Source organism: Nicotiana tomentosiformis, chromosome 7, assembly GCF_000390325.3.
Source record: "Nicotiana tomentosiformis chromosome 7, ASM39032v3, whole genome shotgun sequence".
Classification (NCBI taxonomy): domain Eukaryota; kingdom Viridiplantae; phylum Streptophyta; class Magnoliopsida; order Solanales; family Solanaceae; genus Nicotiana; species Nicotiana tomentosiformis.
Genome location: NC_090818.1, coordinates 86,923,362 through 86,995,450, shown reverse-complemented (window position 1 = coordinate 86,995,450; position 72,089 = coordinate 86,923,362). Strand labels below are relative to the sequence as shown.

General features: G+C 40.2%; 1 pseudogene; it reads left to right on the top strand.

Moving 5' to 3' along the window:
• The first annotated feature begins 12,266 nt into the window (after nucleotides 1-12,266).
• On the top strand, nucleotides 12,267-27,357 carry LOC104106020 (expansin-A4-like; annotated as a pseudogene).
• The last annotated feature ends 44,732 nt before the right edge of the window (nucleotides 27,358-72,089 follow it).

Here is a 72,089-nt window from a genome sequence, read left to right as displayed (position 1 = left end):
TGATTCTAACTTGTTCGTCGAAGATTGGAAGTTTGAAAGTTGAAAGAAAGATTTTGATCGTTGATTCATGATTTAAATGTTATTTGTGGCGTTTCGAGCCTTTGGTAAATGTGTATAAGGTATTAGGATTTGTTGGTATGATTGGACGGGGTCCCGGGGGCCTCGAGTGTGATTCAGGGTGGTTTCACACCAAGTTTGGATGTTTTGATGCTACTTGTGTGCTTGTGTGTTTCGGGATCGCGAAGGAGGCTGATGAAGGGCCCTTGTTTATCTCTTTGCGAACGCGAGGAGGTTCACGCGATCACGGAGAAGGACTTGGTCCTACTTCGCAAATGCAAAGACTTAATCGCGAACGCGAAGAAGGCTGGGAGGAGGAATGGTTGTGAGGTAGAAGGCCTTCGCGAACGCGAGGGGTGGAGCGCGAACGCAAAGGGCAGGGTTAGCTGGGCTTTGCGAATGCGATCAGGTGGTCAGAAATGCGTAGAGTAGTTGGGCAGCTGGGAGGAGTTGGCCTTCACGATTGCGATGCATTTTTCGCAATTGTGAAGAAGAGCGGGCCTGGGCTGATTTGATTTAATACGAGATTTGACCCATTTTCTCTCATTTTTCACTTGGTTGGGCGCTTTTTGGAGCTTTTGAAGTGGAAATTTCATCATCTATTATGAGGTAAGTTATTCCACTTATTGTAAGATAAATACATGAGTTACATATGGATTTAAACATGAAATTTTGTAGAAATTGTGGGATTTGGAAGAAAACCGAGAATTTGGTATTTTTTTTATTTTGACCACGAAATTGGACAAGGGATTGGGAATAAGTTATATATTTGAATTTGTGATGTTATGGGTAATGTTTATCTTTGAAAAGTTTTGAAATTCGGGCACGTGGACCTGAGGGTTGACTTTGTTGATTTTTCGAGTGAAGTTGGGAATTGTTATAAATTGATTAATTATGAGTATTAGAGTATATTTTTATTGGGTTGCATATTGTTTGACAATTTTCGGATCGATGGGCATCGTTTTGAGGTGTTAGAGTAGCGTTGGAGCCGGTTATGGAACTTCGGAGCGAGGTAAGTCTCCAGTCTAACCTTGTGAAAGGAAAATTACCCCGTAGGTGTTATTCTTGTTATATGCTACATGTTGTGGAAGCTATGCATGTATGAGGTGATGAGTATCCATGCGTATGTTAGAATTCCTTATTATGTTCGGGTAGACTTAGATTCATGCCATCCTCTAATTGTAGAGTTATTCTTGCCTGTTTAATTACTTTATTTCGCTTTACGACCTGAGACTAGACTTGCGTAGAGTAATGGACTCGCTATTTTAGATATTTGAGGAGCTACTTGATTAGCCGCGAAAAATTGTGCTTCCCTTATGAATCTCTTCCGCGTTGTGCGTGTTCATCGAAAAGTTTCCTTAATTTCATAACTCACACGTACGTATATTCGTGAGTGGGGTCAAGGACCCGTTAAAGCTTCTTATTCTAATGGGATCGGGCCATTCGCCTCGGCAGAATATCATATTCTTATGGGATCGGGCCGTGCGCCTCAGCATGATTATGTATCACACTTTTATGGGATCTGGTTGTTCACCTCGGCAGGATATTGTAACACACTCTTATCGGATCGGGCCGTTCGTCTCGGCAGTATCATGTATCATATTCTTATGGGATCAGGCCGTTTGCCTCGGCAGTTCTATGAACACTATTATGGGATTGGGCCGCTCGCCTCAGCAGAATCGTGCGAAATACTTGATAAGGAGTCCGCGTACTCATGAGCTTCCCTGACTTGAGATATGACTGTTGATTTAGTATTGACCATTACATATTCCATTTGAGGAGGTATTCGATAATTGTGGACTTCGTGTTCATTGTTCAGCTGTAGACCATATTATTTGCTTATATATGTACTCCTTGTTTACTTACCATGTTTCATACTTGTCTGCTTTATTATATTTGATTTACTGGACCACTAGTAAGTGTCAATGTCGACCCCTCGTCACAACCTCTTCGGGGTTAGGCTAGATACTTATCACGACCCAAACTGATGGGTCACGATGGGCACCCGGTACCTTACTCAACCGAGTACCAACATAACATATCTTTTCGTATCATACTATCATAGATAACTGAACCGTAGAGGCTGTCGTGAGATAGGTAGAATACAACATGCAATACCAACTTATACATAAGACATATGAGCCTATAAGACCAAAATAATCACTCATACACTGAACATAGGCCGACAAGGCCATACAATCTTTTACGTACATGACATCTGTCTACAAGCCTCTAAGAATACATAATTGTCATAAAGGTAGGGACATATACCCGCCATACCAAACAATACACATCTAAATCATACTGACCAAACAAGAAACTCCGGAGCAAATGGAGTGCACCAACATCTTTCGCTGAGCTGATCGCCTACTTAGAGGACTATTGACCTGTCTATCGAGACATGCGGGCATGAAATGCAGCGTCCCCAAGCAAAAGGGACGTCAGTACAAATAATGTACCGAGTATGTAAGGTAATCTACTGGAAGCTGAAATTGAGATCATGCCAAAATGAAGGAAGGGCTTAGCCTTAACATACCTGGAGTAGGGAAAATTCGTATGATATTCTTAAGAAAGATTGCACCCTACTCCCTTAGAATCGCAAAATCTCACATTGCTAAGGTGCTAAGAAATCTCGTTGGATTGAGGTTGCTAACGTTGGAATCCTTGTAGGAATTGGTTGAAGGTGTTATGAATTCTTCTTTATATAAATTCTTAACGTCTGTTTTGTAGTGTTTTGTATTTAACATTTTAGAAATGAAGTGTTTTGCAGTGTTTTGTATTTAACACATCCAAATGAAGTCAAAATGCTAATCTTCTATGTCTTTACACGTAGAAACATGTAGTGTTTTGTATCTAATACATTAGTTTACCACATAACCCATAATGACTAAGAGTCATATGTTTAGGTTGTGGCTTGCTGCCATGTGGGGGTGGTTTTTTTTAAAATATTTATCCCATAATTCATTAGTTAATTTAGGTAATATCCCGTTACCCAATAATTAACCAATTACCCACATAATTAAGAATTATCTCAAATTACTTAATATACTACTTACTTTTAACACATTTTACGTATCCTACTATCGTGGTCATGGGGTACCTTATATGGCACTAGTCCATAAATATGGGGTATTATAGCTCAGTCCATATTTTATCCCAAATTGCCAAACTTTGACGAAACTTATTTTCTTCGATTCGCTTACCCTCTCACCTTCACGAATTTACTTATCCCTTGTTTGAAATAGCATAATACTTATAATCCTAAAATAATCTCATTCCCGAGCGTTCATCAATTTATTTATGGCGTACTTTCACGTACGAAAATATGGGGTGTAACATCATTCCCCCCTTTGGAACATTTGTCCTTGAATGTTGACTGATGCACTTATCATTCTCATAACCCATAGCTCTTGCTAATACTTTAGTACTCCTCTTGCCATCTAGGCAACTGTTCTGTGAATGAATCCCAAAGGCCACGGCATTCCCCCCTTTAGGCCTCTTTCTCACACCACGACTCGTGGTCGGAATCCTTCCAATTTCGTAACTGTTGCTACCTTTTTTTCATGCAGCTTGTACGACTTTTTCCTTGTATGTGTGCTTATGCGACTCTTCTCTCCTTTTTCCTCCGTCTTTTATCCAATCTCTAGGCTTCACTTTGTAAACATATATAGAGTTATGACAAGCTGTCCCTCTGGGTATCTATAGGTATACTTTAAGTTCTTCGCTTGGTACTTTGTTAAACTTACGAATATTGCTATATCTTGTTTCATAGCTTTGGTTATCTCTCCTTATGACTTTACTACATCTAGGTAGGTTAGTATACCATCACTCTTACTTCGATTATCGTTACAGAGGTTTGCTACCAAACTCCAGGTTTCTCTCGTTGCTTATCCTATATGTCTATATCTAAGTCCTTTTAATGCTTCTTCATTACTGTTCATCTTAAGGCTGATGGCCTAATCTCATCTCGTACTTTGTGACTTTTGTCCATCCATTATTGATTCACCTCAATATTAATCTACAATCCATAATCGTATTTCATAGCATCCCAACATGATTTACCTTATGTGGGTATTTTAGTCCTGTACAATTCATGAAATCATTACTCAGTCGAAGGTCCAAACGACATCCTTCATCTATGACAATTATACCTTCATTCTACTACCAGGGCAACATTCCATCTCTTTTAAATGCTACTAGTCTTAAACTCCTTTGAGTTCATTCAGGCTATACAAAATTTTCTATAACTTAGACAAACCATCAGCTCTCTTGTTTTCATGGGCGTAACCCTGAGGACTTATCCATTTTCGTCACCTTTTTACTTGCCTTTTCTTATCCTTACTCCTGTCTTTCTAAAACCATACTTTAGCTTGCGACCTACATATATCTATTTATATTATTCGCAACCTTCCTTCAACATGCTTGCACTATAGATTTTCGTGTGTTATTCTGGAACATCAAGCGAGACATCACATCGTCTCTAACTCTTCTTTTACTCTCTTAACTAGACCTCTCGTTACCTAGAAACCATAGGCTGCAAGATATGCCACTGACGATGCCGCTATCATTCCTGGATATTGAATCCTCGCGCTTCTAACCTTCTATCTGAAGTATGAACTATTCACAACCTTCTGCATTTGAGTATCTCGTTCGTTGTTCACCTTTACCTTACTTACCTTAAAGTCTCGCATCACATCTTCTATCTCCTTCATGACCTCCCTTTCACACGGGTATAATTCATATCCCCAACTTGAAGCTCTCTTATAATACATGCACCTCTGGTGCATACACAATCTGGTGGTAGATCCATGCTGACTTTTTATGAGGCTGGTACTCTATCGTAGGGCCTTTATAGAATATGGTGGTTTTGTTGTACTATCTCTCTTATGCCTATGATATTAAGGATTATCCTACAAGGTTCTCCATCACGATTTCTATAATTGTCTGGGCCAATAATTAGATTCCTGATTTACTTGGTTGATGTAATTCTTTAGTTTTCTCTTCCTTCTGATCAACCTTTATGTAGGCTTAAGCTGTCTTCCGATCTGTCGCTCATGGTATTAGTTATTACTTTAGCCTTTCATGGATGCTATGGAATATCCAAGATATAATCTTGTAACAATTTAATCTTTTGTTTATGCCTTGGGCTCAATTCTCTCTTTTAACTTATACCGAGATCTTCTACGGCTGTATAATTGTCAACATATATGCTGCATAGATAATACTCCGAACTCTTAAGTGGAGCTAACTTTGGATCGTTGATCGAATAATTCCTTTTGTTCCTTCTCAGCTTTCTTTTAATGTAAGCTATTACTTCTTCTGGTCGTTCTGCCGCTTGTTGCGTGCCTACTTAGCTTATCTTAGTTCCCACGCATGTCGGAATTTTTGTGCAACTCATACGATCTCAAGTATTACTTTTGGTTTCATTTCCCGCTCATTAGTTCTGATAGGTGCCACTTTCTTATGGAGTGCATACAATGTTGTGGTGAGATTGCTATTACAAGACCATTTCTTCTTCAAGTTACTATGCTTAGGTTGAAGCCTTCTTCCTTATTTCCTCAGCTAGTCTTTCATTGTCGTACTTAGGGAGGACCCTCTGACTCTTGTAAAGCTGCGAGCTTATTACATCGTATACTTGACAGAATTTTTGATGTTCTTTCTCGCCTATAATTATCCGTAATTACTTATTTCCATGCACTTGTGCTTGTAGGGTTGCTCCTGAACTGAAGTTTTGACTGTCTTCCCAGTGAGACTACTTTTTATTTCCATAACATTCATACGGCACCTTTAACTACCCCAACTCTTGTCTGAATATTTCCCAAGGGTCACATGTCGTATCTGCGAGACTGAATTCCCCATGTTGGGGTTCACTATGTTCGTCTTGCACAATCTGTTGATTTGTCTATGTCCTCTTGTTTAGCCATAACTAGGCTCTTCCTGAATCAACTACTAACTACTCGTTGGCCCATTCTCATATCAATATTCCACGTAATCTTTCTTGAGTTATTTCCTTTGTCTTAACTTACGTCTCGCACTGGTTCCTTATCTATCAATAACATCTTGGGTAGGAACCCTTACTTCCTCTCCTTGACGTCGTGCTTGCATAATGTTCTAGAATCATAGCATATCTGTAGGATTTGAATGAGTGCAATCTCATCCCTTTCTCATTTTTTGTCGCATTCTTCTTTTACCATTCCATAGTTACTAGAACTACTTAATTCTGACTTAATACCACATCACACCGTATTCCCCCCTTTAGGGGAGCACTAAGATTTAGTGCTACGATGATCTACGTATAGATGTTTTATCTTTTCATCTTTGGCATCTTTTCACATCATCGATGATCGTTACTCGCCTCGGAGTAATCCTTCTGTACCAAGGATAACAAAATTCCTTATTCGTGAGGGTGACACTTAGTATAACTGGCACATACAATCCCTTAAGCTTAACTTTGCTCACATTGCTTGCTTTAGGGAAGCGTCTTCCTGAAAGCACAAATTTATTTCTCGAAATGAGGATAAGACTTTATGGCCTATACTCTTTTATTGTCTCAAGGCCTGTCACCTCTCGTCTTTTACTTCACTTGACTATAGACTCTGTAATACTGTCATTCATTTCATTTTTTTAATCTTCCGTTGTCATCCATGTATCACATCTTACTCATAATGCTTCATTAACTCTTTTTTTTTTCCTGCTAACATTTCTTTCTATCACTTTATTCTGAAAACTTCAACAAGACATTCTTTTGCTTTTAGCTCCCCTTGCTCCATCCACTAGTTCTTCAAGTTGCCTAACATTCTCTCCCTACTAGGGATGGGAGCCATACTAAGGTAATATTTATCCCTTCAAGGCTTCCAGTGCCTATCTTTGTAGTACTCATATCTAGTTGTACTATTTTAGAATGCACCATCTGGGTGTCTCACAAGGAGATCTATTAGCACCTTTGTAATATCCTTCGAAAATGTCAACTAACACAAACAATCCATTCACAATTTTGGATTATTCTAACCCCAGCCGGATCCTGATATCCCGTCCTTTTCTTAAACTACACCTATTAGCCTCCAATAGGGTATAACCGAGATGGGTGTGACCAATTATACATACCTCTGTTATTGTTGCAGGTAACTCAAAAGACACATATTCCTCTGCCTGAATTGTAAATACTAATAATCTTCATTAGCTGGGCGCCTCGTACCCTTCTTCATCTTGCTTCTTTTACTTGCTGAAACTTGTATCTATCTTCTGAATCTCTCATTGCCTTTCACCATAGGGGTGGATAGATATTCCTGCCTTAAGGCTCCTTATCAAAAGGCTTACCCGTCTTAGTACACACATGATCTGCTGAAGACCTTACATTTATCCATTATAAGCATCATGCAAAATCGAGTTCCTCTGACTCAACTCTTCCATAGCCACATTCAATCTCTTACCAACTGCCTTTCAGGATGTAGGCGTCGTCGTATTATGAAAAGGATAGAGTTTAGGAAATTGAGTTCTAACAACTCAGCTCTACCACACGATCTAGAGTAAGAAGAAAGAGTGACAATCCTAAATTCCTGTAGCCTCCTGCTTATAAGTGTGGTGCACGACACACCCATAAACAAGACTCTACTAGACACGACTTGTAGACTCCCTAGGACAGAACTGCTCTGATATCACTTTTGTCACTACCCAAACAGATGGGCTGCGATGGGCACCCGGTACCTTACTCAACCGAGTACCAACATAACATATCTTTTCGTATCATACTATCTTAGATAACTGAACCATAGAGTCTGCCGTGAGATAGGTAGAATACAACATGTAATACCAACTTATACATAAGACATATGGGCCTATAAGACCAAAATAACCACTAGTACACTGAACATAGGCCGACAAGGCCATACAATCTTTTACGTACATGACATCTATCTACAAGCCTCTAAGACTACATAATTGTCATAAAGGTAGGGACATAGCCCCGCCATACCAAACAATATATATCTAAATTATACTGACCAAACAAGCAACTCCGGAGCAAATGGAGTGCACCAACATCTTCCACTGAGCTAATCGCCTACTTGGAGGACTCTCAACCTGTTTATTGAGACCTGCGGGCATGAAACGCAGCGTCCCTAGGCAAAAGGGACGTCAGTAAAAATAATGTACCGAGTATGTAAGGCAATATACTGGAAGCTGAAACTGAACTGATAATATAATAACTGAAAGTAGCTGGGAGTCAAAGAGAGTCTGAAGTGAACTTAGGACAATTTAGCAATACATGCATTGTAGCTGACTTGTACTCTATATCACTCAAACTTCTCTTTCTAACATCCTTAGAACATTGGCCTCGTTGATTGAAGATGAACATTGGTGGATATAATGGATCATTCAAACATATTCGACAGTGTGCCTATTGGGCCTATTCCTAGAACATGGCACATTATTCTCGAAATAGTAAGAACAAAAATGTGCAGTTTCCTTTGCAAGATAGGCTTCGCATATAGATCCTTCAATCATATTCCTCTGCTTAACAAATTATTTTCATTTGCCAATTGTCCTGCATAATGTCATGTTAGACAAGAACATTCTAATAAAATAGAATAATACATCAAACTTATAATATTACCCCTCAAAGGAATACATCCATCTGCATTGAATAAGCCCTCCAAGTTGTGCCTCGTGTACAAGTTGGATTGGAAGGTGTTCCATCACATCAAAGAAGCCACATGGATATATTTTTTCCATCTTACTAGAAATTACATGAATGTTCTGATCCATCCGAAGTAGATTTTCTTCCCTCAAAGTGGTAGAACACAAGTCTTTGAAGAACAAAATAATCTCTGTGATGAGTTTCCAGATTCTTTCAAGCAAACCACAAAATGCGATAGGCACTAAGGTCTCAATGAAAACATGATAGTCATGACTTTTCAAATGGCTCAACTTTCCTAACTCCATATCTACACATTTTCCCACATTTGACGCATAACCCTCAGGCATCTTCAAGTTCGTAAGACAATCACAAATCTGTCGTCTCTCCTCCAAAGAGAATGTGTAACTTTCTTTGGGATTGAATTCCTTACCATTGTTCGTTGTTTGCAAATACAATTCAGGTTGCCTGCAATATTCTTGTTAGTCCATTCTAGCCTTCGAGCTATCTTTTGTCTTACCTTTAAAATCCATGACTGTAATGAACAAATTATAAAAATAATTCTTCTCAATATGTATGACATCAAGATTGTGTCGGAGTAGATTATCCTTCCAATAGGGAAACTCCCAAAATATACTTTGTTTCGTCCAATTATGAGTAACACCATATCCAGAGAATCTAAAAGGTGGAGCCTCATGAACTTTAGTGAAGTTCTGCACCCTATCCCAAATTTCCTCACCCGAAAGTATCGGAGGTGGCGAATCATGTTCAACTATATTATTTTTTGAAAGCATTTTTTATTCTTCTAAACTCATGATCAGCAGTCAAGAACTAACGGTGACAATCAAACCATGATTGCTTTCGACCATGTTTTAAGATGAACGCTTTACCATTTTCCATGCAGTAAGGACAAGCTAACTTCCCAGCAGTCATCCACCCATACAACATTCCATACTTAGAAAAATCATTAATAGTCCACATTAAATTAGCACACAAGTTGAAATTCTGCTTGGTTGTTATGTCATATGTTTCAACACCATCATACCACAACTGTTTTAGTTCATCAATCAAAGGTTGTAAATATAAATCAATCAAACATTATGGATTACGTGGACCGGGGATAATACAATTTAAAAATATATATGAACTAGTCATACACAACTCAGGCGGTAGATTATAAGGTGTAAGAAATACATGCCAACATGAATATGGTGTCACAGATATAGAAAATGGTGTGAATCCATCCGCACACAAACCTAACTGAATGTTTCTTGGTTCACTAGCATAATCTGGATATGTCCTATCAAACTGCTTCCAAGCTTCTCCATCTGAAGGATGACACATAACACTAGGTGGTCTTCTATTTTTAAAGTGTCATCTCATATGAGGAACAAAAATCATCGATGTGTATAACCTCTTTAATCTAGGTATAGGAGGTAAATAATGCATTTCCTTCACAGCAACCATATTCCAGCTGGAAAGTCTCTTGAAACGAGGCTTTTCACAGAATTTACAACTTTCTAATATAATATAACATGCAACCATCTTCACAACAATCAATTCTCATCGACGAAAGTCCTAACCTAGAAACCAATCTCTTTGCCTTATAGAAATCACCAGGAAAGTTGATATCTGGGTCAACTAGTTCACTAATAAGGTCAATGAAAGAGTCCATGGACACTTGAGAAATATTCCAATCAGATTTGATACTTAGAAATCTAGCTGTAACAGATAACTCAGAGTGCGGACTTCCTTTACGTAGTGGACGACTAGCTTCCTCTAACTGTTCATAAAAATGTTTTGCATCATCGTTAGTAGTCTGTTCAACATTTTCATCGGGCTCAACACCGAAGTGCATCCCAAAAGCATCCGTAACCATATCATTAATTCTAGAATCTTGATTCATATTCTCCACCAACCTACTACTTTCACCAGCAACCATGTTATGAAATATTCCATAGCTACTATCGATCTCTCCTTGATTAGTCTACACAAAGTAATTCTCTATAAACCCCTACTATAAAGATACATCTTAACTTTCTCCAGTTTCTTAAAATTCACACCATCGAACTTGACACAAGGACACCTCATTACTCCTTCAATTTGGTATGATGAAAGTGACATTGTATGTCTAATAAAGATATCAACCCCTTCTATAAAATCCTCCCTCAATTTCCACCGATTATGATAATTCCTATTGTACATCCAAGTACGATGTTCCATCTATACAAAGAAAACAAAAATAAATTGAGATATTTCCATAAGTATTAGCACTGCTTAATTTATTCTACAATTATAAATTAATTAATTAATTTTTAGTTAATTAGATAATTAATTTTTTCTAATTAAATTATAATAAATATAATTAATTATGATTAATACAATTTAAACATAAACTATAAGTTCAATTCATATCCTAAAAGTTTAATCCATACCCTAAAAGTTCAATTCATATCCTAAAAGTTCAATGCATACCCTAAATACTTCAATTCATACCCTAAACAATTCAATTAACCTCACAAAACATAAGCCCTTAGCAATTCAATTCATACCCTTAAATTCAATTCATATCCTAAAAGTTCAATGCATACCCTAAATAATTCAATTCATATCCTAAACAATTCAATTAACCTCATAAAACATAAGCCCTTAAAATTTCAATTCATGCCCTAAAAGTTCAATTCATATCCTAAATGTTCAATGCATACCCTAACCAATTCAATTCATACCCTAAAAAAATCAATTAACCTCACAAAACATAAGCCCTTAACAATTCAATTCATACCCTAAAAGTTCAATTCATACCCTAAATATTAAACGCATACCTTAATTAATTCAATTCATACCCTAAATAATTCAATTAACCTCACAAAACATAAACTCTTAACAATTCAATTCATACCCTAAACGTTTAATTCATACCCTAAATATTTAATGCATACCCTAAACAATTCAATTAATCTCATAAAACATAAACTCTTAACAATTCAATTCATACCCTAAAATTTCAATTGACAAGAACTAAACCCTAAAAACTCAATTCAATTCAAAGTTAAACATTCAATTCCTAACTAAACTATTCAATTCAATACAAACTTAAACATTCAATTTACACTCTAAGTAATTCAATTCAATTCAAAGTTAACAAGACCTAAACCCTAAAATTTTAATTCAATTCAAAGATAAACAATCAATTTAAACACTAATTAACTAATTCATATATTTTTCCCTACTCACAAAATTGCAATATTTTTTCAAGTGAAATGCATATCCAAAAAAAAATTTAAATTCCAAAATATCATTATTCAATTCAACTCTAACTACTATTTTTTTTAAAATAAATTATAATTTTAATGTCCAAACGCCTACTTAATTTTGATTACGTGATTCTTGTAGTGTCCTTTTGGACGACAATGGTCTCTAACTATCTTGTGTGTCTTCCTTTTACTTTTTGCACGATACTCTCTTTCTCTTTCCTTTGGTTATAAATAGAGTAGCCATATGCAATTATTTCTCACCAAATTCACTTCTCCATAAACCAAAACAATATTAATCCTTCAATTTGAAACTACAAATTATGGCACTCCTTTGTGCAAAACTTGCTTTCTGCTTTCTTGTCTTATCACTAAGATTGCAGAGTAGTAAAGGTGATTATGGAAGATGGGAAACTGCTCATGCTATATTCTAATTCTATGGTGGTGGTGATGCCACTGGTACAATGGGTAAGTTTAAATATATCTTTATAGGGGGAAGGGAATGAGAATTTGAGCTAATTAAGGGTTAATAATTAAATTGCAGGTGTTTACCCAAAAAACGGATAGAGTTGAATTTGTACGTAGTTCTAAGGGTATGTGGTATAATTTGACACAAATCGTAAGAGTAAAATGGAAATATCGAATATATACTGTGAAGAGTAAAAAAATAAGCAAAGGTGAAAGGAGGATGATTTATGGATTGAGCAAGATGAGCCAATCTATGAAGCTAAAAGAGGATAATTCTTCAGTATGAGAGTATATGATATTTGAGTTATAGTGTATGCAAAACTTGATGCTTTACAGAAATAATAACCAACCCCTTTATAGTGGAGGGGTCCTACTTTAGATACAATTAAAAATACATAGTGGGAGACCTATGATAAATCAGCTTTTCCATAATTCCTGCCAAGATTCTCTCTCCTAGTGCGGTTGCAACGGCTCTTGTCTATGTGCTCGATATTATCTCAAGCTCGATATCGACTCGAGCTCTCGATCTTGACTCGAGTTCGATTCTGATTCTGAGCCTTGTATTGATTCGGGGACAATATTGATCAGTCTCTGCCTCATAAGCTCAGTAACTTCATCATAATTCGATTTGGATTCGAGATCGATAATGATATCGAGCTCGACATTGATCGGTTCCTAGGGCTCAACACTTGATTACCTAATTTCAGACCTCAACCTGATCTTCGATCCAATGCATTACTATTTTGACCAGTTCGTACGAAGGACTAATCGATTTTTATCGTATACAGATAGTCCCCTCGTTTCTTGGGAAGGATGTAGCGAGAAACGACATGATTTTTCAACGGTACGATTAGATATATACTGACATTTGCATCGAATCCGATCATGACGTGCTTGTCCCGTCGGTTCAGTTTACCTAGGCATTTAATGCGTGTCAGACGATGGTCGGCCATTATCAAAATTGAACAGCCATTGCTCTACCTATAAATAACCCTTTTTCACTTTTAATCACTTTTACATCTCCAAACTCTAAATTTTCTTATTTCTTTCTCACACCTTCTGAATTCATTCGTAAATCTGTGATTCTTCTCTGCAAAATCCTTCTTCAAAACACCATATCTTTGTTATCTCCTTCTTTAAATACAAAAATGGTGAAAACATCAAAAATCGTCTCCTAAAAAGAAAAAGTTTCTTCTTCCCAATCTACCGCCGATAAAACACCAGTGGATCCACAGCCTGAGGAGGGCGTTTTCGTGGCGTGTGTTCTTACCTCCGATTTTAAGGTTGACAAAGGCTCTTCGATTTCGGGCCAATGTGAGCCGGTATTGAGATATATGTGTTTGATAACCTGGGTATATCTCGAACAGATAAGAAAAGATTGTAACTGGGGGAACAAAGTAGTGGTAGTCCCGTCTCCCGAAGAGGATATTACTACTCATTTGGAAGGGTTTTTGAGTGTGTACACTTACCCTTTCACGTTAGGTTCTGTTATCAAGCATAGATGAGGACAAGGATCAAGGCTGGATGGGAAGATTCGTTCGAGTGAAGACGTCGGACCTAATACCGGCCGAGAAGATGCCATTTCCTGAAGAATGGAACGTGAAGCGTAAGTGTAACTCGGCTGTTATCTCCCATTGTTTTGTCCCTTCGTTTCCTTTCTTACTGATATCCCCTTTTGTGGTGCAGTGGTTACTTGGATGCCTGGTACGGTTCCCGACCTCAAGGACTGGGCAATGGCTTCGACTTCTACGTACGCCGAGCACTCATGGCGCGATTTGTCAAAGGGCCGATGGGAGGCCAAAAATTACGGCAATCTCCTTTCTCGCATCATTGATAGTTCGAACTGTTTTTCGTACACTCAAATCAATTTTCTTGTGTGTAGGTTTGGGCAAGGATGCGGTTTTGAGACCCCTGTCCGGCCAGGAGGAAACTTCGGCCCCGGTTTCTAAATCGGTGAAGGATAATAAGAGAAAAAGGGCCTCTACTTCTGAAAACCCAAAATCAAAGGCTCGTAAGTCAAGGAAGAATACCATCCCTTTAACTTTAGAATAAGTTCGACATCTTAGGGATGAAGATGAGGAAGAAGAAAAGACGACGGGTCCGTACTGGTGGCCCGAGTGAAGAAAACCATCGATGCCCCACAGGCAGCTGGATCGATGGTGGTTTACCAGGCTCTGCCTCGAACTGAGGGTATATCAAAGAAAGATTTGGGCAAAGTCCCTGAGCCGTTGGGGATCGAGGATATCTCCCATCGAAGTCAACGGATGGTGGATATGTCTGAAGGGGCCGTCCCTGACTCTCTTCAAACCGAAGAGAATGCCCCATGTGACTCACTTGGGGCAGTAGTAATCGAAGACTCGCCCACTTTCCCTGCTTTTTCCGAAGGGGCGATTCGGGAAGCCCAAGATTTGGGGGCCCTCGATATGAACCGATCTCATGAAGGGGAGGATCCCTTCTGCGATTTGTTTACTGGGGTCGAGGAAGCTGCTGGCCCTAGTGATGTGTCGGGCCTTTTCTGCGAAGTGTAGCAAGCTCTGAATCGGGTAAGCTTTAACTCTGTTTGTTGATATTACTTTTATGTTTGTTTTTCTTTTCTAACTTCGTTTCTTCTTTCTTTGTAGGCCGCAACAGTTCATCGAGAAGCATGTTCTCAGTCTTGAACTGAGCTGCGTCGATACGAGGCCGACCTTCAATGGGTCACGGAGGAGAAGAACGCCCTTAAACTCCTCTTAGGGAAAAGGGGAGAGGAAATCAAAAACCTCCGAGCTGAGTTGACCAAGGCTCACCAAGATCAGACCGATCTGTCCGAGCAAGTAATGATACTATTAAAAGCATATGGACTCGATACCGGAACGATTGCTAATTTTTCAGTCTCACAGCTATAATAGAAACTTGAGATGATAGGGAAACTCCGTGAGGAGGTCGATGTGATAAAAGCGGATTCCTTGAAGTGGAAAGAAGGTATGGACCGCTTTGCTGCAGAGAAAGAGGCTGCTCGAGCCCAACTATTATCGGCCGAAAACCAACTTCAAAGTATGAAGGAGAAAAGCTTGGTTCAAGCAAGAAGAATAGAGGAGCTCGAGGCTCGGTTGGCCTCTGAACTTTCCAAGGAAGAATCTGACGTCAAAAAGGCAAAGGCCGATGCGGATGCATTCGTGGCCATCTATCAGGCCGATACTGAAGCTGCTCAGATACAAGCAAGAGAGGTAGTTAAGACTGCCAACACTCGAGCACATTGGGTTGCCGAACTTGCTAAGTGCCGATCTCGGAGGGAGACCCTCGAGGAGATCCATGCTCGAGGTTTCGATCTCACTGAAGAGATAAAAAGGGCTATAGAGCTCGAAGTCGATGCTGAAGCCTTGGCTTCCGATGATGATGATGATGATGATGATGGGAGCAAGAGCGGGTACGAGAGCGGAGAGGATCCCGATGGAGAAGAGACCGCCCTCGGAGATAACCAAGAAAATTAGCCCTTATGTTTTCATTTCGGACGTTACAAACAATATTATATATATATATATATATATAAATATCTTTTCTTTTCCCGACTTGCCTCTATTTTATTTTTTGCCTTGTGAAGATTTTGTTTCATTCATGCCTTATGAATGTTTTCATAAGGCTTTAGGCAATTGGATCGAATTTGGACCTTGTAGACTTTATAACCGAGTGAGTGCTTGCTCAAAATTGAAATGAGGTAGCATGTAGGCATAGTAGTTGGGTGGGTGATTGCTCGAACTCGAAGTAATATAGCTCGTAGGCTTAATGGTCAAGTGAGTGCTTGCCCGAACTTGAAATAAGAGTAGCCCGTAGGCTTAGTAGTCGAGTGAGTGATTCGAACTTGAAGTAATGTAGCCCGTAGGCTTAAAAGTCGAGTGAGTGCTTGCTCGAACTCAAAATAAGAGTAGCCCATTGGCTTAGTAGTCGAGTGAGGGCTTGCTCGAACTCGGAATAAAAATAGCCCGTAGGCTTAGTCGAGTGAGTGATTCGAACTCATCGTAATATAGCCCATAGGCTTTATGGTTGAGTGAGTACTTGCTCGAACTCGAAATAGGGTAGCCCTTGGGCTTCGTAGTTGAGTGAGTGTTGCTCGAACTCGTTGATTTACCTTAAGCCTGTTTGCATAATAAATCTCGAAATAGAGGAATATTTCTTGGATATAAGATATCGGTAAAGAAGAAATTTTTCTTTGTAAGTCATTATACATGTGTTCATATTTTGCGTCAGGGCTCGTGCCAACTACATGAGCATGGTTCGTTTTGACAATTTGGCTCTTACAATTTTTCCTATTGGAACCATGTTGTTATGAGGTAACGTTGTTGCATCGAACTTGATATATTTGAGGGGTAATGCCCCCCAGTATTCGAGGTCGATTGTAAAGAGGCCTCAGATACTGTCAAATTGCTTCTAAGTTATCATGATCAATGGTTGCCTCATTAAAAACCTTGCCGAAAAACTCATTTGGGATAAAACCGGTCTAAGGGAAAAAGAGTGCAACGCGTGCTTTCAAACCTAGGGCTTCGTATTGAAGGATCCATCCTTGTTCCTGATTGAACTTCTGCAAGGGTTAGCTGGGATATAAAAACGAATATGGGAGGGTCGTACCTTAGCAGTAGTATCGTTTTAGGTGCGACACATTCCAATTGCTTGATAGTTTTTTGCCATTTATAATACCGAGCTTGTAGAATCCTTTACCGACGTTTTCGAGAACCTGATACAGTCCTTCCTAGTTTGGACCCAGTTTTCCTTCATTTGGATTTCGGGTACTGAGGGTGATTTTCCTTAGCACTAAGTCCCCGATTTTAAAATGGCAAAGCTTGGATCTTCGATTATAGTATCTTTTGATTCGCTGTTTTTGGACGGCCAATTGGACGAGAGAAGCTTCTCGTTTTTCATCCGATAATTCGAGGCTAGTATTCATAGCCTCGTGATTTGACTCTTTTGTTGTATATCAAAACCTGGCACTGGGTTCCCCGACTTCGACTGGAATCAAGGCTTCGGAGCCATATACAAAGGAGAACGGGGTTGCCCCCGTACTAGATTTTCATGTTGATCGATATGCCCAAAGAACTTCAAGTAGAATTTCTCTCCATTTTCTCTTAGCATCGTTCAACCTTTCTTTAGGTTTTGAATGATAGTCTTGTTTGTCGATTTGGCTTGTATGTTCCCACTAGGGTGATATGGTGTTGATAATATCCTTTTTATTTTGTGGTCTTCGAGGAATTTCGTCACTTTGCCGCCGATAAATTGTTTACCATTGTCACACACTATTTCGGCGGCTATCCCAAATCGACATACGATATGATCCCAGATGAAGTCTATAACCTCTTTCTCCCTTATTTTTCGAACGACTGTGCTTCAACCCATTTAGAGAAATAGTCATTCATAAATAAAATGAATTTAGCTTTACCTGGGGCCGATGGCAGAGGGCCGACGATATCCATTCCCCATTTCATGAATGACCATGGGGATAGGACTGAGTGTAGTTGCTCTCCGGGCTGATGAATCATCGGTGCAAACCTTTGATATTTGTCACATTTTCGAACAAAGTCCTTTGCATCTTTGTCCATATCAATCCAATAATATCCTACTCTGATTATTTTTCGGACTAATGAATCGACACCGAAATAATTTCCACAAATACCCTCATGAATCTCACGTAGGATGTAGTCAGTGTCTCCTGGACCTAAGCATACTGCCAATGGTCCATCAAATGTCCTTCGGTACAATGTTCCATCTGCAGTCAATCTAAATCGAGCAGCTTTGGTTCGTAGGGCCCTCAAATTTTTAGGATCCGATGGAGCTTTCCGTTCTCCAAGTATTCAATATACTTATTCCTCCAATCCCATGTTAAGCTTGTAGAATTTATCTCCGTATGACCTTCCTCGATCACGGATCTCGAGAGTTGAACGACAGTCCCCGAGTTGATCTCATCTTCCTCGACCGATGATCCCAAATTTTCCAGTGCATCAGCCTCACTGTTTTGTTCTCGAGGTACATGCTGTAAAGTCCATTCTTTGAAATGGTGCAAAGTTACCTGCAGTTTGTCCAAATACCGTTGCATTCTATCCTCTCGAACTTCGAAGGTTTTGTTTACTTGATTTACCACCAGTAAAGAGTCACATTTGGCTTCAACGACTTCTGCTCCCAAGCTTTTAGCTAGCTCGAGACCTACAATCATGGCCTCATACTTAGCCTCGTTGTTAGTCAACCTAGTAGTTTTGATAGATTGCCCAATAGTGCTACCCGTAGGCGGCTTTAAAACGATGCCTAGCCCAGACCCTTTCACGTTCAAAGCCCCGTCTGTGAAAAGGATCCATACCCCCGATGATGTACCCGGTTTCAACAAGAGTTCTTTTTCGACTTCGGGTACGAGGGTTGGCATGAAATCAGCCATACAATCCGCTAAAATTTAAGACTTGATGGCCATACGAGGTTGATATTCGATATCGTAGCCACTGAGTTCGACGGCCCATTTGGCCAATCGGCCTGAAAGTTCGGGCTTGTGCAAAATATTACGAAGTGGGTAAGTGGTTAATACACATATGGGGTGACATTGAAAGTATGGTCTTAGCTTTCTAGAGGCGCTTATCAGTGAAAATGCCAATTTCTCTAAGTGTGGATATCTAGTTTCTGCTTCCCATAAGGTTCGACTTACATAATAAACGGGAAATTGAGTAACTTGCTCTTCTCGAACTAGGACACCACTTACCACGATTTCTGATACTGCCAAGTACAAGCAAAGTTTCTCGTCTGCTTTTGGAGTATGAAGTAATGGTGGGCTCGATAGATATCACTTCAATTCTAAGGCAGCAATCCGTCCCGTTAGCATCTGTACGACTTTTACACTGTCCACGATGGCGATGTCTTCGATAGCCTTGATTTTATCGGGGTTGATCTTGATCCCCCGATTTGATACCATGAAGCCGAGGAACTTGCCCGAACCGACCCCGAAAGAACATTTCTCGGGGTTAAGCTTCATGTTGTATTTCCTTAAAATCTCGAATGTTTCTTGTAAATGAGCCAAATGGTCCTCTGCGTGCAGGGACTTAACTAGCATGTCATCAATAAAAACTTCCATTGATTTAACAATTTGTTCCTCGAACATTTTATTTACTAGGCGTTGGTAAGTAGCTCCTGTATTTTTTAGCCCGAAGGGCATCACATTATAACAATATGTTCCATACATGGTGACAAATGAAGTCTTTTGCTAGTCTTCTGGGTTCATTTGGATTTGATTATACCCGGAATAGGCATCGAAAAAAGTAAGGACCTCGTGGCCGGTCGTGGCATCGATCATGCGATCGATGTTGGGCAGCGGAAAAGAATCTTTGGGGCACGCCTTGTTTAATTCCTTATAATTTACACACATTCTAAGTTTGTTCCCTTTTTTAGGAACTACAACTAAATTGGCTAACCATTCGGGTTATTTTACCTCCCAAATAGACCCTATTTTAAGAAGTTTAGTTATCTCGTCTTTTATGAATATGTGCTTTACCTCGGACTGGGGTTTTCTCTTTTGCTTTACCGGTTTGAACCTAGGGTCCAGGCTTAGCCGATGTGTCATCATATCCGGTGGGATCCCTGTTATATCTAAGTGGGACTAAGCAAAATAATCTATGTTATCGATAAGAAATTGAATAAGCCTTTTCCTGAGTTCAGGGGTTAATCCCGTTCCCAGGTATACCTTTCGTTCGGGCAAATGCTCAATTAGTACGACTTGCTCCAGTTATTCGATCGTTGATTGGGTAGCGTCGGAATCATCTGGGATCACGAAGGATCGAGGGATCCTTTGTTAATCATCTTTGTCAATCTTTTGATTTTTTAGTTGGGTTGAAGCTGACGTCTGTGATTGCTATTTGGCATCTCGTTACCCTTTTGAGTCCGACCTTGTTGACATAGGTGAGGATATCGGAATTTCTTCTTCGACAGCAAACATTTCTCTTACGGCCGGTTGTTTTCCGCACACTATTTTGACTCCCTCCGATGTTGGGAATTTAAGAACCTGGTGGAGGGTCGAAGGTAAAACTCTCATATTGAGGATCCATGGCCTTCCAAAAAGGGTGTTGTACCTCATGTCACCTTCGATTATGAGGAACTTCGTTTCCTGGATGGTCAGGGCCACGTTTATCGGCAGAATTATCTCGCCTTTGGTGGTTTCACATGCCATATTGAATCCGTTTAGAACCAGGGTTGCGGGTATGACCTGGTCCTGTAGACCTAGTTGTTCTACAACCTTCGATCTAATAATGTTGGCTGAGCTACCTGGATCAATTAACACATGCTTAACTTTAGTTTTATTCATAAGTACGGATATTACCAGTGCATCGTTATGAGGTTGCATGACTCCTTCTGCATCTTCATCATTAAAGGACAAGGTTCCTATGGGTGCGTAATCCTGAGTTCGAGCTCGCTTTTCTCTCATAACCGATGTCTTAGTGTGTTTAAGCACCAGCCCTTGAGGGGTGTCGACGCCGCCGATGATTATGTGGATGATGTGCTGTGGTTCTTCCTGTTCATTTTGTTTGCCGAAATCCCTATTTTTGAAATGGTTTTTGTCCCTGTCGCTTAAAAATTCTTGAAGGTGCCCTTTATTGAATAACCTCTTCTCTTAGTTGCCTGCAATCTTCTATTCTGTGCCCATGGGTGCCATGATATTCGCACATTTAATTGGGATTCCTCTGGGCAGGATCGGTCTGCATGGCTCGAGGCCATTTAGTGTCTTTGATGTGTCCGATAGCTGACACGATGGCGGATGCATCAATGCTGAAGTTATACTCCGATAACTGTGGTGCTTCCTTAGGTCCGGTAGGCTTGTCGAACCCATTTCTATTCATCAGCCCCTGAGACCCTTAACCTCGATCAGTTCTTTTGTTGCCTTGTCCGGGGTTACGTCGATTCATTGATTCTATAGTTTCCACTATACGGTCGGTATCGGTCCTTGATCGGACCTTGTTCTCGATTGATATCCCTTCTAGCAGCGGGTTCAAACCCCAACTGATCGTCTTCGACTCTAATTTTTGATTGGTACCGATTGTGCATGTCGGCCCAAGTAATAGTTGGGTACTCGATCAGGATATGCTTCAACCACCGTGAAGCCGTCGAACTTCGTTCGTTTAAACCTTGAGTGAAAGCCTGAACAACCCAATCATTTATGACTGGTGGCAGATCCATTCGTTCCATTTGAAAACAAGATACGAACTCCCTCAGCATCTCGTTATCCTTCTGTCTTACCTTGAACAGGTCCGACTTTCTGGTCTCGACCTTTATGGCCCTGGCGTGTGCTTTTACGAAGGAATCTATAAGCATAGCAAAAGAATCGATAGAATTAGATGGTACATTGTGATACCATATCATTGCTCCCTTTGACAGGGTTTCACCGAATTTTTTCAATAATCCGAATTCAATTTCATCGTCCTTAAGGTCGTTCCCTTTGATGGCACATGTGTAAGAGGTGACATGTTTGAAGGGGTCGGTAGTTCCGTTATATTTAGTAATCTCGTGCATTCGGAATTTCTTAAGGATCGGTTTAGGAGCCGCGCTTGGGGGGAATGGCTTTTGTATGGATTTTTTGGAATCTAAGCCCTTTAATATCGGTGGTGCCCCCGGGATCTGATCAACCCTGGAGTTATATATTTCCACCTTTTTGTTGTTTGCCTCGATCCTCCTTTCACCTGATTCTATTCTTTTGGTCAGTTCTTCGAACATCTTAGCAATTTCGGGATTAGTCCTCGACTCTTGCTCATTTGACCTTACTATAGCTGGTTCCGTTCTATGGGCGATTTCTCGGGGTGGACTGGGCTCCGTCTTGCTCGGTGTCTGGGTTTGACTCTATAACTGAGCTATTGCTGCCTGTTAAGCTTGCAATATTTTGAAAATCATGTGCAAGCTGACGCCATTTTCCTCGATGTTATGGGTATCTTGAGTTACAGACCGAGTGCCACCTTGAATGTTGTTTTCAGGTTCAGAATATAGGTTTGCCTCAATGGTCACATGCGAATTAAAGTCTAATGGCACTTCTATTCGAGCTCCAACGGCATCGACAAGAGGCATTCCGGCCCTGGGCGTCAAGTTGTTGTTCTCACCTTGAAGGCCAGCTTCATTGTCGATAGGTAATACCATTTAATTTGAGAGTATGTCGTTGCCAATCCGAAATCAAAGGCACTTCCGAAAATAAGCTTAAAATGGTGTGTTTTTGTAGATTCGTATCAAATAATCACTATTATCCTTAGCCCTACGGTGGGCGCTAAACTGTTTACTCGAAAAACGGATAGAGTTAAATTTGTACGTAGTTCTAAGGATATGTGATATAACTTGACACAAATCGTAAGAGTAAAATGGAAATATCGAATATATACTATAAAGAGTACAAAATAAGCAAAGTTGAAAGGAGGATGATTTAAGGATTGAGCAAGATGAGCCAATCTATGAAGCTAAAAGAGGATAATTCTTCAGTATGAGAGTATATGATATTTGAGTTGTAGTGTATGCAAAACTTGATGCTTTACAGAAATAATAACCAACCCCTTTATAGTGGAGGGATCCTACTTTAGATACAATTAAAAATACATAGTGGGAGACCCATGATAAATCAGCTTTTCCATAATTCCTGCCAAGATTCCCTTTCTTAGTGCGATTGCAACGGCTCTTGTCTATGAGCTCGATATTGTCTCGAGATCGATATCGACTCGAGCTCTCGATCTTGACTCGAGCTCGATTCTGATTCGTAGCCTTGTATTGATTCGGGGACAGTGTTGATCGGTCTCTTCTTCGTAAGCTCGGTAACTTCATCATAGTTCGATTTGTATTTGAGCTCGATAATGATATCGAGCTCGACATTGATCGGTCCCTAGGGCTCGAAGCTTGATGACCTGACTTCGGACCTCAACCTGATCTTCGATTCAATGCATTACCATTTCGACCAGTTCGTACGAAGGACTAACCGATTTTTACCGTATACAGCGGGAGGAGCATATGGATATGGGAATTTGTATGGGCAAGGATATGGAACTAATACTGCAGCATTAAGCACAGCATTGTTTGACAATGGCTTGTTTTGAGCCCAGATGGTGGTACCATTACTGTCACTGCTACTAACTTTTGCCCACCTAATTTTGCTTTGCCCAGTGACAATTGTGGGTGGTGCAATCCTCCTCGTCCCCATTTTGACATGCCTCAACCTGCTTATCTTCAAATTGCTCAATAGCATCGTCCTTGGTGTGTGAAGAAAGGAGGAATTCGGTTTATTATTAATGTACACTCTTACTTCAACTTGGTACTAGTCACCAATGTAGCAGGTCCAGGGGATATTCATTCTGTTTCAATTAAAGGATCTACAAGTGGTTGGCAGACTATGTCAAGGAATTGGGGTCAGAACTGGCAAACTAACTCTTACCTCAATGGCCAAACCCTTTCTTTTAGGCTCACAGCTGGTGATGGAACAACTATCACTACCAATTACGTATTTCTTTTTATGGGCAGCATACAATTTGTAATATGCATGATTTTTTGGGCACTGGTACTAGATTGTTTCCCTTAGAAATATATATAAGTACTAAAGAAGTGTGTAGTTGTCCTTAGTAACAAAAGGAGCCTGAGTAAGAGGTAGCTAAGTAGCACCCGCTTTTGGCCATCATTTGTAGTAAAGAAATGTTACTACTATTCATTAATGATTTATAAGATAAATATTGTGATCTGTTATGTGTAATTTCCAACTAACTTGATATGCTAAAATTATTTAATCGAAATTGATATCGGGTGATTTACAAATTTTTGGCCTTAAATTATGTTTGACAAAGGCATCCCAAAAATTGGCAATGTATAGCTGTATTGGCAATGTATAGGTGTATACGGTTAAAATCGGACCCACTCGATTTTACTATTTGACCGAGACCGGGAGATTACATCGAAGGACGGCCTCGTAACGAAACAGACTAAATCACGAGGACTAGGTACCAAGTTCAGGACCGAGATACCTGTCGAGATCAAGGCTAGTAGCGATCGAAGCCGAACAAGACAGTCATCGAGCAAGATCGAAGATAGCATAATAACAGAAAGGCGAGATATCCGTGGCTGGTCGAGGATCACGGCGTAAACCTCAGTGACTAGTCGAGGATCATCGCGTAAATCTCGGAACGGATCAAATCAGAAATGGTTAATTAGCTAAACATGAGATTTTCTTCTGTAATTAGAGTTATACCATAAGTAAAACTCCTCTACTATATAAAGGAGAGTATTAACCATTTGTAAGACACACTGTTTTCACGTAAAAAAGTCAATATAACGCTCTCTCTTTAGCTTATACTCTCTTGTTCACCAGCTTGCTTTATTTTTAACTATTTTGGTAACAATCAGTTTGAGGGCACCCTAGCTCGAGGGTTGAATTCCATTTTAATACTGGTTCGCTTTATTTTATAGTTTATTTATGTTGTTAATCTTCATATTTGTCTATCGGTATTAAGTGAAATCGTGTATCCTTAGAACCTCATTATAAGTTTAATTGTTATTCAATTTTTAGGGTAAATAGTTCGGCGCCCACCGTGGGGCTAAGGATAATAGTGATTGCTTAATACTAATTTCGATAACACACACTGCTTTATACTTGTTATCGTAAGAATCTTTTTCTTCAGGATAAACATGTCAAACTCACAAGCAGTACCTACACATGGTGACAACAACCTCGGATTTCACGGGGAAAACGACAACATAGCCACCCCAGGAATCGAGGTGCCTCAGGCCGACCTCGAAGGAGCACCAATTGCAAATCTCGTCGATATCAGTTCACATGTCGCCCTAAATGCAAATTTGGGCGTTGAGCCCGAAGGTAGTATACACAGGGAAGTTCGATCAGGTGGTTGAGGTACGCAGGGTGGAGAAGATTGTGGAGTTAGCCTCCAATTGATATTCAAAATGTTACAGGCTCAACAGGCCGCTATAGCACAACTACAAAATCAACACCGAACACCGAGTAGGATCGAACCAGAAATCGTTCAAAGGACCGATCCTGTGCCGGAAAGGTCGAATACCAACGAATCGGGGACTGACCCTGCCATTATAAAAATGTTCGAGGAGCTCACTAAATGGATTGAATCGGGAGAAAAGAAAATCGAGGTAAATGACAAGAAAGTAGAAACATACAACTCCCGGGTTGACCAAATACCGGGGGCACCGCCGATTCTAAAGGGTATGGATTCAAAGAAATTTGTAGAGAAGCCTTTCCCTCCAAGTGCGGCACTGAAACCCATTCCAAAGAAATACCGAATGCAAGAAATTCCTAAGTACAATGGGACCACTGACCCTAATGAGCATGTCACTTCTTATACATGCGCAATAAAAGGGAATGACTTGGAAGACGATGAGATTGAATCTGTTTTACTGAAAAAATTTGGAGAAACCTTGTCGAAAGGAGCAATGATATGGTACTACAATTTGTCGCCCAATTACATCGATTCCTTCGCCATGCTTGCAGACTCCTTCGTAAAAGCACATGCCGGAGCGATAAAGGTTGCAACTAGGAAGTCAGACCTCTTCAAGTTGAAACAAAAAGACAACGAAATATTGAGGGAATTTGTATCTCGGTTCCAGATGGAACGCATGGAACTACCACCGGTCACAGGTGATTGGGCTGTTCAAACCTTTACTCAGGGTTTGAACGAATGCAGTTTGGTGGCATCACGATAGCTAAAATAGAATTTAATTGAATATCCAGCGGTAACCTGGGCCGATGTACATAATCTGTACCAGTCAAAGATCAGGATAGAGGATGATCAATTGGGGACCCCTTCTGATTCTGTTTATCCAAACAGGCCCATCGGAAGAACTCAAAGGGATATCGACAGAGAACCCCGGTCGAACAGAGATCGGTATCAACCATACAATGCAGATCGTAGAAACAGTGGCCCATGACGCAATCCCATCCGAAATGATCAAAGAAACGATCGAGGACATAACTCTCGAGGGTTCATGAGCAAAAGTGGCTTTGATAAACATGCGGATCCCACAGATGCACCACGATTATCAGAATACAACTTCAGCATCGACGCATCAGGTATTGTATCAGCCATTGGGATAATCAAAGATACTAGATGGCCTAGAACCCTACAAACCGATCCATCACAAAGAAACCCCAATCAAATATGCAAATACCATGGTACACATGGTCATAGAACCGAAGACTGCAGACAACTAAGGGAGGAAGTGGCCCGTCTATTCAATGAGGGTCACCTTCGAGAATTTTTGAGTGACCGAGCTAAGAACCATTTCAGAGACAAGGATGCAAAAAGGAAAAACAAGCAGGAAGAACCACAACACATGATTCACATGATCATTGGCGGGGTCGATATTCCACAAGGGCCCGTGTTCAAACGCACTAAAGTATCAATCACCAGGGAAAAAGGAACTCGAGACTATGTGCCAGAGGTCACTTTATCATTCGATGATGAGGAAGCAGAAGGGATCTCACAACCCCACAATGATGCTTTGGTAATCTCTATCTTAATGAATAAAATTCAGATTAAACGTGTTTTAATTGATCTAGGAAGCTCGGCCAATATTATTCGATCGAGGGTTGTGGAGCAGCTTGGTCTACAAGATCAGATCATACCCGCAACTTGGATTCTCAATGGATTCAACATGGCGAGTGAAACAACTAAAGGTGAAATCACCCTACCAGTAAATATAGCCGGGACTATTCAAGAAACAAAGTTCCATGTGATCGATGGCGATATGAGATACAACGCACTGCCCGAAAGACCTTGGATTCATAACATGAGGGCATTCCCCTCAACCTTTCACCAAATGCTGAAGTTCCTAACACCGGATGAAGTAAAAATGGTGTATGGGAAACAACATGCTGCAAAAGAGATGTTCGCGATCGACGAAGTAATACCTGTATCGGCGCTTTCATCAACAAAGGGATTGGATCCCAAAGGAAAACAGGAAGCTAAATAGCAACCATAGCCAACAGCCTCGACTCAGTCGGAGAAGCAGGGAACAAACGAGGAAAATAACTACTGGATCCCTCGATCCTTCATAATCCCTGAGGATTCCGACGCCACCAAATCGACTGTCGAGGAACTAGAGCAAGTCATACTGATCAAGCATCTACCCGATCGAAAGGTATACCTAGGTACGGGGTTAACCCCTAAGCTCAGGGAAAAATTCATTGGATTTATTATTGATAATATGGATTGTTTTGCTTGGTCCCACCTAGATATGACAGGGATCCAACCGGAGATCACTACACATCGACTGAGCTTGGACTCGAAGTTCCGCCCGGTAAAACAAAAGAGAAGGCCTCAGTCCGAGGTAAAACATGTATTCATCAAGGATGAGGTAACCAAACTTCTCAAAATAAGATCCATTCGGGAGGTAAAATATCCCGAATGGTTAGCGAACGTAGTCATAGTCCTTAAAAAGGTAAATAAACTTAGAATGTGCGTAGACTATAAAGATTTAAATAAAGCATATCCTAAAGACTCTTTTCCTCTGCCGAATATCGATCGCATGATCGATGCCGCGGCCGGCCACGAGATCCTTAGTTTTCTCGATGCCTACTCTGGGTACAATCAAATACAAATGAACCCGGAGGATCAGGAAAAGACTTCGTTCATCACTAAGTACAGTACCTATTGTCATAATGTAATGCCGTTTGGACTAAAACAATGCTGGTGCAACTTATCAATGCGTAGTAAATCGAATGTTTGAAGAACAAATAGGTAAATCAATGGAGGTTTATATTGATGATATGCTAGTTAAGTCCCTGCGAGCAGAGGACCATTTGACAAATTTGTAGGAGACCTTCGATATACTAAGGAAATACAACATGAAGCTCAACCCGGAGAAATGTGCATTCGGGGTCGGCTCGGGCAAGTTCCTCGGCTTTATGGTATCAAATCGGGGAATCGAAATTAACCCCGATAAGATAAAGTCAATCGAAGACATCACAGCCGTGGACAATGTTAAGTCCGTACAAAGATTAACAGGGCGCATAGCCGCCCTAGGCCGATTCATCTCGAGGTCTTCAGATAGAAGTCATAAGTTCTTCTCACTGCTCAGAAAGAAGAACAATTTTGCATGGACCCCGGAATTTCAACAAGCATTGGAAGAATTAAAGCGGTACCTCTCGAACCCGCCACTGCTTCATACTCCAAAAAAGGACGAGTAACTCTACTTGTACTTAGCAGTCTCAAAAATCGCGATTAGTGGGGTCCTAGTTCGAGAAGAGCAAGGTACGCAATTACCTATTTACTATGTTAGTCGAACTTTAGGTGAGGCCGAGACTCAGAACCCACACTTAGAAAAATTAGCGCTTGCCCTAATAAGCGCCTCTAGGAAATTAAAACCATATTTTTAGTGTCACCTGATCTGCGTGGTGACTACTTATCCTCTTCGCAATATTTTGCATAAGCCCGAACTTTCGGGCCGATTGGCCAAATGGGCCGTCAAGATCAGTGGGTACGATATCGAGTATCGACCCCGAACGGCCATCAAGTCTCAAATCTTAGGGGACTTCATGGCCGAATTTACGCCAACCCTCATACCCGAGGTGGAAAAGGAACTATTAATAAAGTCGAGTACATCATAGGGGGTGTGGACCCTCTTCACAGACGGTTCTTCAAACGTGAAGGGGTCCGAGTTAGGCATCGTTTTGAAGCCACCCACGGGTAATACAACTAGACAGGCTATCAAAACTGCCAAGTTAACTAATAATGAGGCCGAGTATGAGGCCATGATTGTAGGTCTCGAGCTAGCTAAAGGTTTGGGAGCAGAAGTCATTGAGGCCAAATGTGACTCCTTGCTTGTGGTAAACCAAGTCAACAGAACCTTCGAGGTTCGAGAAGATCGAATGCAGAGATACTTAGACAAACTACAGGTGACTCTACATCGGTTTAAATAATAGACTCTACAACATGTGTCTCGAGAACAAAACAGCGAGGCCGATGCCCTTGCAAATTTGGGGTCATCAGTCGAAGATGACGAGATTAGCTCGGGAACTGTCGTACAACTTTCAAGGTTAGTAATCGAAGAAGGCCACCCCAAAATCAACTCCACAAGTCTAACCTGGGATTGGAGGAACAAATATATCGAATACCTAAAGAACGAGAATCTTCCATCGGACACTAGGGAATCGAGGACTCTACGTACGAAGGTCGCACGATTCACATTGGCCAAAGAACGGACACTGTATAGAAGGATGTTTGATGGACCATTAGCAATATATTTGGGACCAGGAGATACCGACTACGTCCTACGAGAAATCCACGAGGGCACCTGTGGAAATCATTCCGGTGCCGAATCATTGGTTCACAAAGTCATCAGAGCAGAATACTATTGGGCCGATATGAAAAAAGATACAAAAGAGTTTGTTCGAAAGTGCGACAAATGTCAAAGATATGTGCCGATGATTCACCAACCCAGAGAGCAACTACACTCAGTCTTATCCACATGGCCATTCATGAAATGGGGAATGGATATCGTCGGCCCTCTACCATCGGCCCCAGGTAAAGCTAAATTTATTTTGTTTATGACTGACTATTTCTCTAAGTGGGTTGAAGCGCATGCTCTCGAGAAAATTAGAGAGAAACAAATCATAGATTTCATCTGGGACCACATTATATGCCGATTCGGGATGCCTGCCGAGATCATATGCGACAATGGAAAGCAGTTCGTCGGCAGCAAAGTGACAAAGTTTCTTGAAGATCACAAAAATAAAGAAGATCCTATCAATGCCATATCATCCTAGTGGGAACGGACAGGCCGAATCGACAAATAAGACCATCATTCAAAATCTAAAGAAGAGATTGAACGACGCTAAAGGAAAATGGAGAGAAATATTGCCCGAAGTCCTTTGGGCGTATCGAACAACATCAAAATCCAGTATGGGGGCAACACCGTTCTCTTTAATATATGGCGTCGAAGCTCTGATCTCGGTTAAAGTCGGGGAACCTAGCATCAGGTTTTGATATGCAACAGAAAAGTCAAATCATGAGGCTATGAATACAAGCCTCGAATTGCTACATGAAAAACGGGAAGCCACCTTCGTTCGGATGGCCGCACAGAAACAGCGGATCAAAAGGTGCTACAATCGAAGAGCCAATCTTCGACACTTTAAAATCGAGGACTTAGTTCTGAGGAAGGTCGCCCTCAATACTCGAGACCAAAACTAAGGAAAACTTGGCCCGAACTGGGAGGGGCCATATCAGTCCTCGATATCATCGGAAAGGGATCCTACAAACTTGGCACGATGAACGGCGAACAGTTACCAAACAATTGGAATATATCACTCCTCAAACGATATTACTGCTAAGGTACGACCTTCTCCATTTTCATTTATATTTCATACTAACCGTTCGCAGGTATTTAATCGAAGACATCGAAGGATTCTTCAAACACAGTCCTCAGGTCTGAAAGCACGCATTGCACTCTTTTTCCCTTAGACCAATTTTTGTCCCAAATGGGTTTTTCCGGCGAGGTTTTTAACGCGACAACCATTGTTCATGCTAACTTAGAGAAATTCAACAGTATACGAGGCTCCTTTACAATCAACCTCGAATACTGGGGGGCATAACCCTCGGATAGGAAAATACTTCATACCGACAGGGTCTCGATAGGCAAATTTTTTAAGGGTCAAATGGTTGAACGAACCATACCCATGTAGATTACTCGAGCCCTAATGGCAAAAATATACGTATGTTAATATATTGAAAAAAGTATTTTTCCTTGCCAGATATTTCATGCCTTAAAGAAATGTTTACTTTACAATGTCATGCTTATGATCTGTTATGGAAACTGACTTTTTAGTTATAGGCCAGTCATAACTAAAGTTTGAACAATTGACCCCGCACTCGGGGACTGCCATCCAAAAAATCGACATGATCGAATTTCTAAAACCTCGAGATGGTAAGACCTTAAAAAAGGCATCCCTCGATCTTATAGGCCACGGCCACCCCACTCGGGGACTGATACTTTGAACAAGTTCGAAGTATAACAGGGGAACAAGCCCTAAAGGCAAACCCCAAGATTAAGGCTACGACTAAATTAACACGGTTCAGAGACATCTGATTTCCGTTATAAAACAGGCTTTCGAATATTTTCATAAATCGGGTAAAAAGGCTACCCTTGACTGAATTACTAAGGGTCTCGATAATATCAACCCTTGAAAACACTAATGGGTACAAAGTCGTTCGAACTCTCGAACAAATTCTTTATTTCATGCTAAGGCACAACAAATTTTATATGATTAAACAATAAATTTTCAAGCCAAAAAGGAGGAGAAAGCCATTCTTTGTACTATGGACGTATCAGCCTAATTCAAGAGCCTAAAGGGCCATTTTATTTTTGAGATCGAGAAATCATCCTCGCTCAATTAAAACCTAAGGGTCACCCTACTCCGAGTTCAAGCAAGAACTCACTTGATTATAAAAACTACACTAGTCCGGCTTCGATCAAATTGCTTAAGCATCGAACTTATGAACAAAATTTTCATAAGGCTTGAATGAAACAAAATTTTCACAAGGCAGAAAATGAAATAAAGACAAGTCGGAAAGAGATCTCTATATATATGAGAATATTTACAAGGTCCGATCAGGATCCTACATAAAAAATCAAAAGTAAAAAATCCTAAGGTTCCTAATTTTCTCTGGGGGCAGCTTCTTCTTCATCGAGGTCTCCCATGCTCTCAGACCCGCTCTTGCTCTCGGCATCATCATTATCATCGGAGGAGGCCAACGCTCCAGCATCGGCTTCATGCTCTCTAGCATTTATTATCTCGTCGGTAAGATCGAAATCTCGAGCGTGGATCTCCTCGAGGGTTTCCCTCTGAGATTGGCATTTGGCGAGTTCAGCAATCCAATATGCTTGAGTTTGAGCGATCTCGGCTGCCTCTTTCTCTTGGACTTGAGCGGCTTCAGCATCAGCCCAATAGATGGCCACGATCGCATCTGCCTCGGCTTTAGCCTTTTTAGCTTTAGATTTGGCTTTAGCAAGTTCGAAAGCCAACCGAGCTTCGAGCTCCTCTATTTTCTTTTCCTGGGCCGAGCTCTTCTCCTTCATGCCTCGAAGCTGACTTTTGGCCGATGACAACTGGGATAAAGTAGTCTCTTTTTCTGCAGCGAAGCGGTCTATGCCTTCTTTCCACCCCCAAGGTCTCCGCCTTCATCATATTGACCTCCTCGCAGAGCTGCTCGATCCTCTCGACCTTCTGCTACAACTGTGAGATTGAAATATTAGCCACCGTTCCGAAATTGAGCCCATGAGCTTTTAAGATTTTCATTACCTGCTCGGTCAGATCGGTTTGATCTTGGTGAAACTTGGCCAACTCGGCTCGGAGGTCCTTGGTATCCTCTTCTTTTTGCCGATAGAGAAGTCTAAGGGCATTTCTCTCCTCCATGAGCCCTCGGAGGTCGGCCTCATACAGACTCAGCTCAACTCAAGATTGAGAAAATACTTCCCGATGAAGCGCTGAAGCCTACGCATAAATAAGAAAAGAAGTTAGACAGGAAGAGAAAAATGAACACAAGTATAACACTAACAAGGGGAGATAAGGCTTACCCGATTCAGAGCTTGCTGTGCTTCGTTGAAAAGGCTCGATGCCTCGCCCGAGTCCTTCGTCGAGACCTCCAAGTCGCTCAGGCCGGTAGCATCTTCGACCCCAGTAAAGTAATCACTGAAGGGATCTTCCCTTCTGTGGGCTCCTTCGATGGAGGGGTCTTCATGGCCCGAGCCTATTGAATCGTCTTCTCAGAAAATGAGGGGAGCAGCGGGGAGCCTCAAATTTTTATTGCCCCAAGTGGATCACTTGGGGCGTTCTCTCTATCTCGAGGGTCCTCGAGACCAGCCCCTACAACCGTACCCACCGTTGGCTCATTATGATGGGAGGCATCTTCAATCCTTGATGACTCGGGGACTTCGCCCAAGTCTCTTCCCGAGACCTCTTCATCTCGAGACGGAGTCTCTGCAGTCTTCACCGATTCAGTGGCTTTTGGGGCCTCGGTGCTCATCCCCACTCGGGCCACTAGCCCGGAGTCATTTTCTTCCTCTTCTTCATCTTCATCCCTTAGACGTTGAACAAATTCTTCTGTCAGGAGGATGATGTTCTTCCTCGGCTTACGAGCCTTATTCTTCTTAGGTTATGGATCCTCGCAGGTTGAGATCTTTTTTTATCTTTTTGTCCTTCATCGGTTTCAGTGCCGGGATCGAAGTCTCCTCCTCACCAGATAAGGGCCTAATGACAACATCTTTGCCAAGGCCTGTATGAAAAGAAATTAAGAGACGCTTCAACAAAATCATCGAAGACGTGGAAAAGGAGCTTACCATTAGTTTTGGCCTCCCATCGGCCCTTTGATAAATCGCGCCATGAGCGCTCGGCATAAGTAGAGGTCGAGGCCAATTCCTGAACCCAGCTCTTGAGGTTAGGGATTGCACCGGGCATCCAAGCGACCGCTACATAACGGAAAAGGATATCAATGCGAATAAGCAAAGGAGCAAAACAATAAATTGGACCTAATAGTGGGATGGTACTTACGCTTCATATTCCATTTCTCGGGAAATGACATCTTCTCGGCTGGGATTAGGTCGAAAGTCCTCACTCAAACGAACCAACCCATCTAGCCTCGGCCATTGTCCTCATCTATGCTCGAGAACAGCACTTTGGTAGCCCGGCGTTGGAGTTTTATTAACCCTCCTTGATAGAGGCGGGGGCTGTATAACCTGATGAGGTGGTCGAGGGTGAAAGGCATCCCCTCGACTTTGCTCACGAAGAATCGGAGCAGAATAACAATTCGCCAAAAGGAAGGATGGATTTGGCCTAAAGTTATTTGGTATTGACAGCAAAAATCAACGACGACGGGGTCTAAGGGGCCCAACGTGTAAGGGTAAGTGTAAGCACTTAGAAACCCTTCCACATGGGTGGTGATATCCTCTTCGGAGGTCGGGATCACCACCTCTTTGCCCTCCTAGTTGCAGTCCTTCTTTACCTGCTTAAGGCATCCTTCGGTCATCGAGCATATATACCTATACTCTGGCTCGCATCGACTAGGAATCGACGAGACTTTATCAGTTTTAAAGTCAGAAGTGAGAACGCAACCTTCGAGAACACACTCCTCAGGCCGCGGCTCCACTGGTGTTTTGTCGCCGGTCGACCGCGATGTAGAAGCATTTTCCTTTTGAGGAAAAGTTTTTGACATTTTCGCCATTTGAATTTGAAGTTAAAAATAGATGGAGATGATAAGGTTTGGTTTTCTAAGAAGAGGTTAGCAGTGAGAATCGTAGATTTACAGATGAAGAACTTAGAATATGTAAAAAGCTTTGGAGATTGGAGATTTGAAAGTAAAAGTTTGAAATGGTGAAGGAAAGAGCTATTTATAGATTTCACAACGACGGTTCAAAATTGGTTGTGGCCGACCATCGACCGACGCGCATTTAATGCCTTGGTAACTGTATAGACGGGACGTTTCGGTCATTTCTGTCGCTTACGTCACGAGGATGACGTCATGATAGGTCGAGGTAGAAAAATCGAAAGCTCAATTCGTTTCTTGTCATTACATTCCAAAAAATCGAGGGGACGATCTGTATACGGTTAAAATTGGGCCCACCCGATTTTACTATTTGACCGAGACTGGGAGATTGTATCGAAGGATGGCCTCGTAACGGAACAGACTAAATTACGAGGACTAGGTACCAAGTACAGGACCGAGGTACCTATCGAGGCTAGTAGCGATCGAAGCCAAACAAGACAGACCTCGAGCAAGATCGAAGATAGCACAATAACAGAAAGGCGAGATATCCGTAACTGGTCGAGGATCACGGCATAAACCTCGGTGACTGATCGAGGATCATGGCATAAATCTCAGAACGGATCAAATCAGAAACGGTTAATTAGCTAATCATGAGATTTTCTTCTGTAATTTGAGTTATACCATAAGTAGAACTCTTCTGCTATAATAAGGGGAGTATTAACCATTTGTAAGATACATTGTTCTCACGTAAAAAAGCCAATATGACGCTCTCTCTTTAGCTTATACTCTTTTGTTCATCAGCTTGCTTTATTTTTAACTATTTTGTTATCAATCAGTTCGAGGGCACCCTAACTCGAGGGTTGAATTCCGTTTCAATACATGCGCTTTATTTTATAGTTCATTTATGTTATTAATCTTCATATTTGTCTATCGGTATTAAGTGAAATCGCGTATCCTTAGAACCTCATTATAAGTTTAATTGTTATCCAATTTTAAGGGTAAACAATTGGTAAATCACAAAATACCTACTTCCCTATTTATTCTCTCTCTCCATAACCCCTCTCTACCTCTCTTTGTCATCTCTTTCTCTCTCTCTCCATACATCTTCTATCTCTCCTTTCTCCCTCTCATGGATTAGGGAAGATTAAAAAGCTAAAAACAAAGAGTGAGATTAGAGCAAATCATACTCGCAGGTACTTTTCTAAGCGAAAGTCGCAATACTTTTATTATATGTCATTTTAGTATACATACTATTTGATGTGTTATACACTATGAAATACAAATAATATAATTATTTTTGTATTATACGCTTGGATATAGAGAAAACAATAAATTATAGACAACTATATTATAGTTTCATATTTAGATATACAAAGAAGGAATATAAAATTTTTGATATACATTTTGATATACACAAAGAAAGAAAAATAAAGTTGTGATATACATTTTGATATATATATATATATATATATATATATATATATATATATATATACTAGTTTCTTGGCAGGTGTGTTGCACGTGTATACCGAGTCATATAGTACACGATTTAATAAAATAATATCAAATTATTAAAATAAATTTTAAATAAATAATCATTCATGGAAGAATAAAGTACGTACAAGTTTTTGTGAATGATCAACGTGGATCTTCATCGTATGATGGCTTGTATATCAAGATCAAATGATTGAATATCGTCTGAACCTACAAAGATAAACAATCAAAATTTAATTAGATCTGTGTGTTGGTTCCAATATAACACCATAGTTTGAAAATCCATTCCAGACCGATGCCAAACATTGCAAAGAGACAATAAATTTAAGGCAAACAACATAATATGTGAATGTGGTGCTATGGTAAAACCGGCTGAAACATAAGCTTATTGCTAATATCTTCATTAAAGTAAATGTATGAAACAAAATCGATTAAGTTAGGAATTAATATTGCACAGAAAAATATTATAAGGTTTATTAGCAGAATAATTAATTTGAGATATCTTATTTAGTGATTAATTCAAAAATATTACTTTGAGATTGTTTTGACAATGTCCTCCTCCTTTTTTTATTTTTATTTTTTATGTTACAATAATTTACTACTATTACGCATGTGTTCTAAACAAGTTTGGGGTTCCTTATCTTTTCATGCTAAAATATTAATTTATTGTCCAAGTTCATCATTTAAACCCAATTTCATAGGTCATTTAATATCTAAGGAACTTGAATATGTCACTTGAAGCACAAGTGGAAGTTAACATAGTTTGACAATGCTTCTTTCTGTTCATGGTGGAAGTATACATATATAAATACAAAATCATGGTCAAGCATATAATGCTAAATATTGCTCCCTCTGTTTAAATTTAGACGACACACTTTTCTTATTAGTTCGTTCCAAAAAGAATAACACATTTATATATTTGAAAATAATTTAACTTTAAACTTTTTATTTTACTCAATTTACCCTTAATGAGAAGTTTTTATAGCCACAAAAATGTCATGGCACCACAAAACTTTTGCCTATTAAGCTTTTAGTACCACATGTTTCAAAAGTCTCTTTTTTCCCTTGAACTTTGCCTCAAGTCAAACTACATCATCTAAATTGAAACGGATGAAGTAGTAGATTATGCTTGTCGTAAGAGACGTCAAATTCACAAAAGGTCGTCAATTTTAAAATAATATCAAAAAATATCAACATTATTTAATCTCGTAATAAAACAACATTCAAATATAGGCACAAAATCCTTCCAAATAAAATATTTTAGATCATTTCCCACTATGAAAGTAAATTTCCACGTACTCTTATACATGTAAACATAGTATACGTCAACTAACTTTTAATTTAGTAAGAAAATAACAAAGTAATTTTAATAATTACCGGTTCATTCCTAAATACAATAAACATGTATTTCGAGATCATCATAAAGAAGTCATCTTTCCTAACATTTATATCGATTGTGTTTCATAAAAAACACAAAGACAAAAATTAATAAATAATAAGTAAAGTTATGGAAATACCTAATTTTGTTGCCAGATTCTCCTTGATTCATCCCCTAGAGTCGTGGACCAAAGCCTACATGTTTCAATTCCTCTCTTGGATTTCAAACTGGTACAGATCAGAATACTAAGACCTGCAACAAGAAATGGCAACCGTATTTAAGGCAAATATAAAGATCTCGCCTTGAAATCCATCTGATGCCCTTCAATTTGTTACAAGCAACCATCGTGACTTTTCTATCATATTCTTAAAAGTATATTAAACTATGAACTATGCAAATCTAATGTTGAAATATTACATATTGAGAAAATGATTCAACAATATTTCCAAGACTCATGTAGTATATATAAGACATGGTTGTATGTTTTTTGTTTTACCCACTCAACTCTAACTCGGCTAAAACTTGCACAGCTAAAGAGCTAGAGGCACAAACAATGGACAAACTAAACAACAACATTGAAATTTATATTTATACTTAGCATAAGACAAAGTCAAGGCAATTAAAGTAGCAATTTTCTTTTGAATTCATTTTAATACTACTGCTAGAAATTAAAGGCTACATATACGGGGGGCTTTTATCATGAAGTAGTTGCAATTTTTGCGAACATTTCTGTCTCATGTCTTTTGGAGAGCTATTAATGAGGTTGGGATAAGTCTCTAGTGGTATAAGTGCTGCCGAAGGGATGCATCCAATGGCAATTAGTGTGCCGGTTCTTCTTGTTGAAAATACGTGATTTGACATTATATTTGTAAAGAATAGAAAATTTAGAAGGGCATTTAAGTAATTTGACTTTTTAGTTATGGGGTTCCTACTCTTGTAGTAGTATAGATAGATAGATTATTGTGATATACATTTATTAGCCATGCCAATAAAAAAATTGATTAATTCTAACCAATTAGTAGGCTGAAGTTATATACGACGCCAAATTCCCATTATTTAATACTCAATACGTTTGCATTTGAAAAGTCTTGAATATTGTAGCTGAAAAATGGTTCCCCTTATTTGGGCCTGTGTGCACTCTTCTTATTCCAAAATTTGGTTAATAATCTTTTCCAATGTCTAATTTCTTGGGCACAGTACTTAAATGGGTAGCGTCTTCTAATTGGATTATAGACAGCAAACGGACGACGTGGTTTATGAGCCCATCAAAAAGTGGAACTTGGGATACTCATTTTGGTAAGCCTCCTATTTGGTCACCCTATTTAAAATGTACTTATTTTTTTTTAAAAAAGTTTAAATGATACATAATTTTTGGTTAACTTCATATACACTTTTCTCTTCTTATTTGTTGCTGCTTTCTTCTTCTCTATATTCATGACTCATATATCCAGGAGCTTCCTGCTGCTTTCTTCTTCTTTGTATTCATGTCCCATATATCCAGGAGCCGTTTGGTTTCTTCTTCTTCTTCTTCTAGTTGCAAAATATCATTGTAGGTTGTGCTTAAGGTTTCTTCTTCTCCTTCTTCTTCTTAGTTATAAAATGGGTTTGTGAGATATGTTGTTTTGACAATTTGATGACTAGGGTTTGTTCTTTATGATTTTTAAAAGTTACGTTTCAAATTTAAGCTCATTTGAAGTAGATATGGGCGTCGAATCATGTGTTAGATTGTTGAAATTCGAAGAACATGTTTATGCTTCAGAACTTAAGATCTGATTTCTAAAGTTGCATTGAAGAGATAGAACTACTTAAGACTCGATTTTTCTAAAGTTGTATTGGAAAGATGTACAAACTTCAGATCCGATTCTAAAGTTGCATTGAAGAGATAGAACTACTTAAAATCTGACTTTCTGAAGTTGGATATGAAAGATACAAGAACTTCAGATCCGTCTGAAGATGTATTGAGGAGATAAAAGAACTTCAAATTCAAGTGGGTAAATTTTGTAGTTTTGTGCAATGCGGGTATAACTTCAATGGAGACCCCAAAAGTGGGTATCTATTAATGTTTGACGGGGAAAATAATTATCCAGTTACATTTATTTTGATAAAAATGAGGGAAGTAAATCGTGATCGATCCAAACCCTTTATCTTGTAGCTTAATCGGTGTAATGTATATGAAAGTAAAGACAATGGTTACAACAGTGGTAGAGCTTTGTATTTCTTGTAGGAGAGAGAGAGAGAGAGAGAGAGAGAGAGAGAGAGAGAGAGAGAGAGAGAGAGAGAGAGAGAGAGAGAGAGAGAGATAGTGCCTTAGAGGGATGATAATATTCCTTCTTTAGCTTCTCTTAGAAGCTAACTACACAAGAGAAGAAAGGACCTTTTTGTGATAAGACTACTCGGCAGTACAAAAAGGACTATTTAAAAGGCGTTTCAGGCTTGACACAAAGTTAAATGATGACTAATATCATAAGGTTGGTGAGAGTGCGCTCTAGCTGGCACCGGGGTCAGGACAAAAGGAAAAGATCTATTAGGCCAGGTGTCATTGCACAACCGGTAAGCAATGACTTTGACAATTTCGAGACAACATCGTTATCTTAAGATACCGATAATAATAACTTTGAAGCCCACAACCAAGGTCTCCAGCAGCGATATGCTTGACTCTGAACGAGCCAAGACTTACACGTGTCGCATCCTTGTTGGTCCACCTAGCAGGTCAAACTTTCACCCCATACAGATAGTCCCTCACTTTTCGGATACTTTATGAAATATATATGGGAAGTGGAAGAATTGCAAAATTCCCTTGGCGAGAAAGAAACTGAAAATACCACTAACAATTTTAGAGACTTGACGTGCATCAAAGCCCTAATTATGGCCCTTGGTTTTTGTTCAACGACACCTTTTCGCTTAAGCTACCAGAACACGTGATGCTCCATGATTCAACAGTTACTCACCGGAATGATTTTATGTCCCCTTATTTAAACCAGCGTCATTGTCACGCCCCAAAATCGAGGAGTGCGACCGGCGCTCAACCGAGTGAACCCGACTGACCAAGCCTGTTAGATTTCATTCTACCCAAATTTATTCGTGAATAAAGAGGAGATATACTCCGTTAATCAAATACTGAAGAGATTTCATTAACCGCTTCCATTTAATTCCCATTAACAACATCATTCAATATTTTCAAATTAGTATGAGTTTATAGATTTAATGAAAAACATGTTGCCAAATACCAACAGTTCTAATCCAACTCCCAACATCAAATACAACCCACAACCTGTCTACGGAACATCTAAGTACAACTGACGAGTAATATGAAAATGCCGGCAACAAGGCCCCCGCCATACCTCAACCACAAAGTACATGAGAAACAAAAGATACATGATCCCGAAATAAAGTGCGACTCACCAAATCAGCTGAAAGGAGTGTACTGCTATAATTGATCAATGCCACCTGCTGTAGAACCACCTGCATCCATTAAAGATGCAGCGCCCCCGGCAAAATGGACGCTAGTACTGTAGAATAGCACTAGTATGTATAGCTAGAACTCCTCTTTCAAAATAGAATGCCCATATGATCTATACGTGGAATACATAATATAATGTAATTGAAACAACCTGTACAAACAAGAACAACAAAAGGGGCACTTATTTTCTGCATTAATAATGTATCTCATTAGACCGTCTGTTCACATATCATATTATACACTTATGCGTTTCATAGACCGTCCATAGTGTTTATTCATACCGTACATCTATACCTCTTATACACAATGCACCTATGCGTTTCATAGACCGTCCACAGGATTTCGTATCACAATGGATTTCATAACACAATGTACCTATGCGTTCATAGACCGTCCACAGGATTTCATATTATAATGTACCTATGCATTTCATACACCGTCCACAGGATTTCATAACACAATATACCTATGCGTTTCATAGACCGTCCATAGGGTTTCATAACACAATATACCTATGCGTGTCATAGACCGTCCATAGGGTTTCATAACACAAGATACCTATACATTTCATAGACCGTCCATAGGATTTTATAACATAATATACCTATGCATTTCATAGACCATACATAGGGCTTCATAACACAATATACCTATGTGTTTCATAGACCGTCCATAGGGTTTTATAACACAATAGACCTATGCGTTTCATAACACATTGAAAACAAAAGTACAAATACATACATCCCATAACCTTTCACACCACATATCACCTAATCCGTACTTTCAACCACTTACAACATTATTATTTCATTGGCTCTCTTGGCCATACATATGATTCTTTATTCATGGCGCAATGGTCATATTTCATATTCTACACTTTCATTTCATCCCTTTTATAGATCATCATCATAATTATCAACAAGTAGAATATTCCGAAAATCACAACTTTAAATTCATTAGTAATGAAGGCTTTAAACACAATCGATTTATTTCCAATAATTGGAGTAAAATGATTGGCAATCGAAGTACAAGTTAAAATCATACACACTTTCCACTCACGAATATGTAAGAACGCAAAATACATTAAAAATTACTTACAAAGCGTAGCATTAGCTAATACAACCACATATAGGCATCACTTGAGTTCATAAACTTTTAGCCGATTATATTGTCGAAGTCAATTTTGGAATAGTTGAGTCAAATCTTATTTCATAATCTTTCTCACATTATTTCATTTCATTGGCACCATTGGTCACAAATATAACTTTCACTATTGGCACGTTGGCCACACTTTATATTCCCAGTTTACTGATTTCACTTCCAACCATCTTTATAGGTTATCAACAATTAGACATTCCCAGTCAAGACTTTAGGTACACATATGAGCAATTAAGAGTCTTAAGAATATTAAAATTTTCTCGCACAATTTGGCATACTAGCTTTCATTTGAAATACGATTCAAGCCACCACATTTAATACGCAACCCATACTTTGAAACTCGCGAAAACATTATGGAATTCAATTCCAAGAGAGAAAGTTTAGCCAACATACCTCAATTAAGCTTTCCTTAAATTACTACAACATTCCGGAACTTCTAGCAATCCCAATCTCTAGGATGAAGACCTAGTGAGTTTCCCTCCTTAATCTTCCAAAACTTGAGCAAGAATTGAAGAATCAATTATTAAGGAACACCTTCTCACTCTAGGGCACTCTCTCTCACTCTAAAATATCAGATTATACCTCAAAAATGACCCAAAGAGTGTATTTAACGAAGTAGGGTCGGGTTTTAAAAACCCAAAAATGAAGCTCCGTAGCAGGTTATGCGGACCGCATATCGGTCGCATAATTGGTGTCCAAAATGACCAAAAATCTACCTGAGTCTGTGGTCCGCATAACTGTTCTGCGGTCGCATAGTACACTGCATAATAGTTATGCGGTCGCATAGTCGACCGCATAATTACTTCCAACTGACCCAATTAACTACCTCACTCTGCGACCATTATGCGGTCCGCAGAGTGATTCTGCGGTCGCATAATGGACAGCAGAAATGTACTTTTTCGCTAAATATTTTCCTTTACTTTCCCGTGCATTGTTCAACCCAAAAGGTCCGAGCCATGAATCCTAGTCCGGCACCATGAAACATTATTTTCTTTGCAAATTTTACTGGGCTTTACACTTAAGTTCTTCAAAATTTTTCGGGGTGTTACAGTCATCTATGAGAAGAGTCCACTACCTTTCTACCAGTTTTCGTATTTACTTAAGAAGAGATTTTCTAAAGTGGCCTTTCTTTGTTCCCAATAATCTGATTCAACTATGTCTACCTCCAAAAACGCATCCTGCATAGGAGGCTCCAAACGAGATGGGCTCGAAGGATCTTGCTGTTGATATAATTCCTCATGTCTTTAAGCCAAGACTAAGGTAAGGCAGGTTGATGAAGAATACTACATTCCTAGTGGGGGGGATCACCTTCCTCGAGTGAGGGTTGATTCCAGCTGGGATGACAATGTTGAAGTTTCTACTATGGGAGATGGGGCCCGAATCACTCATCACGTTGTGGGATCTTTTCATGATCTTCACTTACCCCTTCACCATAGGCTTTGGGAACCCCGTCTCTGCGATTATCGAAGCTTTCTGTTAATGATACCATGTCTTCCTGGCATAACTGGCCCCTCAAATTTGGAGGTAAGTAGCATGCATAAAATACCTAACCGATCAGGCCTAACTAAACTTCACCCTTGACCATGTGGTTAATCTCTACTCCTATCAGTTGTTCCGGGGAGGAATGATATACCTGATCGTATGGGGAACCCGTACCCTGATAACAAGCGTTGAAGATTACTACGACTAGGGATGGTATGGACAGTTTGTAAGGATCCCAACACGTTGCTTACACCAGCCAACTTGCCAACCGCTTCTGGAGGCATGGAGGTTTACACGTAAGGATTTTCAAAATTTTCCAGTCTTTTTTCCAATCATAGTCACTTATCGTTTTCAACTCTGATTCGTACTTGTAGCTAGTATGGTTGCTCCATCCCATTACTTGAGACCTTTAATTTGGTAATTCACATTTTGTGCTCCAGACAGGAAGACTGGACATGAAAGGCCATTTCTTTCGACCCATGGAATAGGAAGAACATGGTAACTGGTCATGAGATCATGTTTAAGCAAAGGTCTTTCCTGATTCCAGTTTCTTAACCACAAGAACATCTTTTATGCAGGTCTACCTGGGAGGAGATCAGCTATTAGGATGCTCCCTCATCTGACTATGCGATTCTCCATATCCATGATATAACTGGTGGGGTTTCGTCAAACCAGAAAAGGAGGATCCAAGATTCTAGCGAGCCTGCTATTGAGGGGATCAGTGTATGTCTCCTTTGTCATCATTGTGGGATGACTGAGAGTCGGGGTAAAAATATGCCCAGGGTGATCTCCATCGACGAAGAAGAAGAGGAGGCATCTTACATGGGAAGAGGTGGAGGTCTTTCCCAAACAATCTTGATGAACAAATTTAGATGGATCTGTTGGAAGTGGCTGAGACAGAGTCCCAGATGTCAAACTAGAGGTGCCTGGCGTACTGGAGCCGGTGAATGTTGTCCATGCCAGTTAGACAATTAAGGCCAACTGAGCTTCTAGGGAGGTGCACACTGAAGCAGGCCTCTCGAATCCTTACCCTCACCGGGTGAACTCAGATGCTCATTACTTGGAATCTTCATTCTGCCAACTGATTGCTTCTCTTCTTTAAGTGAAATAACTTTCCTCAAGGGCAAAGAAATAACTCTCAAGGCCCGAATCAATAACAATGGAGACCACATGGTAATCAAGGGAATTGGAATTCTAGCAACCAAGGTAATTGGAATGGTGGTAACAACCAAGGGAATAGGAACAATCAAAACAATCAAGGAAATTGGAATGGTCAAAATAACCAAGGCAATTGTAGTGGCAATAGTCAAGGATATTGGGGACGAAACAACCATGGGGGGTGGAATAATAACCAAGAAAATCGGGGGTCGGGCTCTCAAAGGCCCTCGATGTATCAACAACCGAGCAACCCGCCTCCTTATCCTTCCAATGGTCTAAGCTCTTCCAACACTGAGATGGAACGAATTGAGAACATGTTCAAACAAATGATGGAGAAGAATGCCGACTCTGATGCCCAACTAGCCTCTCACAACACTTCAATTCGCAATTTGGAAGTTTAATTGGTGCAAATCTCGCATGCTTTAAACACTCGTCCTAAAGGGGCACTACCAAGTGACACAGTGGTGAACCCAAAGGGTGGGAACAACACGGGAAATGCCATGGCCATGACTATAAGGAGTGAAAAAGGTGGGTATGCACCCACCTCAAGTCAAAGGAAAATTGTGGATGATGAGCAAGTGGTACAAGAAGATGAGATCCCAAACAATGTGGTGCAAGCAAATGATAAAGTAAGAATTGATATTGATGACAATGTAGAGGAGGCTCATAAGGAAGTGAACTAGTCTAGGGAGCACATTGTTGACATACCCGAACAGGTAGTGCCAAAGGATAAGACACCAATGCCAAGGCCTCCTCTTCCGTATCCTCAAAGGCTTGCCAAGAAAAATGGCGAGAATCAATTTAAAAAGTTCATTGACATGATGGAGAGTCTATCTATTAATGTGCCATTGGTTGAGGCTTTGGAGCAAATGCTAGGTTATGCAAAGTTCATGAAAGACTTGGTGACAAAGAAGTGGTCAATGAATTGTAAAACTATAAATATGACTCATCAAGTGAGTGTAATTGTGCACTCAATGGCTCCTAAATTGGAAGATCCCGGCACTTTCACAATCCCTTGTACCATTGGAAGTGCCGACTTTGCTAAAGCTCTTTCTGATATTGGGGCAAGTATCAATTTGATGCCCTATTCGGTTTTTAAGACTTTGGGAATTGGGCAACCAAGACCCACATCTATGAGATTACAAATGGCATATCGTACCATAAAGAGACCGTTGGGTATAATTGATGATGTGTTGGTTCGTGTTGATAAATTCATTCTCCCGGCGAATTTTGTGAATCTTGATTTTGAAGTGGACTATGAGGTGCCGATTATTCTAGGTAGAACTTTCCTTGCTATAGGGAAGGCTCTTGTTGATGTGGAAGCCGGTGAACTCACTTTCTGGGTGGGTGATGAAAAGGTGGTTTTCCATGTGTACAAATCTATGAGGCAACCGAATAGCAATGAAGTTTGTTCGTTTGTGGACTTGGTGACCGATGTGATTATTGATGATACTAGTGCCACGATGAATGTTGATGATACTTTGGAGGCCGTTTTGCTTAACCTTGATGATGAGGAGATGGATGGCTATGCAGAATGTGTGAACTCATTGCAATGAATTGGGTCGTACACTTATGAACCTCGCAAATTATCCTTGGATCTTGAAAATCAGAAGACTCCTCCAACAAAGCCCTCAATCAAGGAGCCTCCCACTTTGGAGTTAAAGCCATTGCCTCCGCACCTCAGGTATGAATTCCTTGGCCCTTGTTCTACTTTAACGGTTATTCTTTCCTCTTATTTGACTAACGTGCAGGTGGACTGCACATTAGTGGTGCTACAAAAAAGGAAGAAAGCTATTGGGTGGACTTTGGCGGATATTCGGGGAATATGCCCTGCATTTTGCGTGCACAAGATTAATTTGGAGGAAGATGCCAAACCCTCCATTGAACATCAAAGGAGACTCAATGAGGCAATGCAAGAGGTGGTCAAAAAGGAGATCATAAAGTGGTTGGATTTCGGGGTTGTTTACCCCATTTCTGATAGTTCGTGGACCTCTCCGGTGCAATGTGTCCCAAATAAAGGGGGCATGACGGTGATTACCGATAACAAAAACGAGTTGATTCCTACAAGAACAGTGACCGGGTGGAGAGTGTGTAAGGACTATCGCAAGCTCAACAAAGTCACAAGGAAGGATCATTTCCCACTTCCCTTCCTAGATCAAATGCTTGATAGGTTGGTCGTCCGTGCTTTCTATTGTTTCCTTGATGGGTATTCCGGCTACAATCAAATTCTTATTGCTCCGAAGGATGAAGAGAAGACTACTTTCGCATGTCCTTACGGTACTTTCGCATTCTCGTGGATGCCATTTGAGTTATGCAATGCACCGATGACTTTTCAAAGGTGTATTATGGCTATCTTCACATACATGGTGGAGGATTTCCTTGAAGTCTTTATCGATGACTTTCCGGTGGTCGGGAATTCTTTTGATGATTGCTTGAAAATTTTGGATAAGGTCTTGGCAAGATGTGAAGAGACGAACTTGGTGTTGAATTGGGATAAATATCATTTCATGGTTGAGGAAGGCATTGTCCTTGGCCACAAAATTTCAAAGAATGGCATTCAGGTTGACAAGGTGAAAATAGAGATGATTTCTAAACTTCCACCTCTAACATCTGTGAAGGGAGTGAGGAGTTTCTTAGGTCATGCGGGGTTCTACCGTCGTTTCATCAAAGCTTTTTCCAAAGTGGTGAATCCCTTATGTAAGCTTTTGGAGAAAGATGCCAAATTCTATTTCAATGAGTATTGCATGAAGGCATTTGAATTGCTCAAGTTCAAATTGAAAACTACTCCTATTATCACCTCCCCAAATTGGAGCTTGCCTTTTGAGCTCATGTGTGACGCTCATGTGTCAACAAGATCTTTCATCCGGTCTACTATGCTAGTAAGACCATAAATGATGCCCAAGTCAATTACACTGTGACCGAAAAAGAGCTCCTTGCTATTGTTTTTGCTATGGATAAGTTCCGCCCGTACTTGATAGGTACAAAGGTGATTGTCCACACGGATCATGCGGCACTTCGGTGCCTTATAAGCAAGAAAGATTCAAAGGATCGGTTAATGAGATTGGTGCTTTTATTGGAAGAGTTTGATCTGGACATCCAAGACCGCAAAGGCAGTGAATACCAAGTGGCGGACCACTTGTCTCTCTTGGAGGAGGAGGGGAGGCCACATGACGGCCTTGAAATAAATGACTCCTTCCCCGACGAGCAACTTCTAACTATTTCAATGACCGAGATGCCATGGTTCGTTGATTTAGCAAATTATCTTGTGAGTTGTATTGTACCGGGTGAGTTCTCTTCAAACCAAAGGAAGAAACTCAAACGGGATTACCTAGACTATTATTGGGATGAACCGTACCTCTTCCGGATTTATACCGATGGCGTGATTAGAAGATGTATGCCGAAGGAGGAACAAGTTGAAATTCTTGGGGCTTGTCATTCTTCACCCTACGGTAGTCACCATGGGGGATCAAGAACGACAGCCAAAGTGTTGAGCTGTGGATTCTATTGACCTACTCTCTACAAGGACACAAGTGATCTAGTCAAGCATTGTGATGAATATCAAAGGGCCGGTGGGATTTCAAAGAAAATGATATGCCCCTCACCACTATCTTGGAAATTGATATTTTTGATGTGCGGGGTATTGATTTATGGGACCGTTTGTAAGCTCTTGTGGGAACACCTACATTTTGGTAGCTGTGGATTATGTGTCAAAATGGGTTGAGGCTGTTTCTCTACCCAACAACGAACTAGAAGTGTGGTGGCATTCTTGAAAAAGAACATCTTCACAAGGTTTGGTACTTCGCGGGCCATTATAAGCGATGGGGGATCGCATTTTTGCAACAAAGCTTTTGATACCTTGATTAGCAAGTATGGTGTCACTAACAAAGTCATGACCCCCTATCACCCTCAAGCAAGTGGACAAGTGAAAGTCTCAAATCGGGAGATCAAGAGTATATTTTCAAAAACAGTTAATGCCAACCGGACGGATTGGTCAGAAAAACTTGATGATGCTTTATAGGCTTATAGTACGGCTTACAAAACACCGATTGGGATGTCTCCATACTGGTTAGTGTTCGAGAAAGCTTGTCACCTTCCAGTGGAACTTGAGCACAAGGCCATGTGGGCTTTGAAGAAGCTAAATCTTGAATGGGATGTCGCCGCCAACTTAAGGGTGGCCAAATTGAATGATCTAGATGAATTCCGGTACCATGCATATACAAGTTATTCCTTATACAAGGAGAAGATGAAGTACCTCCATGACAGGTACATTTAGAACAAGGAGTTTAAAGATGGTGATCTTGTGTTATTGTTCAATTCTCGGTTACGGATGTTTCTCGGAAAGTTGAAGTCTAAATGGAGCGGCCCGTTTGAGGTTGTGAGTGTGACACCCTTTGGTGCATTGGACTTGAAGAATAAAAATGATGAAGTGTTTAGAGTCAATGGTCACCGGGTGAAGCATTATCTTCGAAAAGTTGATGATGGTCATGTCGTTGCAGTGATTCACTTCGAGTGATTGATGGTAATCTGCGTCGTGTCGCGACGTTAAATCAGGCACTTCTTGGGAAGCAACCCATGTTTCTTTTTATTTTTCTTTTCCCTCTTTTTTAGATAGATCTTGTTTTGTGCTAACTTGTTTTGAAGTGTGTTGCAGGAAATAGTATGCTTTGTAAGAACTGTGCTCAGTGAAGATGGTTAAGTGTGAAAAAATATGCGGACCGCAGCAGAAAGGAGTTTGCGACCGCACAATTATTTGTACGGCCGCACAACTGGAGATCAGAAATTGCAAACTCTCTGAAGTTTGCATGTCAGAGAAATGGCCGATTTGCGGTCGCACAAGGAATTTTGCGGTCCGCACCAACATCTGCTGCCGCACTCAAAAATGTGCGGACCACAAATCATCAAAAAGGTTAATTGGTAATAGGTAAGGAGTGCGGACCGCATATAAAATTGTGCAGCCGTACTCAGCTTAGCATTTTTGCCCTAGTCGGTCAAACTATAAATAATAGCCCCCTCACACTGGTCAAACTTTACACACTCTGAACATTTAACACAAAGGCCAGCATAGTGCACTTAAATTGATTCAAGTATCTCACACTCATTTCATCTTCCTTGATTCTACCTTGCATCACTACATCACTGGTAGGTTCAATTCATCTTCAAATTTTTCAATTTTCTTAATTTTGTTCATAGTTAGTGTAGTTATTTTTAGGTCAATGTCAAATTCATCATCATGTGTGCTTAAAATTGTGTGGGTAACTTCCTAGTTGCTAATTAGGGGATGGGTAAACTGTGTATCATATCCAAATTGCCAATACCTTGTCTAAATTGTTCTAAATTGAAAAACCCTAAGTTCATTGTCGTTGGTGTTTAAATTGTGCGGCCGCACAAGAAATTGTGCGTTCGCACAAGAAATTGTGCGGTCCGCAGATCTTTAGGCTAGGGCAAATGTGTGCATTGATTGTGTGGACTGCACTCAAAATTTTGCGGTCCGCAAAAATTCAATCGCGGCCACAGAAAAGTGTGTACGGCCGCAGATCAAGCAATTCTCTGTCTTCAGAGAGTTGTCACTTTTGAAGTTTCAATGTGAGACCGCACCTAAAATTGTGTGGTAGCACTTAAAATTGTGCGGACCGCAGCACCATAAGTGCAGACACACTTCCAAAATTGTGCGGTCCGCACAAACCTATCTGCGGCTGCACTCAAAAATATGCGGACCGCATTTCCCCAAACTGCATACTGTTTGTCTACAACTGTCTGATATTTTGGATTTGAACTATAACTGATTCATGTTGCTATGTATTGCAGACAATGGTTAGATCACAGGGACAAGGTGATACATCCAAGGGGAGGAGTGAACCCTCCCGAGGCTGAGGCAGGGGTACCCTACCACTCTCCGTGCAAAAGGCGATCAGTAAGAAGACAACAATAGGCCGAGGTAGACAGCCGAAGCCCTTCAAATCAACTTCAGATGCCTCGTCTAGGGAAGCATCGGAGGGCAACTCAGTGCAAAGGCAGCCTGCTGTGCAATCATAGCCACAACTGCCCCAGGACAGACACTGACTGAGAGATGAGCCTGCCTCTTCTGAGAGCACTTCTGAGGGGTTGAAAGGGAAAAGTCAGGCTTCGGACCCCTCATCTACTCATTCCCCCGCCGCATCAGTCACATTTGATAATGATGATGATATTCCAGATGACGGTCGGGGGGTGATACCAGAGTTGCATGCTTAGAGAGGTCAAAGAAGAAAAAAGTTTGGGAAGATAGGTTTGTGAGCCTGACTACATTCAACAGGTTCCGAGAGTGGTGGCCGCAGAGATCGCTCACTCTTGAGTGGCAGTTTGTGTTGAAAGATCTGGATAGATACAACCCAAATGTGTTAAGACAATTTCGGGAAAGAAAAAGGTGGAAAAGGTTCATGAAAAGCATATTGGATGCCAAGAAGCACTTAGTCCGGGAGTTCTACGCCAATATGGCGCACATCAAGAAGGGGACCAAGGTGACTAAGGTGAGGAACTTGAAAGTACGATTTGATCAGACCACCCTGAACACTTATTTGGGGCTCGAGGATATAGAGTTGGTGCAGTATTTGAGAAGTTCGCAATGGGTGATGTAGTTTGCCCTTGGCTAGCTGAGATACTTGCAGCTCCAGGACCACCACCACCATGGATCATAGTAGGGGTTCCCATTCTGCGAAACACCCTCAACTTTGAGGCAAAAGGGTGGCAAATATTTGTGTGCAATCGCATAGACCCAAGCCGGAATGAAAATAATCTCCCAATCCCTCGGGCAGTCCTAGTTGCTTCCATCATGGCCGGGTACCCAATCAATGTGGGTGCCATCATGTTAGGCAACATGTCTCTGGTTGTCAGGGAGGGTGAAAACTCCTATCCATATCCCAACACTATCACGGAGTATCTCACGGATGCGGGGGTGGAGCCCAAGAGCTTTGATACGAAGGTTAGGGCTAAGCAGCCCTTTTCCTGGAATTCTCTGAAGGACCCAAGGAACCCGAAGAAAATATTGGAGAATTAGAAGACCATAATGGGCACCTTGGTGGCACATGGGGGAGCAATTGAGGAGCTTGGGAAGCAGGTGAAAAAGATGAGGAAATCTCAACCTTCGAGCAAATCAATTGACAAATTGAGACGAGAAGTGACCAAGATAGCAGTCGCTGGAGATATTCCATTTGACTTACTGATGGAGACCGATCCATCAGTACCAGCAGACCCAGCAGCATCAGTGGCACCAACTGGCCAGTCTGATGAGGCAGACTAAGCTACCCACATGCTGAGGCGGTGCTACAGATGTTCACCAACCCAGCTACTCCCCTAGCAGAGGATGATGAGATCCAGTTGGAGGAGCATGGGGGAGGTGATGCTGCTATGGAAACTGAGGCCATATAGGGAGTCCTCTCTACTCTTTCCCTTCCTTGTTTTTATTTTTTAAGCATTGATGACAATGCTTATTTTTATTCAGGGCGTGGAGTCTATTTTGACTTGACATTTGACATTGGCCTGTAATAACTCATAACATTCTCTTTTTTATTTTTACTTTCATTATGTACATATTCTTCTCTCTCTATTGATGTATATATTCTCTTTCCCTTTCTCACTTTATATATTCATTTATGCTTTCAGCAGTTTACTTCATATATTATTTGTTTTGTTTTCTCAGTAGTCAATGTTTAGTGTAATAGCTTCTTATCTACTTTAATAGCTTCATTTTAATTTAGTAATTTCTTTTCATATTTAAGTGATCAATAAGCCTTTGGTTTTCTTTATTCCACGGTTCTTTCCAAAGGTGGTTTTTTGTGGGAACAAGGTACCTCTTCCCAACGATGGATGGCGTGACAACCTTCTTAAGGGATTGAGTCCGTTTTTGATGTTTAGGTAAGAACAATAGTAATAATGAATAAGAGGACCTAATTGAGTCCAACTAGAAAAGTCAAGCATGCTTCACTTGGTGCCAACACACTTAATGACATGCTTATGATTAAAAATAAGTTCTTGGAAAGAAATAGCTCTAGTTAGTGACCTTTTAACAGATGTTAAGTCTCTCTAGTTCCCCTAAGGAAAAATAAAATGAATCAAAGAGTCGGCAAAGCATGAGCCAAAAAGAGAAAATAGAGTGCTTAAGGAAAGAGGAACTCGTTCTATTCCAACATTTCCTACCTTAGTATAAAAAGCCTTCATTACATTCCGAAAAAGCCCTAAGTGATTTCAAGCCGAGTGAACTTACATTAGTGGTGATTTACATGAGGTGCAAGTATATGATACTTAGAGCCGTACTTGTGACATTCTTTTGAGAGAGATGAGCGAACTTTTCACAAATCTTTGAAGTAAATGCTATATTCTTAAGTGAGATATGCTAATGGAGAGTAAAGGAGGAAGAGTTTGGGATCCACAATGACCTACATGAAAGAGCAAACTTCCTTGATGAGTAAAGTCAACTCTTGATGCTCTAGTGTCACATTAGAACTATTTGTGCTTAAGACTTCAAATCGTTGCCTTGTTGATAATTCATAAGTGTTGTGGGTAATTGTTGGTCCCAATTGATGTGTGTTTGATTCACCTTAGATTAGCTGGAATAGATCTTATCTTGTGGAGGTGGGAATTACCTTGTTTGCTTGAGGACAAGCAAAAGCTTAAGTTTGGAGGAGTTGATAAGTGGGAATTTGATTACTTATTAGCATCTTTTAGCTTTCGTTCTAGTCCAAAAGTGTCTAATTGTATTCCCGAAAACTGATGAAATATGCTTTTCTGCAGAAGTATTGGAAAATGAGCCACTACAATGAAATCCAACTTAAGGAGGAGTGATCTGAGCAAGGACAAAAATTAGGCACACAAGCTCAAGTGCGGACCGCATATTTTTATCCGCGGCCGCAAAATGTGAAGGAAAATCAATAGAGCCCCAGTGCAAAGTGCGGACCGCACAATTAATGTGTGACCGCAGAAGATACGTAAGAGCCAAAGTTCAGAGAGTTTCATTTCAAGCTCAAGAAGAAATGCGGACCGCACAATAATTATGCGGCCGCAGAAACAGCTATGCGACCGCACTCAGGAAATGTGCGGTCCGCAGAAGAGCCAGTGCGGCCGCACCTAGAATTGTGCGGACCGCAGAACATGAGAGATGCGGCCACAATCCAGAATTTTGCGGCCGAAGAATCAACTCCTATCAATATCTGAAGAGAAGTGCGGACCGCACATATAATATTGCGGTCGCAGAACCTCCGAAAGGGCAATTTTGTCCAAAAATCCTAGCTTTGTATAAATAGACTACTTTCACGAAATTAGTTCAAGTTTAGAATATTGAAAGTACTGTATCCGCTTTTCTCTACCCCTTTAGGCAACTTTATCTTGCTTTGGTGATTTAACATTGGATCTTTATCTTTTAATCTTGCAGTATGAGTTTTATCATCTTTTCTTCTCTATTTTCCTCTATACCCATTATGAGTAGCTAGATTTCTAACTAGGGTTGTGACCCAACTCTAGTGTGTAAACCTAATGGGTGTTTGATTTATGGCTTGTTTATTGTTGAGTGTTTATTATTTAGCCTTGGTTGTGCTTTTAATTGTAGAATTAATGGTTGCAAACATTAGTTTATGCCTATTTAACTGGGTCTCTACTTGAGAAAGAGAGACAGTCTAGGAAACCTTGGCTAATAATAATTTAGGATAAAATAAAGAGATTAATAGTCCCAATTAAAGGGTCAAACCTAGAGATAGTAAAACCCGACTTGAGCATTTTATCAACTGTTTTGTTCAATACCCATTTGGGCTTGAGAAAGCCAAATTGGGCAAAAATACTCTCTTACCAAGAGGTATTGAATGGGTATTTGAGTGTTGATTGTTATAATACACCCGACCAACAAAACAAGCTTTAATGTTTATAGCCCGTTAGGCAAACACCTAGGTGAAGGTCATACCCCTAAGACTTTTTATATATTTGAAAACCATCCAAAAATAATATTCTCTAGTTTTATATCTTTAGAATTGTAATCCTTAATGTAATTTTAGAAGTAAAAACAAAACCATATTTGTGGAAGTGCAACCAAGATACTTCACGTGCTTTATCCAAATATATACCACTAATCCCATCTAAGCTCCATGTGGATTCGATCCCGACTCCTTGTTGGGTATTATTATTGCAATCGACCATTTCACAACCCCGAATAGAGGTATGACTTGGACGATATCAATAACTCTGGTTGGCCTTGAAGGACTTTTCTTATTTTTCAATCCTTTTACTGAGATCGAGTCTCGGACCGAATCCAAGAACGTAGCATCCAGAGGCATTACTATGATCAGGAATCACCCATCTGATTCATGAACAAGAACACTTAATCGTAAGGGTTATTACTTTTGACGCTTTATTAGAACTATGTTTGTACTTGAGAAACCAAGGAATATACTCAAGGATTAGGTGAAAAATTGCAATCCTTTTACCGTAATCGAGTTTCGAATCGATCCGGGTATATGGCTTCCGATTGCGTGTTATGATCGAGAATTGTCAATCCGACTCATAAAAAGGAGGGCCCTTTTATATGGTGCTTATGAGGCGGATGTCTTGACCTTATTTTTAGGTAACAAGCTCACTTTTAGAACTTTACAATTTTAGTCCGAAGACTATATCATGTGTTTGTTGCGAATTTTAGGATATGAATTCGGAGACTGTGTCGCATGTTTGTAGCGGGATATATTACGATGAAAATCCTGAGACTGTGTTATGTGTTTGATTTCGATGAAACTCTTATGTATGAGTCTGAACACTTGCTGCAGTAAAGAAAAATGAGAGAAGATATTTGATACTTGCTTCATTTTCTTTGAGGGGTAAACAACCCTAGTTATAAATGAACCTTTGCGAGTTTCTCGGCTTAGGTTGTGAACTTTTACATGTCATGAAAAATAATAGATGAACTCCCAACTGCGTATCATGTTTGTGTTGTCCCTATTCGGTGAAGCAGTCCCGGTATCTCCTCCACCCCCTTTATTATATATGAAAGATAAATACTTGGGCATTAGAGTCCTTTCACAGATCCTGCATCCTGGAGTCCCAGTATATTCTCATGGTAATACACTTTACATTTGTTGCCTCATTAAAAACCTTGTCGGAAAATCCATTTGGAGGTATAAACCTCAGCTAAGGAAAAGAGTGCAACACATATTTTCATATTTCTTGTTGGTCTAATTACCAGGCATATGATCGTGCGTGAATTCCCAGTTTGATGGGTGCATTGTTTCTACCAAAAGTTAGTAAGAGTAGTAAGAACTTAAAATGTGAAGCGCACCTGTATTTTAGCAATAATATCGCTTCAAGTGGTTGGCATTCAAATTGCTTTATAATTCTTCATCGGTCCCATTTGTGAGTCAGTATGCGCCTTTAGCAACGATCCCAATGACTCAATACAATCCTTCTCAGTTTTGACTCTATTTTCCTGTGTTAATTTCTTTTGTTCTAACTGTTACTTTCCGGAAGATGTAGTCCCCGACTTAGAAGTGTCTCCTATTAGCTCCTTGTTTTCGTGCAGGAGATACATACATGGATGTATCATATACTTGGGGGGCCGCCAATTTTTAGGGGTGCAGACACCAAAAAAGTATGTAAAACTGCCATTTAAATAAAGTGCGGCACCGACGCTCACCCCAAAAACGTTCAAAATGCCAGAAGTGTTGAGTATGATGGGAACATGGATTCTTAGGAGCACATGGTAGCCTATACAAATGACATTAAAGGAAATGATCTACAGTCGGTGGAGATCGAATCTGTCATGCTCAAGAAATTTTGGCCAAACGCTCAGAAAGGGAGCTTTACCTTGGTATACACATTTACTAGAACATTCTATTAACTCTTTTGCTATGCTTGTAGATGTTTTTGTGAAGCTCACACCGAGGCTCAAAAAATGTTAAAACCCACAGCGAAGACCTCTTCAAAATAAAGCAACGCAAGGGGAAATTACTTCGAAGTTTTGTGGAGAGATTCCAACGGTAAAGAATGATGTTATCCATAATATCGAAGGATTGTGCTGGAGCGGCATTTACTGATGGTTTGAACCCTAACAGCTTCGATGCTTCATGGAAGTTAAAGGAAAGTATGAGAGATTTCCCTGCTAAAACTTGGAACGAAGTAAATCACAGGTATACCAAGTTGCGAATTGAAGATGACCTTAGAGCCCTAGTGCCGATCGAAGTAATGGGTTGCTTCCAGGAAAGGTCCAAGGCATACCAGAATTCGTGGGGCCAGTTCGAACCTTACTCAGCTCTTCGACAACAGGGACAAAGCACAAAACTAGAGCTGTTAGGGGTAACCAGGGCCTGGTTAGGAGAGATGTAGCAGGGGCCCTCCAAACCACCACCTAAGGATCTGGAACCCAAGGCTATCCGAATATAATTTCAATATCGGACCCGCTATGCTAGTCACAACCTTGTGATATATTAAGGAAGTCGGGTTCCCAAGGGAGATCTATTTGAACCCCGACAGGAGAAATCATGACCTATGGTGTTATTTCCACAACAATCACTGGCACTTGACTGGGGACTACAACCATCTGAAAGCCGAGGTGGCACAACTGCTCAGGGTCGGGCATTTGAAGAAAATCCTCAATGATTGGTCCAAGCATATCCTGAGCAGAAACCACAATAGTGAGGAACCAAGGAAGCTGCCATCGCCAATACAAAAAACTCCACATGATTTTCGATGGGGAAGCGGTAAGCGGTGTCACCTATTTAGCCTAAAAAAGACTAAAGTCTTCATCTCCTCCGGAAAGGGAGACCGAGAGTTCCCGAAGCATCATACAATCACCTACAGTAGCAAGGACTGCAACGGACTCTCATATGCGCACAATGACCCAATGGTAACAGCTCTTCGTGTCTTAAATTCAAAAATTAAGCTTTTGTTAATTGATCTAGGTAGTCTAGCTAATATCATCCAACTCCAGGTCAAAGAGAGATACTTCTAGTAGATAAGATAATTTCATCCACAAAGCTATTTTTCGGGTTGAACATGGCTAGTGAGATAACCCATGGGGAGATAAAATTGATGAATTGTACTAGAGGGATGGTCCATGATATGATGCTCGACGTCATGATCGGTGATATGTCTTACTGTATCATCTTGGAAAGGCCTTGGCTCCACTTTACACAGGTGTCCCCATCAAATTTCTACTACGTCGTGAAGTTTCCTTCTTCATGGGAGATAAGGGAAATTCGCGGAGAGTCGCTCGAGAAATGAGTGCTCTAGTCGTAGCAACCGGGCAAAGTAGGGCGGGGTAGATCCCAAATAGCAATCATTGCAACCGATGCCTTCGACCGACCCCATGTTAGAGAGGGATCATCCGCAAGATTGTGATCTTGGAGAAAAAGAATTGAAATGGCCTAATATCCCGAGAGCCTTCAAAACTTTGGAGGGTACCGCGGTCACAAAATCAAAAACATAAGAGCTCGAGGAAGTCATCCTTTTTGCCAACCAACCAGAAAGAAAGGTATTCCTATAACATAGATTGCTTTGCATGGTCCACTTTGAATAACATATATTCCTCCTGATTTGGTTACTCACAAGCTTATCTGATCGAGATCACCCTCATATGAAGCACAAAAACTGACTGCTTTCCTTCGCATGCAATGAGTTTGTTAAGGAGGAGGTATCTAAATTACTTAAAACATGGTCAATCTGGAAAGTAAGATATCAAGATTGATTAGCTAACATATCCATAATTCCTAAAAATCTCAACAAGTTTAGAATGTGCGTAGATTTCAAAAATATAAATAAAGCATGTCTGAAAGTGTCATGACCCAAAATCCCAAGTGTCGTGATGGAACCTATCATGATAATAGACAAGCCGGCAACTCACACATACCAAAATCTTGAAATTTAAATTATACGAAAATTAGCTTAAGTAAGTAAAGGTCTCATAAAATTGAATGAAAACGTCATAGCTCAATACAAAATATCCCAAAACTCGGGTGTCACTGAGTATATGAGCATCTATATAAATACATAATCTGATACAATGTCTAAGAAAGTAGAACTGAATACGTAAAACTGAGAAATAGGGGAGGAGAGTCAAGGTCTGCGGACGCCAAGGCAGCTACCTCGATAATCTCTGAATGTTTGAAAACTCTGAGATCAAAAACCACCATGCCCGGAAACACCTGGATTTGCACACGAAGTGTAGAGTATAGCGTGAGTACAACCAACTCAATAGGTAACAAGTCTAACCTTTGGACTGAAGGCAGTGACAAGTCTGAACAATACGGTCCAAATACATAATTAAATAGTACGAAAGTTTACATAACATATGACAGTAATATCTCAGAGAAACTCATAATCTGCAAGTACCAGTACAGGAATGTAGACATGCTTCCAGGTTTAACAATTAAACTCTGAACAGATAAAATATGTCAAGTATGGATAATATGAGGAATATGACATCTCTATATCTACATGCCAATATGTATATCGTATGTGATGCAACACAATTAAAGCCTCGCGTACTCACACTCTCGGAGTACTCAACCTGACTGTCTCAATTCTCACTCATCACACTCAATCATTCATCATTGTACAGGGCAGGTCCAGCCCAGGGCAGATCCAACACAAATGCAAATAAATCCAGGGCAGATCCAACCCAAATGAAAATAAATCCAGGGCAGATCCAGCCGAAATGCAAATAAATACAGGGCAGATCCAGCCCAAATACAAATGAATCAATAGCAATTGCGCTCACTGTGGGTATGCAGATTTAGAAGGGGCAGATCCAACCCAAGCACTATAATAAGCCATACATGGCATGAATCAATAAAGCCTACTGCGGCATGCAACCCGATCCCATAAATATCACTCACAAATAGGCCCACGGCCTCACTCAATCATCATTCTCTCATATCTCTTGGGCTCACATCACTCATGCTAAGCAGACCAAATCAATAATACGTGATGTGACAATGTATGATAACAGACACTAAGATATGATATGCAATGATGAATGCGACTGAGTACATAACTATAATTAAGTAAATAACTCAATAGCAAAGAATGACCATTGTGGGTCCCAATAGCACCAACACGTAGCCTAAACATGATTTCTAACATAGTCAAAAGTCAAGCTATGTTACTAAGTTCTTAATGCCTCGAATCTAGGTTCTTAATCAAAAGTCAAAAAGTCAACTCAAAAGTCAACCCCTCCCCCCCGGCCCATGTCTCGGAATCCAATAAAAGTTACAAAATCCGAAATCTCATTCAATCACGAGTCCAACCATACTAAATTTATCAAATTCCGACACCAAATCGTCACTCAAATCCCCAAACTTAACTCTCCAATCCCTAGCCTAAAACTCCAAAAGTTCCACCTCAAAAACACACAAACTAGGTGGGAAATTCAATGGGGGGGGACAATATTATTGAATAAAAATGATCACAAGTGACTTACCTCAATAAACCCCTCGAAATCCCTCTCCAAAATCGCTTTAGTTCGAGTTTGTAAAGTCCAAAATGATAAAAATCACGAAAACCCTTCGACCTTTATTCTGCACAGTGCCTTTTCGCATCTGCGGCCCTTTTCTACGCTTCTGCGATACAACTTCAGCGGTCAAGTCTCCGCATCTGCGAAACTCACTGAAACTCTGCTCCATCGCCTCTGCAGCCCCCAATCCCGCATCTGCGGGCTCGCTCCTGCGCAACAAGGTTCGCTTCTGCGAACTACCATTTCAAGTTCACCCTCCGCTTCTGCGGAGCCACACATGCATTTTCGGGCTCGCAGATGCGGCACTTCCCTCTCACCTGCGACCCATCAGCAACCCAGTCAAACTCGCTTATGCGATGCCATCCCCGCACCTGCGACCATGACCCTTGCAGGTGCGATCACACCAGTCCAGCACCCATCAACATTTTCTCATGTCCAAAATTTGATCTGCTAACCCTCCGAAATCCACCCGAGGTACCCGGGACCTCAACCAATTATACCAACAAGTCCTAAAACACGATATGAACTTAGTCAAGGCCTCAAATCACATCAAACAACATCAAAACACGAATCGCACCCCAATTCAAACCTATTGAAAACTATGAAATTCCAACTTCTACAATCGATGTCGAAACCTATCAAATCACGTCCGATTTACCTCAAATTTTGCACACAAGTCATAAATGACACAACGGACCTACTCCAACTCCCGGAACCTAAATCCAAGTCTGGTAATCACAAAGTCAACTCTCAGTCAAACTTCTCAATTTCCAAAACTTTTAATTTTTTAACTTTCGCCATTTCAAGCCTAAATCAATTTCGGACCTCCAAATCACTATCCGGACAGACTCTTGAGTCCAAAATACCCAACGGAGCTATCGGAACCATCAAAATTCCATTACGAAGCCATTTACACATAAGTCAATATCCAGTCAACCTTTTCAACTTAAGTTTCCAACCTTAAGACTAAGTGTCTCAACTCATTGCGAAACATCTCTGGAATCGAACCACTACCCTGAAAAGTCACATAACAACAATTGAGCATAAAATAAGTAGTAAATGGTAGAACGGGGCTACATAACTCAAAACGACCGACCGGGTCGTTACAGAAAGACTTGTTTCCTTTGCCCCACATATCCACACGACGGCTGGGCACGAGTTGCTCATCTTTTTAGATGGCTACTCCAGGTACAACCAAATCAGGTTACACCCCGAGGATCAGGGGAAAACTTTGTTCATCATAAAGTACGCCACTTATTGCTGTAATGTTATGCCTTTAGGGCTCAAAAGTGTCGGGGCACTTAACAAAGGTTGGTATACAAAATGTTTAAAAAATAAGTAGGGAAGACTATGGAAGTTTATATTGATGATATGTTTGTTAAGTATCTCGAGACATAGAACCATTTGGAGAATTTGCATGAACCTTCGATATCCTCCAAAAATACAATACGAAGTTAAACCTTGAGAATTGCGCTTTTGGAGTTGGCTCGCATAATTTCTCGGGTTCCTCGTGTCCATTCGAGGGATAGAAATAGTTCCAAACCAAATCAAGTCCATTGAAGTGCTACCAGACATACTCACAAATCCAAAGGTCGTGCAAAGGCTCACTGAGAGGTTAGCCGTATTGGGAAGATCATAACGAGGTCATCAGAATGATGTCACAAATTCTTCAAGCTGTTAAATAAAAAGAAGGATTTTGAATGGACGCATGAGTGTTACCAGGTCTTAATGGACCGCAAAAAAAAACATGTCCAGCTCATCCTTGATCACAAATCCAAGGGCCAGATAACAGTTGTTCGTATACTTGGCCGTATTCAAAGTAGCGGTAGGTGTAGTCTTGGTCCGGGAAGAGAGAGGTACACAATCCCTTGTTTACTATGTCAGCAAAACTTTGCTAGATGCCGAAACTAGGTATCCGCATTTAGAGAAATTAGCCTTGGCGCTTGTGACAGCTGCTCGTAAACTTAGGCCTTATTTCCAATGTTATCCGATTTGTATAGTCTCCACTTAATGTTACGGAGCGTCTAGCATAATCCAGAGCTCTCGGGATGATTGGTCAAATGGCCGTCCGAAATGAGTGAGTATAACATTACATATAGGCCTCATATTTCCATTAAGTCGCAGGTCTTAGCAAACTTCGTAGCTGGCTTTAGTCCAGGCATGATGCCTGACGTGGTGAAGGAGGCAATACTTACCTCCGGGATTATGGATCATGTATACGGACAGTGCCTCTAATATAAAGGGAACCGGTCTTCGCATAGTCTTCGCCACACTGTCCAGATTAACCATCAGGAAAGCAATAAAATGTGTTCCTTTAACTAACAATGAGGCCGAGTATGAGGCCATGATTGCAGGTCTTGAATTGGTAAGGGGACTTGACTCCAAGAAGGTGGAGTTAAGAAGTGACTCGCAACTTGTAATTAACCGGGTCCTCAGTATTTATGAATTCAAAGAGGAACGAATGCGGAAATACTTAAGCAGGGTCTTGGCGCTGCTATCCTAGTTCAAAGAATCGAAGATGATGCAGATCCGATGAGAAGAGAACATAGAGGCAGGCGCCATGGCTAACCTCGAGTCGTCATCTGACAACACAAAATTGGGGACGGACTCGATCATGAATCTCCTCCATTTCGCCCTGGAATCAAACCATAATGAGGTATGTTCCACAAGTCTAACTTGAGACTAGTGCAATGATACTATGGGCTATTCGCAGGATGGTACCTTACCTGAGGATAGCAAAGCTTCACGGGCCCTCATAGCCAAAGCAGCCCGATACTGCTTGGTCGAGGGTCAATTGTACCAAAGGTCTTTCACGGCTAGCTGGCGAAGTGCTTAGGCTCTGGGGAAACCGAATACGTGATTAGGAAAATACACGAAGGTGGTTGTAGCAATCACTCCGGGTACGAGTCACTAGTGTAAGAATTAATAAGGACTAGGAACTAATGGTCCAGAAAGGAACAACACGCCAAGTATATAATGCAAAAGTGCAACAAGAGCTAGCTGCATGCCCAGATGGTTCATAAACAAGTGGAACCCCTTCACTCGGTCATCTCAACGTGGCCCTTCATGAAATAGGGGATGGACATAGCAGGCCTATTTCCTGTAGCACTTGGTTAGGTAAAATTTCTATTAATTTTGACTGACTATTTCTCAAAATGGGTCAAAGCAGGAGCTGACAAGCAAATCCGAGGATGCGAGGTGATCAACTTCATTTGGGATCATATCATATGTAGATTCGGGGTCCCAAAGGAAATAGCTTGTGATAATGGACCGTTGTCATTGGCTCTACGGTACACAATTGTTCGAAGGATTAAAAATCAATAGAATCACATCAACTCCCTATCATCCTAGCGAAAATAGGCAAGCGGAGACAACAAATAAAACTCTGATACAAAACAATAATATGTTAGAACATGCTAAGGGAAAGTGGCTGTAGGAGCAACCCGGAGTATTATGGGCCTACCGAACCACATCAAAAGCCAGCATCAGAGAGACACCATTCTCTCTTGACTACAATGCAGAGGCTTTGATAATAGTTGAAATTAGGGAACCTAGCGTAAGATGGACCCAGACCACCAAGAAATCTAATTTCGAGGCCATGACCATCGAGGTGAACTTACTTGAGGAAGTGAGACACCACTCTCGTCCGAACTATGGCGCAAAATAAAGAGTTGAAAGATATTTCAATTGGGGCTCAACCTTGTACGTCTTCTGACGTTTGCTCAGTTCCAGACCCACTCATTCCAACCCCTGAACCCCCAGGAACCTTTGCTACTACCGCATTGGTTGAGCCATGCTGTCGCACCCCATTTTCTTTCAAAAGCGGGTTTTGACATGATACAACTCTTTTAAATGGGATTAAAAGAGATGAGTCGCCATCTAATAATTTGTAAGGTACAGTAAGGCACCTATTTTGCGAGTAACTATGGTTTAAAACTAGTTCGTGCTACCAAAGATCGAGTAAGGGTTCAAATTATCTCAAAGAGAAGGGGTAAGGAACTCTTCGAGGTCCATTATTGTGATTCCTGATAGAAATTTAAACTAGGTGAGATTAACAGGGATATTTAGTTAAACTTGTTAAGTGATCACGCAAATTTAATGATTGATTGACCTAAATATTGAATTTAATCAATAAATGAATCAATTAGGGAAGTGTAAAAAAAATAACATAGCAAAAGAAACAAAGTTTAATTAGTACATAACCATTTATAATCAAAGAATACACAACATGCAATTGTCCTATATTGATGACAAATTAAATTAATAACTACGAAGAGGGGCCTAAGTTTTTAAGCCTAAAGGATCACTTCGTGCAACATAAACAATACTTCGCAACCTAAGTGCAATGGTTGCTCATATTATCCAGCGAGTACAAACATCATCTCCTGCTACTCAACTACTTTCTTTAAGTTGTTAATCTAAAGCGAACTAATTTAATTCTAAGTCGTGCCTTAAAGATGCCTACATGTCCCATACTTATAATCCACAAGGCTTTTAGACAACTATCAGGGTGGTTCTAGACTCAAAATATAAAAGGTTGCTTAAAAACTTAAAACTAGGGCGTCACATAAGTGGGAGCAAGTAGGACGTCAAGTAATTTGCAAGTAAGACGCAAAAGGCTCAAATTTACCTCCCAATTAGACACTCAAATAACGAGTCAAATTATATGCAGATAGATTTGAACATAATTGATATGTGGCAGTGTGCTAACATCGTTTTTAAACAAGTTAAGTGGACACATTTTAAAATCATGCGAAGGCAGTGTTTAGACGATTGCGAATTTATCGAGTTGCTTCGGATTACAAATTAAGATGAGTCTACAGATATGATATCTAGCTGGTGATACTAATTATCAGAATTAGTGTGCACTTTAGACGTCATAATCTGATTTATAAGCAGTCTGCATGTGAATTGCGAGACGAAGAAGACCAAAGTTGTGCCAAGTGATGCAGATAGCCCAACACTCAAGCTCTCATATTCAATTTCTACCATCATAACTAGATTTGGTGGCCTTACAAACAATAACCTCCCAACTATGATGTGTAGAATAATTTTAAACACAAGTATAGGGGTTTCATATACATGATTTCTTTGGAGTCCAAAAACTAACATAGGAAGGAGATAACCGGTCACGATATAAAATCCCACCAAGTCGTGATGGCACCTAACTCATCCCACTAGGTACGCCAACCAATAAGTAACATAGACTAAGCCAAAATTATTGAATAAATAATATTGAAGTAACAATGCGGAAATTTCATAAAACTATTCCCAATGGCTCGTAGTACAAGTCATGAGCAACTGAAAATAAGAATACAACTCTGATTTGAGGAAAGATGCATAATCTGTTTGAAATTTAAATAAACAGAAATATAAGTCCTAAACTACCACAAACAAATGGTAGCTTATATCTGTACTACGTCTTCAATGCTAGGCTTCGTCTCCCCAAGAAACTCAGCTCCAGAATCTGCATGCAAGGTGCAGATGTATAGTATGAGTACAACTGACCCCACGTACTCAGAAAATATCTTGACTAACCTCGGTGAAGTAATGGCAAGGTTTTTAAGTCAAAAGATACTCAATATAACGTGTGCGATTCAAAATCAAGAGAAAATAATAATGGAAAAGACAAGTAATAATGAAATGATAGAGTAAAAGAAATAGTGAGCTTGTTTCGAAAATATAACAACCAAACCTTTCCAATGAATCAAGTCTACGAGGAAGAACAATATCCGTGAACCAATATAACATAACTACAAACCCATATAATAAATGGCGTTGTATGACAACACCCTTCATGCATTTATCTCTTCCTCACCAAACATATGCATGTATGTCAAATCAAATGGCACGGCAACACCCTTCGTACATTTATCTCATCCTCACCAAGCACGGAAATACGCTTTGTGTAATACCAGTCTTTCTCACCAATCACATGTATAACAGCACCAAACCAGGTACAAGACATATACCTAATAGTAACAATAAGGTAGAAGGCATAGATGTAGCAACAACAAGCAAGATAAAAGGCATACAGATGATAGTAACACACCAGAATGAAGGCATGTAGGTAGTAGTAACAAACAAAATAGAAAAGATATAGATGTAACGATAGAAAGCAAGGTAGGAGGCATATGGGCAATAGAGGCAGACAAGATAGAATACACATAAGTGACAGTAACTGTCAAGACATGATGTACCAAAGTAATAACAACAAACCAAACAGGTGGCACAGAAGTAACAACAACAAAGAAGGTAAGATATACACGAGTAACGCTGAAAATTAAGACAGAATACATACATACATACATACATACATACATACATACATACATATATACATATATATATATATATATATATATATATATATATATATATATATATATATACACGAGGGAAAGTTAAACACAGTAAAATGCATGTGTCTCATCCTCACTTACACGGAAACATCCATTGTGCCATAAACTCTCATTCTCACTTGCACGAAAACACCAATCAAGCCAATTTCATATCAAATCACACAGAAACATCCATTATTCTAATATCTATCATCCTCACCTACGCGAAAACACCTGTCGTGCAATATTACTCATCCTTACCTACACGGAAGTACCTGTTGTGCAATACCACTCATCTCACCTGCACGGAAGCACCCATCATGCAATATCACTCATCCTCACCAAGCATATGTATGTCGGTACAAAGAAAGGTAGGATGCATAAATACGATCAAGAGGCATGACTAAGCATATTACAATACGTGAGATATAAGCATAACCATCTCACAACTAGGCAAGCTAATAATTCAAGAGCTTCCTTGTCCAAATATTGCAACAGCGTCTGAAAATGATCTAAACATCAATAAACAAGGCTCAAGTATCAAAAATATGACAAGTATGGTGTCACAACCCAAACTCCCACCGGATCCGTGATGGCGCCTAATACTGCTTGCTAAGCAAGCCAACAATTTCACTATAACAATAAACTTGAATGACAAAACTTAATAATCTCAACAATGATAATAATATTAATAACACAACTGCAACCATCCTAATGATCTGGTGTCAATGAGTACATGAGCACTACAGAATCTCAAAATACATGGTCAAATCCTCAATACAAATTGTCTGAACAATAGTACAATGATAACAGAGATAAAACAAAGAGAACTTCAAGGTCTCCGAACGACATTGCAGCTACTTTGTAGTCTCCTCAAGCTGGTACTGGTACGAACTCTAGCAATTGCCATGCCCATAAGTACCTGGATATGCATATAAAGTGCCGAGTGTAGTATGATTACAACCGACCCCATGTACTCAATAAGTAACAAACTTAACCTCGGATTGAAAGCATTGACAAGCTCAGAAGAAAGTCAAGATCCAACACCAATAATCAATAACAATTTATAATATAACGAAGACAGTAAAACAAAATAACTCAAAAGATACAATGTGCAGCTCGTTCACAAGTACAGAAAAATTAGACATGTTTTCTAAGTATAACAGTCAAAGCCTAATCTTTCACCGAAATTTCTAAAAATGTGATTTTATCAAGGAAACTGTGATTTTCCAAACTTTCAAAACATATAAGACATTCTATTTACTTGCTAGCATGAGAAAAATACATCTCTATGCCTACATGTCAAATATACATATCAAGCCAGTAACATCACGGTAAAATCATCAAGTACACTAACTCTCAGCACACTCACGGTGCCTGGCACAAGTGCCCCTCACCATCAAACACACAATCACACTTAGCATTGTACGGGTGCCTGGCTCAATACCCCTCACCAAAGCACATATATAACTTTGTGCATGTGCTCACTGTGATATCAGACTTCAAAGGGGCGGATCCTGGCCCAACCGCTAATCAATAATTAATATAACCGTTGCAGCGTGCAACCCGATCCAAATATCAATCTGTTGCAGGGTGAAACCCGATCCAATATAACTCACAACACGACTCTATAGCACACATCAGTCACCAACCGCTCAAGTTTAAAAGGCTCACATCTCATAAAACTCAGCCCATATAGTATCACATATAGAAGGCAACCACAGATATGACAAACGAATTATGTACATAAACTGAGATATAACATACGGATGAAGAATTATGATTGAGAATATGACTACAATAAAGGCAAACCGCTCAAAATAGCAAGAATAGCTCTATCATATTTCAAACAATGAATCACATAGCTAAATATGATTTCTAGCATGAGTCGTATATCAAATTATCATTCAAGTAGAGAAAACACAAATATAAAGAAGCATAAAGGTAAACTAGTCTCATAGTAGCCTTAAGTCTACCCGGATCGTGAATATCCCGGTGTACGCACACACTCCCGTCCCCTAGCTTGTGCGTCACCCCCAACACATCTCAAGTATCCTAGTTCACAAAGATAATTACCCTCAGATAAAGTTTAGATATGCTACTTACCTTAAAACATGTGAATCAATATGACAAAAAGTCCTTCCCATGCGAATCAGCCTCCGAGCGACTCGAATCTAGCCAAAATAATATGATATCATCAATAAAGCCATAGAAAACAACCTCAAACCATAAAGCTAAGATCTTGATTCAAATATGCTAAGTCAACCTAGGCCCGCACCTGGAACATATCAAAACTTACAAATTTCAAACACCCATTCTGAAACGATTCCAAATTTATGTGTTTCATCTAAATCCAATCTCAAAACGACCTCCTGCTTCTGCGGTCAACACCCATGCACCTGTGCACCCCGCTTCTGCGGTCCCTTATCGCAGGTGCGAAATCGCTTCTGTGCTAGGCCTTCCACATCTGTGGCCCCCTGCTCCTCCAGCCAACTTCTGCTTTTGCGGCTCCTGGTCAGCATTTGCAAACTCGCATCTACCGCCAGACTTCCACATTTGCGAAAACACCAGTCCTAGCAAACTTCAGCAATGCAACACCATAAAAAATAATCTGAAATCAATATGAAACACACTCGAGCCCCTCGGGACCCCGTCCAAATAAACCAACCAAATACGAAACATAACACGGACCTACTCGAGGCCTCAAATCACACTGAACATCATCAAAACTACAAATTGCACATCAAATCAAGCCTAATGAACTTTCAACTTCCAAAACTCATGTCGAACCATACAAAATCAACTCGAAATGACCTGATATTTTGCATACAAGTCCCAAATGATACAATGGACCTATTCTAACTCCCGAAACCAGAATCTGAACCCTATATCAACAAAGTCAAATCCTGGTCAACCCTATGAATCTTCCAAACCTTTAACTTTTCAACTTTGACCGAAAGCACCAAATCAACCTACGGACCACCAAATCCAAATTCGGACACACGCCTAAGTCCAAAATCACCAAAAGAACCTATTGAAACCATCAAAACTTCATTGCGGTGTCGTCTACACAAAATTCAAAATTTGGTCAACTCTTTCAACTTAAGAACTCAACCTTGAGACTAAGTGTCCCAATTCAATCCAAAACTTCCCCGAAGCTAAACTAACCAACCCCACAAGTCACATAACATCAAATACACGTATGTAAAGCATAAAATATGGGAAATGGTGCTAAAATACACAGAAAAATCGGCTGGGTCATTACATTCTCCCCCTCTTAACCAAACGTTCGTCCTAGAACGAGTCTAGAATCATGGGGTCTCAAAAAGGTGAGAATATCTGCTCCACATATCCTGCTCGGTCTCCCATGTAGCCTCCTCGGCCGGCTGACCTCTCCAATGAACCTTCACTGATGCTATATTATTTAATGGATCCCCGTCCACATCATAAGTTCAATCCCCGTCCAACTGCACCGTGTAGAAGTCTAATACATATGACGGATCCCCATAATACTTCCGTAGCATCAAAACATAAAACGCTAGGTGAACTCCAAAAAAACTAGGAGGCAAGGAAAGTCTATAGGTCGCCTCTCCAACTCTCTCTAGCACCTCAAAGGGACCAATATACATAGGGATCAACTTGCCCTTCTTTCCGAACCTCATCACACCCTTCATAAGTGAAACATTCAGTAGAACCTTATAACCCACCATAAATACCACATCACGAACTTTCCTATTTGCATAACTCTTCTGTCTAGACTACGTTGTAAGAAGCCACTCCTAAATAAACTTCACCTTCTCCAAAGCATCACGGACCAAATCAGTGCCCAATGACCTAGCCTCCCCAGGATCAAGCCAACCAACCGGAGAACGACCATGCCTCCTAATGGTAGGCTATAATATCGTATTTTAGTCACTTATTGCACTCCAATTTACTACACTTTATTCATTTTGAGCTTTAATTGATAGTGTTTTGCACTTATTGTGTGTTTTATGCCTTGTAAGAGTGATTCCGAGCTATGTAGATGTTATGGAATGAATTCGAGTGATTTGGAGCTTTGAAGTCTGAGTAAAAGCCCAAGAGATTAAGTCGGGATCGTGTTCGGGGGTCAAGGACCAAGTCTAGATGTCAAAACGCAAGAAAAATCTGTACTCTGAGAAATCCCCACTGCCGCGGCCATGCGCCGCGCTTGTGCATTTCTCTGCTGCCTGTCAGAACCAACTCTATGAATTTCCCCACTAATGTCGTGCATGGCGCATCACTCCATGTGACGCGCCTGTGCAATCTTTACAGAGTAATTTTCCTATTTCGGCTAGGAGAATGTAATTTCGTCTAGGCCCGACCCTACTTGGTATAAATACATGAAAAAACATTATTTTCTAGACTTTTGACATACTTTAGACCTAAGGAAGCTAAGAAGAAGTGGGAGGAGAAAAAGCACAAGGATTTCATCATTCCTTCCTCACTCAAGACCAGAGTTTGGTTTATATTTATGTTTTTCTATACGTTAATTTTATTTGTGATGAATTACTCTATATCTATGGAGTAGTTCTCTTTAGGGTTTGATGGATTTGGTGTATTGATGATTGTTTGTGGATTATAACTCTAGTTTTATGTATTGAAGGATTTTTTGATGATTTAACTGTTGTATCTATATTCACCTGTTCATGTAATCGAGAGAGGCATAACTTGTGATATCTTTGCATTATATTGTTGGTTGATTTCATATATTCTTCTTAGTAATCGAAAGAGGCTAGTTGAATCATTGATTAAACCTAGTTAGGAGAATAATCGAAAGAAGTTTTCCTAAAGACCAATCCACTACGCATTCTTGCATACCTTCACGTGCTTAAATTGGTTCATCTTCTGAGGTTAAGAATGAATCGAGAGAGGTGTTTTTGTTAAACGTTTGAACTAATAATTGAGTGAATTCGATCGAATCACTTAAACATTAGAAGTGAATTATCTAGAGTTAGATCCCAAACAATTATCTTGCACCTATCCTATCAACCCTTATTTTCTCCCACTAATAACGTCCTTGCCTACTTTTGTTTCGATTGTCATTAGTCAATAGCTTTAAATTCTTAGTTAATTTTAGTTAGAAATCATATAAACCTCAATTATTGATTCTCTTGGATAGCAATCAAGCTAGAAACTATGAAAATATTGTTTAACTCCAATCCATATGGATACGATATTATAGTATACTATCTTTGACTAGCGAGCATAATTTAAGTGTGTGTTTTGAGCTCATCAAATTTTGGCGTCATCTCCAGGGAACGAACCTGGGTCACCCGCGTGACAGGAAGAAATACTCACCACTATACTACAACGACTAAAATACAAGATTATAGCCTACAATAAACACCCCACACTTAAATCATTGCTCGTCCTTGAGCAATCAAACTACACTTAATATAGACACAAAATTTTTAAACAACTCTTATAACTCATCATAACAGGAATATTTAAAACAGATTAAGTACAATACCGTAACATCCTTGCCTCAAGATTTGACTCA